The sequence below is a fragment of the Molothrus ater genome, chromosome 7, assembly GCF_012460135.2.
Source record: "Molothrus ater isolate BHLD 08-10-18 breed brown headed cowbird chromosome 7, BPBGC_Mater_1.1, whole genome shotgun sequence".
Taxonomy (NCBI): Eukaryota; Metazoa; Chordata; class Aves; order Passeriformes; family Icteridae; genus Molothrus; species Molothrus ater.
Window position 1 is genome coordinate 16,766,342 of NC_050484.2, and position 60,948 is coordinate 16,827,289.

At 38.8% G+C, this 60,948-nt stretch overlaps 1 protein-coding gene across 2 annotated transcripts; it reads left to right on the top strand.

Annotated features, from left to right (window-relative positions):
• The first annotated feature begins 56,196 nt into the window (after positions 1 to 56,196).
• Positions 56,197 to 59,431, top strand: ATP5MC3 (ATP synthase membrane subunit c locus 3). 2 transcript variants are annotated; one of them, XM_036386958.1, is made up of 5 exons: positions 56,197 to 56,261; positions 56,343 to 56,420; positions 57,409 to 57,486; positions 57,837 to 58,030; positions 59,193 to 59,431. In XM_036386958.1, exons 2-5 carry the CDS (start codon positions 56,382 to 56,384, stop codon positions 59,305 to 59,307), a joined length of 426 nt encoding a protein of 141 aa, XP_036242851.1. In that variant the 5' UTR covers positions 56,197 to 56,261; positions 56,343 to 56,381; the 3' UTR covers positions 59,308 to 59,431. The 2 variants fall into 2 exon arrangements, with proteins under 2 accessions (XP_036242851.1, XP_036242852.1); XM_036386959.2 differs by lacking the exon at positions 56,197 to 56,261 and having other exon boundaries at positions 56,277 to 56,420.
• The last annotated feature ends 1,517 nt before the right edge of the window (positions 59,432 to 60,948 follow it).

The following is a 60,948-nucleotide window of genomic DNA, read 5'->3' on the forward strand; positions in this document are numbered from 1 at the left end:
GGAATGTGGTTTTTTTATTTTTTTTCTTGATAGAAAGAATTGTAATTGTCTTCTCTGCCTTAGCTCAAGGGGGACACTGCAGACTGGGAGGGAGATCATATGGCATAACAATGTGTGATGACAGCAGCTAAAAGCTTCTTTTGATGGGTTTCCAGCTCATAAACTGGGCTATATCTTTCAGGGGAAAAGACCTATTAGTCTTCTCATCTCTTAACACTTTGAAGGAATATACCAGGATGCTGGATGCTGAGGCAGAAGCTTTGCACCCCAGTTTTAAAGATACCAGCACTGGGAATATTGAATACTTTATCTCTTCAAACACTAGATAAGATTTTACATCATAGGATTTCTTTTTCATTTGAAAGCATAGATTTACAGAAACAGGCAAATGTTAGAAAAGATGAAATAAGAAGGTGCATTATTAAGACAGTATAAAATGACAGCCATCTTTTTTAGCTACTCCAGTGTAGTCACTCACTAGCAGGATTTCCTAATTAGCCTCCACCTCTTACCCCAGGGAGGAGAAGCTCTGAGAGCTGCTGCTTTCCTGCTCTTCCTCCTCAGTGTGACAAACAAAAGCAGCCAAAGCAGCTGCTCTGAGCCACTGGCTTCTTCAAAGGTGAGAACAGAGTGAACGCCTTCTACTGCTTGGTTACCCCTAGCTTGCATGTAATATAGTTTGTATTTTATAATACACATAATTTTCTCCTTTGTCTCTGAAACATATCAATTACCATTGCTACTGAGTACTTTCAGGTATAGATCCAGGCCTTGTGAAGAGGTTTTGGAAGCCTTATGTTTTATTGTATGAGAAATGTAAAAACTTCTTAGTAGATTAATGACCATTTCTTTCTAAAAGTTTTACAGAAAGAAGAAAGTTATTATTCCACTACTAGTGCATTTCTGAATGGACTCTTCAGATTAGGAAATCTAACAAAAATTCATCATTAGTTTTAGAAGGAGGTTCTTTCAGGGTTCCCATCACAATTAAAAATTACTTTGCAGGACAGATCTTGATGAAGTAACAGTAAAAACCATGGACTTTTAGGTATGCAAAAATGATGTAATATTCAAGATGTTTGATGTAATACAACACTAGGATAAAGATTTTTTAAATTAAATTATAAAACATTAACATTTCAATATGTTGCAACAATATAGAAAATTCACGGATATTTACAAATGCACACAGGCAACACAAATCAGACATCCCCTTTCAAATTTAGACATGCATTGGATTTTTTAGACATCATATTACCATGCACTAAAGCAGCCCAAATGACTTATCAAAAACACTGCCAATGAAAAAACCAGGTTTGTCACTTTGCTGGTGGTCTTAGCAGATAAAGCAAAATTGCCACTATACATCATCCTTAAAAGAAAGACAATACCAAAGGGGAAGCTGCCAGAAGGTGCCATTTTCAGATGTCAAGATAAGGGATGGACGTCTGAATTAATGCAAGACTTGTTGCATGTTTTCTGTAACAGACAGCCTGGTACCCTGCTAAAGCAGACAGTGATGCTTGTGCTTGGATGCATTTCTAGGGTGTATAACTGAAGGAACCTAAAAGAGCCTTAGGAAAACAAATAGAATTCCTGGAGGCAGCTGCTATGAGTTCTTAATGGTGCTGTAAGCAATCTTTTAAAGCTATATGGAGAAATAATGCAGAGATTGAATCCTGCGGGTAACAATCCCTTGGAAAAATCCATTAACCCTAAGGGTATAAATTGAGAAGCCTCCTTTTGCCCTGCTGGGACAAGGCCTTCCAGGAAAGAATAACTGGTGTTTGTGTTGTGCACAGACTGTGTAAAACTGTGTGTCAGATACTGAGAGTGGGGATCTTGGTGCCATTAGCAGAGTAACCAGGTTAGGGGGCATTGTAAGGAGCAATGACAATATTGACAGTAATGTAAGAACTACAGTGATTATAGGGATGGGTAAGTGGTGTTTCCTTGGCAAAACAAGAGCCCACTGGGCTGGGGCAGGTTTCTGCACATCAGGAAGCACAAGTTTGGAAGCCTTTTTGTTCTGTGAGGTATAATTGTGACAAGTCACAATTGTGTCAAGATTACAAAGAGTGGTTGTCCACAAAGCTACCTCTGCTCTTGGGAGTAAGGAAAGGAAGCTTTGTGGAAACTGCAATGCAGACTTAGGTTTATCTGGGCTTGCATGTAACATCTTTCTGAACCTTTCTGTATGTAGCTAGTGCTTGAGCTTGCTGGACTTAATAGAGTAACCAAGAAAATCTAAAACCTCAGGTGTGTTCAAGGATAGATTTGCACTTCTTATGCAGTTCTGAAAATGGATAGAGATTAATCAATTTCATTTTGACAAGAAATATGCTTCTTTGAGTGCCTGAGAAATCAGAATTAATATTATTTTGGTCATGATCTTTCAAAATAAGTTACTGTCCAACAACCTAAAGCTTCTTGAATGTGTCATTCTTAAACTGAAACATCTGTCTGTACCCCTTTGCTTTCCTATATCTCCACCTTGTTTTATTTTCAAGCTGTTGAGCTTTCTTTTGCTACCAGAATTGTATTATTGGCGCAAACACAAGCCTGATGCCACCTGGTCCCCTTTGCTGGAGTGTCCTCATGGCAGAGCTATAAGAACATGGAGTCTCACTGAGTTCTCTAATTACCTCATCTTATCTAGAGAGATTAGGGGTCCAAAGCAGGGTATCTTGAACAGGACACCATGGTACCCTGGAGCTCAGAGCTGCAGAGCCAGCAGGAACAAGACAGTCACATGCTACAACTGTAAAATCAGTCCTGTGATGGTCCTGCCAATGTTAAGGCTGTTCTTTCTACAAAGCTGTGATATGCTTTAAAAAAATTAAAATCTAAAGAATTACTATCCCTTCACTAACACAAGTGTAAATCCTGAACACTCCTCTGATACTGGGAGCTGTGGAGTTTGTCTGTACTGAGAGAACTGAAAACAGAATTTAAGCGTTAGTCGCATTCCTTCACCTGTAACCATGCTTGAGTTGGCCCTAGAGTTGGTTTCAAGAAAAGAGTGTTGTAGTGTTAATATATTTAACTGCTAAATCTTTGAATTTTCAACGGTCATGTACAAAGCCAGAGTAATACCTGAATTACATTTCTGCTGACTTCCACTCTTCACAAATGAAAGCTGGTGAGATGACTTGCTAACTCACACAGTAATTAATCTTCAAGAGGGTAGAAGTACAGCATTAAATTGGAGCTCAGGTTACAGAGATGAAATCAAATGAACAAGTTCAGTATCTCTAACATCTTACCACTTATTCCACAAGCTGTCTAAGTACATCAAGAGATTTAATTAATTCTGAGGTTCCCTGATCAGTTGCAGGAAAAAAAGACAAAACGCAGAATATGGCAAAAGAGTTCTAATCAGACTGACCTTCTACATGGCACTGGAATTATTGGTGTACCCTGTATACATGCTGCAGATGATACACTGTCTCTGCATCAGTGTGCTGAGATTCAGACCTTCTCCACAAGTTCCAGTACTCAGAAGGGCATTTGGAACAACCTGAGAAGACCTTCACTGATCAATTTGTCAAGTAAAAAATGTTCATGGTGAGAGTTTAAATATAAACCAAATATTTTGTTTCTCACGACATGCAAGACACTCCCAGCAAGTACAAGCTCTTTTTTTGGATTAACTAAGATTTCTGTGCTGGCTACTCTCTTCCCCACTATAAACCCTGTAAAAGCCAAGCCCTGCAGACAGCTAAAGCCACTGTGGAGGAATGCGTGAAGCTTGAAACTGCCCCAGGTGGGAAGGGAGGACCTCCTCCCCACAATTGTATCTGACTAGACAGCAGGGTTTCCCCTGTCCATAGCCCAGAGCTCAGCAGAGAGGAGAGTCATACAGGGTCTGTCTGTCCTGCCCCAGGGGAAGCTGCTTGAGCACCATGGGAGCAGCAGGTCAGGCCTGGCTTGGGGAAGCACCTTCAGATTCTGCTCTAATTACCTGCTCTTTTGACTTCTGCAAAAGAATGGAAACATTTTTTAGAGATGTGGCAGGTTCATAGAAAAATCTTAGTGTGCTGAAAGATTAAGTGGGGTATGGCTTATTTAATTCTCTTTTCTCCAGAAACAGCTGGGCTTTGTATTCCAGCTAATTTGCTAGGAAGCTTGTTTTTTATTCCATTAACTTGCAGCATGAATGTCCCCAACCATAGCTGATAGCAGTGATCACTGCCAGAAAGTCACCAAGACTTTTATGTTTGTAGATTCACAGTAGTCCTTATTATGCCTGTAAAACACATAGCAGTGGATCTACACTATTTATTCTAGAACAGGAACTACTTAATGCTCAGCTATGTTAAAAATGCAAAAGTGAAAAAACCTGATCTTGCCTCCATCTCTCCAACAGCTGCCATCACTGGGGAAGAACCAACTTCAGAGCCTGTGACGGTGTTTTCTGATGAGCTATTGGCACATTAGAGACTGACACGTTCACCTGGGGAGGAGCACACCTGTTCAGTCAACCCGTGTGCATGATAATGTATGATCATCGTGCATCAGTGCTTCTGGGGACTCTGTCATTGCACCCAGACTGCTGAGAGAGCCTCCCATCTGCAATGCCAATGTGAGAGCCTACACACAGAATAATGTTGGAGCTTGTTTGTTACTCTTTTCACATACTCGTTTTGGTAAGGAAAGTTGACAAGGTCATAATCTAAATTCTCAATGGACTTTTGATTACAAAAGAGCTTTAGCAATTTACAGGAGCTGAGAATTTGGCCAGCTTTCTGCATCATGTTGGTTGTTTAAGGACTATGCAGAATAATGTTTTTTCTTTAGAGGCTGATAAGTTCAGTCTTCTGAAGAAGCTGTTGACTACCATTAGTAGTGGGTTCATTTGTTCTCTGCTGGACACTGTCAGCCAGCAGGGGTTTAGGCTGTTGTGCAGCTACCAGCTCAATTATTTCTCAGGGCTCTTTGTTTAATGTAATGGGGTCAAATTCAGACTGTAGGTGTCTGATGATTTCTCGTCCAATTTACAATAGCCTGTCTGCAAGCCCACCTTGAATCCAGTTAATCTCTTTCGTAAAATGAAGTGCAAACTCTACAAAGTGTTCAGCGTTTTGGTCCGATGTTTAGTTTTTGTAATGTGAGCTTCTTAGTAATTTTTCCTGTTCAGGGTGGTTCTGACATGTTTATACAGCTGTGTTGATAGAGGGATTATATTTATTTCCCATATTGTAATGCAGTGCAATGGGAAATTTTTCTGCTGAAAGATGAAGAAATGGGAGCAGGTTGAATACTGCCACTATCTACCACTGACTGTTTTGTAAACCTCATGTTTACAATTAATCATATGCTGCTGATCACAAGAGTGTAATTTGATCTTTAGGAGGCCACAGTAGTCTGGTTTGTCAGTATATAGGCATTGTACTTGGCCAGTTGGCTTTTTAGAAAAGGTACTAAGTTGCCACCTTGGCTGACTCACAAGCACTGAGAAGGACTGTGAGTCTTAACTGCTACATCTCAGCCCAAATCTTTAAGGCTGGAACATTACTTCAGGGGGTAGAGGTGATACTTACCCCAGCGATGATGCAGAAGCTCTGGGAATTCAAGGATCTTTGCAGAATAAACTGCTCCATTTATTTCTGTGTTTTATGGAAGGGCTGAAACAGAAGGTCTCAATCTCACACATCTCTGTCTAAATAGAGCAGCAAGGAGGCTACTTATCATCTTCTGGATTCAGGCTCTAATCAAGACTGTAACTCAGTGCACAGAGACACAGAGATCACTTGGCATTTCATGATTTTTGCTGTGAGGCAAACGGGTAAGACCTTTGAAAAACTTTAGCAATGGTGATCCAGAATGAAGGCCACACTCCTGTATCAGGCTATTTCTACTAGGAGGGTTTAAGCTGGACCTGATGTAGAGTCTTACACATCTTCATTTTGCTGAAACGTCTAACTGGAAAGACAATTCATGCAGATTTTGTGTATAGACCTAGTGATTAACATAATCACCTTCTTGCAAAGGTGGAGTAGGAAGGCTTTGCAGTTTTATGGCACCTTTTCCTCTTAAATGAGTGCTCTTTCTATAGCAATCAAAGCAGTAGAAACAACACTGTACCACAGCAGCATTTTTGTTTAATCTGAACTAGGTGTCTATTACCCCCTCTATTGCATTCACTTCAATCCATGGACATTCATTTCTTTGATACATATGTAGATCACACACTTGCTGTTCTTTGTAGGGCAGGAGAAAGAGGCAGATATTTTGCTTATATTGCAGTTATCTGGTTTTACTTGTTTACAGGTAGAGAGGCTTAATTTTTACAGCTGTATCAAGAACCTGCAGCTTAGAGATGCTTTCCAAGTGTAACAAAACAGTTACCAAAGTGACTTAAAATGTAAACTAAGGTAAGTATAGAATTCTAAATATATTTGACTTGTTGATAAAGTAAGGCCTATTTGCTGATTCCAAAGTTGTTGGAAAAAGATAGAAAACCAATTCTCCTTTATTTCCTTTGGAGGTAAACACATGGACGGTTATTCCCTGCTCATGACATAAACCTTCATTGTGGCAGTAATGGATGCAGCTTGCAAACAGAAAAGTAGGAAAGAACCCACAAAGCTTACTTATTCAGAAGGAAAACTAAACCAGATATTTTATCTTTGAAAGTTATCTCACTATTGAGTAAATAAGATGTCAAAACTAACTGTAGTCCTGGGTCAGCTTCTGTTCAGTTCTTCCTTAGGAATATTGACTAAAAAGTTTGAAAATTATTAAAGTCTGTAAGGACATGAACAGAAGGCAGCAATCTTGGAAAGGCATTGGAGAAGTTTCTAGATGACTCTAGATTTAATATTTGTATTTTACATGTCTTCATTTCATATCTTAATTATTATTCCTTATTTCTACATTCTGCTTTAAGCATTTGTATTGGAGTTAAGTTGTAAAAACTTTCAAAATTTTGAAGAAAGAATAAATATTTCCTGACTTTTTTTTTCTTTCTTTTTTTTTTTTTTTAGATGAGTGTGCTTTTGTTGTTCTTTCACTCTCCTTCAGTTCTGGCTGTTAAGGCATAAGAGGTAGAATACAATCTTATGAAAAGCTGAGAACCCTGAAGGTAAAAAGCCTGAAAAGTAGAACATGGCACTGTGAGTAAAGGGTGTTGAAGCAGCAGTTTAGCTAAGGTTTTCATGAAATGTCTCATAAATTTCAATAAAACATTGGAAAAAGAATAAGATGAGCAAGAAACTGGCTAAAGAGTAGATATTTATCTGAACTGAAAGGGAAAGTTCTTGGAAAGAGAGTACTGGTCCAAAGGCTGATCAAATATAAAGGGCTGAAAAATGTTTTCATGACTACCTGGACAGAAAACATGTGCATTAATTTGCATTACTGCAGATGATGCAAATCTTGAAGGCACTGATGGTTTAGAACATTTCTGGACTGTTATATAGCCAGAACTTAGGGATAAAGAAGTTTGAAATAAAACTAAATGCAACATTAAAAAGAACTCTAGCTGTAATCGGGAATTCCATCAAAATCATCAGATGAAGTGAAAGTACCCTTTAATCAGTCAGCATGTACAAGTTCAAGCCACCAGTGCAACAGACATAGTGGAGATGTAAATGTTCAGGGTTCCATCTATGCTTCTGCATGTTGCTGTATTTCAGAACAGGGGTGTGCTCCAGGTGTACAAGGTTTGTCTAGCCCACTAATAAAGCCGAGGAGGATAAATGATTCCAGCTTTGCATATAGCAAAAAAAAAAAAAAAAAAAAAAAAAAAAAACAAAACAACAGAGAGAAATAAGATTCCATTAAAAAATTCATCCCAAATAGAAAAAGACTAATTTCAGGACAATTTAAAATTTAAATGGAAAATGAGAGGAAGACCCATCCAGCTCACCAGACACCTGAATTTTAAGGAAATTAAAATGTGTGGAATGTGATTGTTAAGGTAGATCACTTACATAGACATGATTATTTATGGCTTCAAAGCCCTCTGAGTAGTGTTTTCTTCATTGGACAGTTTGGCTAAATTGCAGTAGCACCTCTGGTTGCATCTTCAGCTCTTAGAAATCAAAACTGGCCATTAAACTCAGTATCCAGAAAGGATTGTTAAAACTCTTTCATCTGCACGTTGTGTTGATAACTTTCTGCAAACTGACAGTTTTGCAAATGCCGTTCTTGGTATCTTGAGATATCAGTTTTACCTTTTGAATCCTCTGCATATCTGTGGGGGGAAAAGAGGGTTTTCCTGAGTTCCAGACCTCAGTGAACTTTTCATGAATGTTTAGGCAAAGTAACTGGAAGCATGACATGGTTGAGGAAGAGAGTGCAGAGCACTGTGGAAGGGATGAGGTGTGACTGTTTTGCTGCTTTATCAATTGATAGTTACCCATGAGCTGCCAGATCCTTCCTGCCTGGAGCTCTTCCTGGCAGGCACCCAAGAATGGCATGCTGGGGCTGTACACCATGGTTTTCAGACTCAAGGGAAGATGTCACATGTTTTCCACAGGTTTAGTTCTAGCTGATTTGCCAGTGGCAATGCCAAACAGCCAGGGCTGCTCTTGACTCTCCAGGGTGACTATGGAGACTGTAAGCTGCACAAGGTGCCTTCAGTTCAGTAAAACCTTCATGCCACATAACTGCTGAGCATCCCTTTAGAGAAATATGCTTGGAAAGATGATGTATCAACTTTTTCTTTTTTTTTAAATTGTCAGCCACCTCTAAAGCATTTTGTATGTGTGAGTCACCCTCTAGGTACTCGGTGAAGATAAACTTCCCAACTGTCAGAAAGTCAGAAAAACTGCTGGACCTTTTGGTACAAGAGATCATCCTCTTAAGGATATTTAATGGCTGGGTAGCAGTCTCCTGTGTGAATGTATCCAAGCAATTATAGCTTAAAGTTGTACTAATCACTCCTAATAGAGATGGACTCTTACCCCTGCTGTGTCCCTCACTGTTCCCAGATGAGAACTATCCCAACAATTTGGGATTAGCAAAAACACTTGTTATACTATTATCTTCATAACTTTATTAACATCTTTGATTATAGAACAGATGGATGAATGTTAATAATTCTATAATGGCAGATTAAATAGCTTACACTATATCAATCATGTTTAAGTCTTTGCTTAATAAAACAATAATTTAAGTTGGGTCACGGGTAGTGTTTGAACTCCAGGCCCTCAGATTAGCTGCCGACTTCCTCCATTAAAAGAGTAAACCCATTAGCTGCTTGCAATTGTACACTTATGCCTGTGTACACTGGGCATTAAAATATATGACTCATGCTGTGCTGGTGGATTACACATTCAATTTTGAGATTAAGAATTCCTAGGTTCCTTTTGTGCCTCTCAGAAGGAGTTTTGCCCCCTGAAAAGAGTAGGCAGTAAGAAATGGGTCAGCTAGTGTTAGTGTTGTCATATTTTTCCATAAAACTGGTATAAGCATGCAGGTATCAAAAGACTTTATAAACATGTCTGGTTTGGTTAGCATTGGTTCAGAGACACTTAAGAGCCAAATGAGTGTATTTGGCGTATGGACTTTGAGATCCAGACAAAAGGAGAATTATTGAATTCCCATCCTGTCATTATGAAAAGAATACAACTATGAGACTGCAGGAAAAACTGCAGGGATTGCTTGCAGTATACTTTTTATCATCTATTTCAGGTTAACTGGTTCACTGTAAACAAAAGTTCTCAGTGGATGTTTTTTTCCCTCTATGCCATTTTTTGCTGTGCTACTTAAACCTTAGGTAACCTTAGACACTCTTCATGACCTCCCCCAGAGGCAGCACTGGTTTGCACTGACTCAGAATCCTGAGTGCAGCTTATTAAAGCCCTTTATCTGCTGCTTTTCCAGAGACAGCACATCAAACTTTACTGAAGGTAACAAATCACACCACTGACTGGAGATAAGTTGTGTAATTCTCTGAACATTGAATGAAAGAACCAGTGGAGAGAAGCTTGACAAATCTAGTCTGAATAAGAGGTCTTCAATCTTGACTGTAAATTTGAATGCAGTGTGATTACAATGCCAGCCTTCAACACGCTTTGGTTTCATGGCTGTGTGCAGAGAACTGACTTGCTCATTTTGGAAAATAAACAGACAATGTGTGACTGTTGTTTGACACTTAACACAGAGCTGCACTACCAGAACTGAAGGCAAAGTGTGTAAATTAAAGATCAGCCACTAATACAGAGTTTGGGAATATCACCTCTGAAAGTGAAAATCTCAATAACACACTTAGTGGGAGCAGAAACTACTAATTCCTCATAAAAACCCCACTTCCTGTGGCATTATTTGGCTTCCTTGGGGGGATCTAAAAGCAGGTTGAACTCCAGTTAACTTTGGAAAGCTCACAGTAAAAAGTACAATTGCATAGGAGCTCCATAGCTGTATATTAAGTCTTATAATTCTGCAAACTTTGCAAGTTTCCCCATCAGTCTTCCTCAAAACTTTACATACATACTTAAGATTAAAATTTTATTTGGAGATGTCATTTCACTTTACTGCGAATCAGTACATCAGCTCTTCTATAAGTGCACTCAGTTACTCCCTGAAGAGAGAGAAACTTAGCAGTGGTATATATATTTCCTGCTCATTACACTGTAAAAACCCTTGGAGAACTGATACATTGATTAGCACAAGTCAGAAGTGCATCTTTGCCTTGATCAATACATTTGTGTGTTGCAGGCTGGCTAATGGCAAGTGTCAGAGTGCCCACCTGTTTGGAATAATTGCAGGATACAGGAATTAGCCTATTGAAAGAATGCATTTATTGGGCACAAAGAAAAATTTATGATCTTCAACTATACAGCCTGTGCAATAACAGTGACTGCCAAGTAGAGAAAAGATAGTTCAGCTATATTAAAATAGCAGGTAAATCTGGAGTCTGGGGTTTGCTCCAGGTATTTAAAGACCTGAGCAGAGCATAATGAAGGAACAGATGTACCACTTCAAGCCAGTCTGGTACATGAGTAGCCTCAGAGGAGCATTGGAACACAGACGAGAAAAGAGACAACTCTGACCAAAAATATATATCCAAAGGCTCAGAAAATTCAGATGCCTGCTTACAGAGCTCCTCTGTATGGATCCTTCAAATTTGGATATAGATATGTTGTAACTGTAATTCATGTCCCTCCCTCAGGGGAGGTTATTTTTTTATTCTCTTGTAAATGATTTTATTTCTTAAAATAGATTTTCCAGGTGAACTGAAACACTCTGTGTGTGCTTTTAAGTCCTCTGATACTTCTGACTGATTGTATTATTGTATTTTTATTTTAAACTCACAAAATGGAGGAAGAACTCTCTTTTTTCTTTTTTTTTTGTTAATCCTATAAACCAGGAGATACAAAGTTCTCACTGGAGATAAAGTTAGGTTGCATTGTTGGAATGCAGGAATGAAATATTTCCCAGGAAAGCATCGAGCCACAACAGTAAGGTTATTCTAAGATGAGCTGTTTTCAGTGTTTTCTGCTGCTACTCCATACAGCACGTTTCCATACACAGCAGGAGATAACTATTATCTGGTGGTTCCACATCTCACTTGGTATTCTAATTTTGGGTACTCCAAAGCACAAAGAAGCACGACTTTCCAAGCAGAATAGAGGAGACTCACAGCAGCTGGGCTGTCAAGAGCCCTGGACTAGCCCAGCACTCTTGCCTTCCTTTGAGGGTGCAAGAGATGGCTGAACACATCCTGATGTACGAAGACGGAAAGTGAGGAACTTCCAACTACAGCCAGCATATATTTGACTGAGGTACCCTGGATATTTTATATGGTTCTAGGGATGAGCCCTGAAACTCCACAGCTGCCAAAGCTGAATCATTGTGCCAGGGAAACATGAATTGCAGGAAAAAGACACCTGAGGAAAGCACATGATCAGGAGGTGGTACCCTGAGTGAGTGTCCTGACTTCCCTCAAAAGAACCTGATACAGAAATGAGGAGTTGCTTGATATCTGTTTAACACAAGCTGTTTTCACTGTTCTGTCTCAGAGGCCACAGCACTGTGGCCTTCTCCTGCCCCAGTCAGCTGGACCACTTTATCAGGTCAGAGCAGGACTGGAGCTTGCACATCCATCTGGTGTTAGTGTGATTAGGAATCAGGACCTGTGCTAAGTAGCAAGCATGACTGTTTGAGATTGTTCTCTGAAACCAGATGCATTGAGATTTTGTACAAGTTCCGTGGAGCTGAAGGTACATCCTTAGCCCTCTTAATTACAGTTCAGAACTGACACCAGAAATCAGATTCAGGACCTTGTATTTAGTCCTTGAAAAAACTCAGATGGGTAATAGTAGTAACTCAAGAAGCTCATGTTTGAGAACTTAGTGGGGTAACTGTTCCTCATATTAAAGTAAGAAATTAATTATTATAAATTGTAATATCAAGCCTTTTCTGTTCCATTTCTTCAGTGCTAAGTTTGCAGGAGAGAAAATTTACACTTCTTGGGTATCTGGGAAGTGCTTTTAAGTGTTTCTAACATTTCTGGTAAAGTCTGGGAATACTTTAGTTGCAAAGGACTAAAACTGGTAAGGTTTTTGTTTGCTTGTTGTTTTTTAACTTCTGCTAGTAATCTAATACTTTTTTTGCTGTTCTTTTTAGCTTTCTCTAGCCACATTGAGGTTAGTTATATAGATAACAGAAATTTACTCTGTCTTTTATGGGAATATCAGACAACAAAATACTGTTACTGTAACATAGAAAATAATTGCAGTGCCATGGTTAAAGTGTGTAGTGCTCCTGCAATCCACAAGATACAGGAAAATAGGATGGATTTTAAACAGTTTTAAACAGATTAAAGGGGAACACTGATTTAATAAAGCAGCAAAGCGACTCCCTCATCCTGTAGTTTTGTTGTTTACATGATAAATCTCTTAAATACTAGTGTTAATTTAGCTCTTTTTTCAGTAACTCTAGGCTGATGGATTCATTCTTCAGCAAAAGCCATCCCCTGAGTGCTGTGGCAAGTGTCCATGCTAATTGGAAAGAACCCTTTGGGACTTGCTCTCAGTACACCTGTCTCTCAGTTCAGAGAGCTCCAGGTTTTGAGGCAAGCTTTAACTAAGCGTAAAAATGTTTCAGGAAGATGGAAACAAGTAGCACAAAGAAACAACGTTCTGGACTTGGCTGCTGAGTTAGATGACCCTCTGATGACCTGCTGAAAGGATTTCTCGTGCATTCAAGAGGAGCAGCGTAAGGTAAGACACTGGTGACACAGGTTGTGGTTTAACATTTCAGGTCCACTGATTTGTTTGTGGACTCTAGTGAAATATTCTACTTTTGTCTTCTGGCTGTTCACAGTAGCACATCTAATACAAAAATTCAGATGCAGTGTGCAAATATTCATGTGAGGGTCAGTGCTTCTGTTTGGATGCTCTGGTTGGCAGTGATGAATACAGTTCCAGGAGGGAACTGTGCTGCCCAGGTGGATGTAGAATGTCACGTGTCCTCTGTACCTCAGCAGTTGTCACAAACTTGCTAAAACCCCATTCTATCGGTGTCTGTGGGTGATGCCTGCCCAGGGAGAAGACAGTCCAGGGACACAACTCTGCAACCTGAGGGAAGAAAGGGTACTTGCAACCTCTCAAAAATGCACAGGAAGGTGTTTCCTGATTGATGTGCATTGGGTACAGAAAAGCCTATGTGTAACAGTGTAATTCCTGTAGGAGTGCATGCTCCTCCAGTTGAGAGAGGTTTGTCTGCAGTACTCGGTTGCTCAGATCTGTCTGGACTTACTATACGAAACTGGAAGTTCACATTGCACTGTAAATGTTCAGCCTATGACCTTGTTCAGCCTATGACATGTAATAGAGTCATCCATTATACTGCATTTCATTACAGTTCCTTACATACATTTACACAACCCCCAGATTTCACTGGGTGGGTGATTTCCAAGAAGCAAGACAACTTTTCATCAAGGCTTTTAATTCCCTTCACCATGTGAGTCCAAGCCAGTCTGCTTGGTGTTCACCTTCTGAACTAGGTAAGGAAACATTGCCATAGGGATTTTATAGAGTTATAACTTCTTACTGGTAATTTATTCATATTCAAATCCCTTTTGGGATATGTATGTAACAGAATCTTGCATTACGTTATCTTACCTAATTTTTACACAAGTCTCCAATCCCACTGGATGTTTCTCAAGACCTGGGACAAGTGCTTAATGGAGTAATTATTGCCATAAGGGCTTTACAGAGTTACAGCTTGGTGTTGTTATCATATTCAGTTTGGAAATTGCCTTTATACTGTATAGGCAGATAGGCAAGCTGGAAAAGGCAGATTAAATCTCAATTAATTTTGGATGCTTCTGAAATATTCTGCTTCAGAAATGCAGAAGACTTTTAGGAAGTCTTTAAAGATTGAGACTGTGTTTAAAGAACTACTTAAGCATCAGTTGTTTAAGCTGCATGATGACTCTGAAGCACAGGTTCATAAGTTTTATTTTCATCAACTTTTACATAAAGAGTACGAAGAAAAGAAAATGGCTTACTGAGAGGAGTACATAGAAAAAAACCCCAAAACCAAACTCAATTTTAAACTTGGAGCTTCCCATTCTTGTTACATCCTACCCTTCTTTCACAGATCTTCTTACTCCAACTTAAATATGTTTGAAATACGCATGGTTGCCAAACTTTGTTTAGTAAACAGATGATAGTGAATGTTCTCCAGGACAACCTTGGTCAGGACATGAGTTACCAGTGTTGTTCATGAGGATGGGTTTTCAAGTTGGTGCTAGCTTTTGCTGGACATTTTCTTCCCTGCCATATTTCAGATTTACACATGCAGTGGCACAGCTCTCAGTTGCACTACTGTTTCCATTTCTCCTCAGCATGAGGGAAACAACTCGAATCCTGGCTTGCAATCTGTCTCACTAATGCTTAAGCTGGTGTTCACAGCCCTAAGGGCTTGTAGGCAACCTAATTACATTCATTTCATAATTTCAAGTGATGGTATTTTGTAAACATTTTTAATGTATCATCATTAATATGCTAAGGAAAGAAATCTATTTTTGCCAAGAAAGAGGAAATAAATCTTCACTATCTCTTTAGTCCACTACTTCATGTTTAGAATAGAACACCTTTTCTGAAAAGCTGTTGGAGACATATGCTCCCATTATTATCTCACAGTGATTTATCACTAACTCTAAAATAAACATTATATCTAACTTACCTGCTTGCTACTGCCCTTGCTACACTGTTTCAGAATATCTTAAAGACCCAGTATATAAACATTGATACGGATTTGTAAGGTTTGTTTTTTTTTTTCCTGTACTCTTTTAGTATTGTTACCTATGTATTTGGGGCTGGGTGAGTCCGTGCTACCTTTAATAGCTTGAAAAAGACATAGACCATGGTTTAAGTTGTAATTCTGCTGTCAGCAGCCCAGAATCTCTCTGTTTGTGAAATCAGCCACCTGTTTTCCACTTCCAGCAACTTGTGCAAGTAACAAATAACCCTACTTTCAGTAGAGTTGAGAAGAAGCTGATTTCTTGTAGCCAAAAGATCATGGTGACCCAAGGCATAAGACAAGTGGAACTTGTAACTCTCTGCCCAGCACAAGTTGCCTGCCTCTTGGTTAGCAAATCACAGGCTGCACCCACTTCAGAACAATTCCATTAAATTATGGATATTTACTTATATTTGAGATAAGAGTCCAGTGATGCTCTCAGTATAAGGGATGTTATTATGCCAGAGCTGGGTAAACCAAGAATCATTAATAGCTCCTAACCAACTTTGAATTGAGATTCAGGAAGAGAGTGTAACAACAAGAGGGTGAGGCTGGGGGAAGCTATACTTCTCTGGTTACATTTTAAAAGAGAAAGATGACTGGCAACTACTGGAGTACTTCCTGGTGGCTAGGATTTTTAATTTTGGTTTGAAATGTTTGATCTATGTTGCAAATCTAGTTCTCACGCTCTGTACAGAATGAGAGATCAATTAAGGAGTTTGGTCACAGGATGCATCATTGCTCCAACTTGAAAAATGAGGCAAAAGAGGGAGGAAGGTCACTACTCATCCCTTTGTTACTGTACCATTATCTCCTTTGTTTTGGTAATCGTTGTTAACAGCTATCTGAGGAAAGCTAGACAAGCTGAAGCATTTCTGCTTTTTCACTAAAAGTTTCACCCAGTGTCAGTAATTCTTCCTTTCAGCCTTTCTGTTCAATGTCTTGGGCAGTGGATTAAGACTGAACATTTAGGATATTTGTCTCTCTTTTGGAAAGGCTGGTTTAGGCTCATAAAGGTCTTTCACTGCAGGACACATACTGACCTGTGCTGTTCTCTGGTCCCAGTTTGTTCTGAGGTTACGCAGTGGCAAAGCTGTTCTGCAGATATTCTGGGATGGTTATTTGAAAAAATAGCAAATAATTGCCATTGGGTATAAAACTCTGATTGAGCACAGGGGAGACTGCTGCTTTAGGATTATTAGACTAGCACTTCGTGGTTTTAAAGCATTGAGAAGAATTGCCTTTTTATCATGTTTAAACTGATGTATGCAAATTCAAAACCTGAAGGATTGCCTATGGATATTTACAAGATACAGTGTAAGTAATGCTGTGAGGTCCTAGAGCAACGTTGCAATTTACCCAGTGGAGGCAAGTCCTGTGTTGCGTATCTTTTTACTTCAAATGTTTCCTATTTTTCAACATCATCTCTCTAGTTATTTGATCTGGTAGGTCTTTAGTATAAAATACAGGCACACAGCACAGAATACCACAGTGATTCTTTTCTGGCAAAAATGCATATAGCCTCCTAGAATACAGGAGCTGAGGTTAAAAAATAGTTAGTATGTGGCAGTGCAAGGTGGGGATTTGGGAGTTTAAGCCACTCTAATTATTCACTAGACCAGTATGCTGCTGTCATCTTCACCAATTCAGAATAACACTTGGAAAAAACAAGTGACCCTCACTATCATACATAATGTGGCAGCTTAATTGGCAAGAAGAGGGTGAAAAGTAGGCTAGGAAAACCCTTTGAGACTGATGGAACATATTTCAGTGGCTTCATCTAGACAATGTCCCCCAGGTGATTGAAAACAGCAAATATTTCATCAGAAAAAAATATAAAGGTGCTTGAACCTCAGAACCCCAAACATATTATTACAACCTCTTTTTTTCTAGAAGCCTTTAATACCCTACATATCTAGAGGAAAAGTAGAAGAAAATTATTAGTTTTAATACCCATAAATTACGGTGCTAGTGTAGCTAAAGGTACCTTGCATTTGCAGAGAGGTTTCACTCAGCTAGGCTCTGTGACCATGAAATTCAGGGTACTTCAGTGTTATTTCTGTTCTGGATGTGAGCTGTGGGCTAACCTGCACAAAAATGAAAGCAAATGTGTTACAACTGGAAATCTATCAAGAGCCATTAGGGTCACAAAAGCTCACACTTCTTCAATGTCCAGTTTACAGGCAGATTCTATAATGATCTTTAAAGTATAAATAATGTAGAGCACAAATTAAATCACAAAGTAAATGAAAACTTTTTTGTTGTTGTTATGACTTTCTAGACAGCACAATAAAATTACAGAGAAAGGAACTTCTGGAATTTCCTGCACAAGTACCCTGATTCTGTTAAATACATATTTAAATAAATAGTCAGCTTTAAATATCAATTTTAAACAAAATTCATGGTCTCATTATTAGAAGAGGTATGTGTCCCCACATCAATATAAAGTTAATCATACATATTTTTCGGTCATATTTTCTGTCAAAAAGACACCATTATGTGATTTTTGCTTCTTTAACATTACTAACATGTACCATGGCAACTACAATAAGCAACTGATTTTACCCAACAAAACACATGGGAAAATGGAAAACATTGTCATGTCATTACCTGTGCTGGTAGTGGACATTGTTGCCATTGAAGGTGCCATGTTCATATGAGCAGACTCAGTGCACTAGAAAGTCTGGATTAACTTGGGTACAGCTTTAAATCACTTAATCATGTTTGAAATGGAAATGTGTTAGCTAGTTGTTAATTGCCAGTTAAAATAACTCCTGATCAGCAGCAACTAAAAATATTTGAGGGTAATAGTGGTAATCCCAGTTTCTGGACTAAGTGCTTGCATCCCAAGATCACACATGCACATATAAGCTCATATATGCAGAGGGAAGGTGTTGAGTGGCTGGATGGGCTGGAGTATCTTCTTGGTTTAAGACGTTCACAGATGGCCTGAGCATGGATGTTGTTTATGCTTCTGGAAAAAGAAAAAAATTATTTCAAATATAAAATGGGAATTTTGTCTGATACTGAAGTCCAGATATTTAGGATCACCACACTGAGTGCTGAGATCGATCAGGGATATTATGTTTATATTTTACTGGTTGTCTGATACCTACAGCTTTGACCTGAAAGTATACAGTGTCATTATAATGGGCCGTACATGATGAGAGATGTCTCCTTCCAGCCTTATTTCTTCTAGCAATTTTCAAGGCTGATAAAATTTTCATTCCTGAATCAAATAAGAAAATAAGAAGTACAAGGGAATGTTTCAATTACACAAGCCTGTCAACCTATACAAAGGACTAAACATTTCTTAAATTGACTGCCGTGTGGTATGTTAATTAGTCATCACCAGAGAATGAATGAAGGGCTCCTTTAGCAGGCAGGTGCATGTGAGATGATGTTAAAGGAATACATATGCACGGACCCTCAAATCTAACCACCTTATTTGCAATCTGTTACTGAGCTAGAATTTAGTTAAACATCTTGAAGATGTACAAAATCTCTTGTAGAGGAAGCACTGGCTGTTAAGTAATTGGCAGTAGTGCTACTCATTAGAATAGCCTCTCATCTGAGGTGCCAAATGTGCCCTGTGTTGAGCTGTTCAATAATCAGCAACCAATCGTTCCTCTTCTCACATCACTCAGCATGACAAATCAGTGATATTAACCACATGGGTTAAGGCAAATGCCAGTCATTGTTTACATCTCAGGTTAGCCAGGTCTTTTTTAATCAATACAATGTCTCTAAAAATACAATACAAATAGACTGGTGGTGTAGTCTTCATAAAAAATCACATGATTTCCCCACATTTCAAAAACAAAACAGTAAATTGTAGAAGTGCAATGCAAATGGTGGTATGAAACTGGCTATATTTAACTTGAAGGATATAGGGACTGTTATCCTGGAAGGAACTGGTTGCTGCATTTGTCAATACCCACGCTGTAGGAGATAGCAAAATCTAGTTTCAGAGTAACACAGTTTAAAAAGCCCAAGTGGAGGAAGCCCATTAGCTTTTCTCACAGAGTCAGCTTGTCAGTAGTATATTTACTCAGACAATGCCCAAGCCCTTCTCCAAAGCAATTGGAGTTAAAAGATGAGAAGCCTGGGGTGTTCTTTCTTGCATGTGTTACTTCCCTTTGGTTGGCAGTGGATTTCAAACACTGCTGCACATCTTGTATTTGGTTTAGTTAAGTTCCTCTCAAGCTCACAGCCTTCCCTACTCTTTACCGAGCTGAATAATTTGTGCGTTGTATCTGTGTAATCTGTGCCTTTTATCACCTGTGGTCAAAGATCACTGATAAATAAGGAAAGCAATAGAATTTGTAATTGAAGCAGTACTGTCTGCTGCCTTAGTGTGCCAGCATTAGCCATGAGGGCAAGCGTCTGTTCACTCTTATCCACAGCATATTGCTGATCATCCCTCCGTTCTGGCATGGAACAGCGCTGTGCTTTCCACTCTTTCACTTCCTGACTTAAGCAACAGCATCTCATAGAAATGTAGCAATGAATCATTGACTGAAATATTTACTTGACAACAATTAAATCCCATACTCTTCTTATCTCATCACTAGTTTTGTAAGCAGTAGTGATGGAAATCCACAAAGTACTGTGACTATCCCAAATTTAAAATTCAGATAAATATGCTTGTGTATGCATACCAAATCCTGCTGATTCTGTCAGTTTGGAAAGAGCTGTAGGCTAAGTGGAGCAGGGTGATGTGCTCTGAAGTTAACTGATAGGACATGAATCATAATTCTAAAGAGAGAGGCTGGAGAGAAGGACAAGGAAAAGTAGCCAGCAATACTGGAAATTTCTTGAGTTCTCTGTTCCTAAACAATATGTAAGATCTGACAAAGAGGCATTCCTCCTGTTCTGCACATGATGTTTTTCATCTGCTGGGTCTTGTCCCTGCAGCCAAGGACACAGTAACATTTCAGCTCACCTACTTTAATCCCCAGCTGTCCACTTTTAGCCAAAGTCCTGCAACTGGTTAGCTTCAGAAATGGCATCGTTTTTTCTCCAGCTTTGCTTTCACTGGTAACAATAACACAAAGAACAACAGAGGGCTCCTTGAGTAGTGCCTGCCATGGGGTCTGGCTGCAGGCTGAGCAATAACACAGCACTAGTTACCCAGTGGTGATCTCTCAGTGTGGCTCCTTGTCTCTCTCTGTTTTCTCCCTCCCCTCTCTTATTCCCCCCATTATGTATAAACACAGTCACTTGATTTAAAAAGATTTTATAACATTGTTTTTTGTCTGATTTTTGACTTTATTTCCAGGTGCACAAAGGTTTTGTTACACTGCTTTTGGTTAGTCTCTCTACATAAAGGGAGGAAAAATCTATATCCCACATATAAGTATGTTATTTCTTATTTCTGTTAAGTAGTATAGACACTGGAGAAAATATAAGGCAGAATGTAATGCTCAAAAAATCCAGCAAATACAGGCAGGGACTGTTATTAAAAGTACATTCATCCAGAATGACAATGGTCTCCCTGGGCATAACTCCCTTGTGCAGTAAACGAAGCAGCGCTCTGGGAAAATGCAATGCTGAGGGAATTTTTTTGCTTATGATGGGAATAACATAAGAAATACATTCTGAGATGATCAGGATAGCTATTACTGTGCTGTAGCAAGCTTGGGCCTTTAAATGTCTAGCCATTTTTCTTTTTTTAATGGCTCATTTTATATACGGTTCGTCATTGTACCACTGACCTTTTCTCTTCTGACTTGCGCTGATGACATCATGGAAATGACAAGATTACCAGGAGCGATGGAAATAGGTGCTTATCACTGTACAAATTAGCAAAGAGCTGGCAGCAACAGGAACATGATAGGCTGCTGTGTCTGCTCTGGTGAGGATGAGAAAGCCATGTCTCAACCATCTAAAACTGGCAGTTAGAATTCAGCTGGGGATAAAAGTTCCTGTTTGTCCAGGAGCTTCTTCCAGTGTGGGAATATCCAGATGAAAATTTGTGATTATCACCTATTACAACACGGAGTTAAGCTATGTTTCAGCTTCAGTAAATAAATACCACAATTGCTTTTCAATAATCTCCTATTTTAAATGTGGAGCTTAAGCATATTTTCTGGCCGGGATTTCAATAATTACCTCCACATAAGAACCTCCCTACTCATTTTAATTCCCTTATTCAGTTTTATATTCACTGTGGTTTTAGAGTCCTCAAGAATATAGGGTTCTTGTGCTACCGTTAAAATGCATTGATGTTCCCGAGATGTTAGTCTTGATTCAGTACATTGTTAACATTAGGCTTGTAGCAAAGCTTTATATTAGTAGGTTCAAACTCATGGTAAAAGTTAGGAATGGTCTTAGTACCATATTGAAATGGAGCCCTGGAAACATGACAGTTGATTTACTAGGATAGTAAATAGCTGCAGAGTGAATAAAATAGTTAAACAGATGTCAGCTAGGTAAGAGGATCACTTAGCACCAAATACTTGTGTAATCACACTCTGGCTATGATGGGAATGAAAAGAATATTTTAAATTGTGTTACCTAGGTGATCTGCTGTTCTAGCAGACCTCCTGTGGCATCTGTCCCTGTCACCACTATTGCCCCCAAAAAACCAAACAGAAGACAAGAAAAATAAAACTGGATGCCGTTTCCTGTTTACAAATTTGTTTTCTGTGCATTATGAGACATTGCAGGTAACTATGGAATAGATGAGGTGAGAAATGTCTGCACTAGGTCATTCCAAGGCCACTCAGGTGCAGCCAGTATTGGCAGTGTTGTGATGACTGCAGGAATAAAAGGAGATTCCAGTTTTCTCAATAGCAGTTTTTTGTGGTGGTCTCAGCATCTGCTGAGAATATTTGCTTTTTATCATCCACAAACAGGTAAATGCTTCCGTAAGAAACAGCTTTTCCTTTATGCTCAAGAGTGTAATAGTTTTTACCAAGACCCAGACTAAGAGAGGAAGTGCAACCACAATCAAATATACAGGGAAAAAATATTTTCCTGGGAAAGTCACAATGAAGTAATAAGAAATGTCCTTCAATAGTCTTTGTGATTTTAAGGGAAGTAATTTTGTATCTTCTGCCTTTGCTTTGTCAGAATTTCCTGTAGCATCCTTCTGTCCTGTGCTTGCACTGCTCCTGTGGATCCTGCATGTGATGTTAGTGAGATTGAATGGGCTCTCCTGGGTATCCTGGTGCTCTACAACTTTGTCATCAGAAAAAGGTGGCAGAACACCACCTGTTTCCCTAACGGCAGGCATTCTGGTACTCTATCTGTAGGTGCATAGCTGGAGGCTGTACTAGATCTCTTTGCTCTTGTGGTTTGGTAATTCCAGCAGCAGGTAGCTTTGGCAGCCTTTCATTTCCATAGTTGTCTCCATGACTGTCTCTCAGTGGAGTGGATGTGCTCATTTCTGTCCATGATTCTTTTATCCTAATTGAATAACTGCAGCTCACTAATGTCCAGCATGACTCAAACTACAGACTGGGTGATGGCCTTCATACTACTGTGCCATGTCATGGTTTTCCTGCTTCTTTTAGGTATCCCTGTGAATAGCAAAAGAAACCTATGGGTTCCTTGCCTGGGTTGTCACCTCCCTGGGAAGTGGCTCTGTGTAGCTACTCGAATTAATTAGGATACACAGGGAGGGAGAGAGCAAGGGGTCTGGGGAGAGATACCAGCTTTAATGTAGGCAAGCTCATCTTCCTCTGCAGTCAGTGAAAAGGTCTCCTCCATAAACAGTTCCTGTTTTTCAAAATATTGACTATGCCAGGCATCACAATTCCCCTTGAGTTTTCTTTTTTTTTTAGCAGGCAGCTAAAAATTAGCTAGCTATGACTATGTGAACAACAGTATAAACAACTAGCTATGACTATTTGAACAACAATGAATATCAGCAGTCTTAGTTCAAACGTGGAATTACCAAAAATCATCAGATTATGGCAGTTAAGTGCAAAGTAATCCTCAAATTCATCAATACATGAAAGTCAGTAACTTTCAGAAAATGCGTTCAAGTCCCTGGCCCACTCACAAGTTTCTGAACTAAGTCAAATACACGCTTGGTTAAAGTGCTTAGAATAGCCCATGTGTAAAGCTTAATGTAGAGCCTTTCAGCCGTTCATTCTGCATGTGATAAGAGGTGCTTCCGTTTGGGCTCTTCATTTATCTCACAGAAGTGTGGGTGTGAGTCTCTTCCCATCATACTCCATACAAGCAGTCCCTACAGACTTGCTTCCCAGGATAGCATTAGGCTTTTGGAGATCCCTCAGTGTATTTATTTCTTGTAAAGATCCTATTGCATTGTCAGCACTTAGCACCAGATAATAATTCTGGAGCCAGACGCTCCCATCACTGGCCACAAGTCACTTCTATTGATTTCAAGTTCAATGCTGCTTTTATCTCCATTCCATGCAGGAAGGAGTGTGGTTGGGCATCATAGGAGTAACACAAGGAACACACTGGAGGAAGAACCCTTAGATAGAGGCAATGCTGCTTTATCTTAATTTCTAGAGTGGGGCACATAAAAAGAAGGATTTTTCTTTTTTCTTTGAAAGTGAGATATTATTTCCAATCAAATTATGGGAGTATTGCTACTGCCTTCAATATACATGGGATATGATAAATTTTCTTCTTCAACTTGTGTGTCTTTTGAGCAGCTGGTTAATGATTACTCGTCTTCATAAGTGGCAAGAAACAAAAAGTTATATCTTAACCCCAAACTAACTGTATAAAAACCAGACAATTTCAGTGAAGAAGATTCTCTTTGAGAAGTCTAGTTTGATCAGGTTCCTTAACCATAATTAGAAGAAGGAGAAAAAATGTACATGGAGTGAGCTCAGGTACCATGTTACCTGAGTGAGTGAGGAGGACACACCTCAGAAATTAGCATGGAATCAATCTGAATTGGAATCAATCTGTCTTGCATTGGAACCAATCTGAATGACAAATGGTGGGGAAGAGGGGTTAGAAGGGAATCTTTCTCTATACACATTACCAAAAAAAGGCTGTTATTTAGGCACCAGTAGAATCTGAAGTTACAGACAGGCATTAGACATGGCTGCTCATAGCAGGACCCAGGTGCCAAACTAGAAAAGATATGTAATGCTCCCCATAGCAGCATCTGGCTTTTTGGCAGAGTCTACACACTTGGGCATTGATGACTCTGGATTTGCTTTGTAGTCTCTCAAACAGTTGCATTGCAGTGGCCCTGGGCAAAACTGCAGAACCTTTTCCTCCACAGCACATCATTTCACATAGCATTTCACAAAAGAATTACCACTGAAAATGAACATAGTCTGTGCAATTAGTCTGATAATTAAGACTTAAGTACTGGACAGAGATCAAAGTGCTTGTAATCTGCAATAAAGTTCCTAGAGTTGTAAGGAATTTCAAAATGTTAGCTCGTGCTTTATTGCACCTTCCATTTATTGTGTACCCATGATAGCAGCAAACACATTTTCCCAGTGGATATCAGCATGTATAACTGCAACACCTGTTACTACAGAAGCCTGGTATTTCTCACAATATGATTACTCTGTCAACGACTGCCATAAAAGGTGGCATCTGTATTCATCAAAAAGAGTTATCAATAAATGTAAAGCCATACCACGATTAGAGATCTCCAAGGAAGAACAAATCCAACCAAAAAAAAAAGTCAACGACAGTATTTAATTACTAAGATTGTTAATCAGTAAAATGCCTTCATAACTTTTAATTAAATTTTTATTTGAACTGGATGTTTAGAAAATCTGATTCTTTGTTTTTGTTTCATTTAACAGTTGCACTACTAAAGTACTGGTGGCATCTGTGAACAGCCTTCCTCGAGGGGACACTTTATGTCTGTAACTGCATTTTGTCACCTACAGAGGGTGTTAAGAATCTTGTTAAAAATAAGGGAAATAGTTAGGAGACATCTCACTGTAGCCATTATTATAGTGCAAATTACCAGGTAGAGTAATCCAGAAGCTGTCAGGAAAGGTTAGTAAGAAACAGTGTCAGGAAATCAACCATAGAGCAATCCATCATGGCCTAACACTAGCTCTAAACTGAAAGCTTTTAAAAGGCATTGTTTTATGAAGGGACTTTTTTTTTTTTTTTTACAGCATTGAATAAAGATAACTAGGAGAGTGGTTCTCTCATGAAAGATATAAAGACATAATGATGAAAAATGTCAATTATTTTATTGCACAAATCTGCAGGCAAGGTAAAAACCAGAGAGAGGTTGCTGCAATTGAAGGAGGCCATTGTAATATAATACCTTACCTTTATTTTCATTTTAATTTTGAAATATGCTGTCTGATTTTTGCAATCCTTATTCAGACAAAAAATGACGAGCTTTCTAGATTACCAGTTCAGTCCTTAGAGGCTCTGTATGATGTCATGAAAATACAAAATTTGCCTTTCAGGAAGTTTTCACAAGTGCAGTCTTGATACTGATTATAACAGAGATTGCCAATGTTCTGTTAAGGGTATTAGCATCCCCAGGGCTCTAAAATAGCTTTATAGCACTTAAGAAGCAGAACTCTATCAGAAAAGATGACCAAAAACCTGTCTTTATATTCCATATGAAAATGTCTCAAGAAGTACCAGTAACCAGGGATTGCATTGGCATTAAAAAATACGTAAGTGTTAAAAGACAGTTGTCTCAGATTGAAGGCGTCCCATAAGTTTAAGTGATAGCTGGAAGAGCTGTGAAGATGATAAACAGAAATAGTAATGAGCAGAAGTCTGCATACAATGGCAAGTTCAATCATACCACACTTTACTGAATTCTCTGAGAGCTCTTGGTGTGCTATACAGCCCCATGTAAAACCATGGAGAAGGAAAATACAGTTAGGAATTAAGAATTTTTTAATGGGGCTGACTGATGTTTAAATGGCAGAAAGTTTAATTACAATCACAAACTCACATCAATTGCATTGCTAGTAAAAGGTTATATTTATATCCAGCCTCAATGTGCTACCAAGGGCTAGTCTTCATTTGCAATGTTAGTGATATTTTCTGAAGACTTGTCAGAATGGAGCACTCACTTCTCATGGGTATAAAAATACCCTTATGAACAGATAATAGCATCAATCACTTTTAGTATTTGAATGTCAGATATGTATGAAAACCCTGCTAACTACCTTCAATAAAGAACTTCAAAAATTGCTCCTCAAAATACATATACATGTATTTTAATTCACGGGAGAACAGATTAAGAGAAGTCTCCTTCCATGACACATTGGATGAGAATCTGTCTTGTTGCAGTGCTAAAAATTCTCAATCCATCAACTAAATGCAGATGCAGGGCACCATCTCATATTTCCTTGTCAAATAAATTATGTCTTATATCAAAGACCACACAGATTCCTGCTTAACAAAACAGGGGTATGTTTGGACATATCATAAATATGAAATATGAAAGAAAGCAAAATGAGACAGTCAATAAAATCTAAGATTTGTAAGTCAGATAGCATATACCTTAGAAATAATGTTACCAATACTCAGAATCTGTGATTAAAGAAATATTCATAATCTGTCACTAATTTTCCACAGAGATTGAAATTTTTTATAATACTAACCTGAAAATGTCTGAGGGAAATTAAAAGAAGAAAAATAGCAGATGAAATGGTGCTTTAATGTACATTTTTCTATATTTGCATATATATATAAAGATATTTCCCTTTATTTCTCTCTTTTTTTCAATTAACAGCTAAGCTGGGAAAAGGATTCATGTTATCCAAGGACAAAGTTTGAAGATATGCTATTATTGAGAATAGTCAAATATAAAACCATAAATAGAAATTGCCTGCAGCTGTCATAATAACTGTCTGGGCAATAAAATGGTAGCTAAAATTCAATAAGGGCAAAACAACATGGTAAAGTGTATGAAGAAATCAGCTCTAAGCAAACTACTGCCCATCAAGGTAGGCATCTTGCACTGGGTTGCTTCATAACATCATGAACTTGGTATTCCTTAGTTTTCATAAAGCAAACTCTGCCAAGAATAATTTGGAAAAGACTTACAAAGAAAATACTGAACTGATTAGACTTCTGATGTCCTTGTCTTGGATATAGCTTATTGTTCTGGTCAGACTATAATAAAAAGTTACAGCAGAACTGATCTCTAATCAACATAAAACTACATTAATAATGTGAATGTTTCTCATTTTGTTTCCATTTATTAGGAGCTCTGCATACTGAAGCAGCTTCCACAGATGAAGACTCTAAAGAAGCTCTGGCTAAACCAGAAAACCAGCTAGAGGGTAAGAATTCTGAAGTACGTATATAATTAGGTAATTGGTTTTTTAGTAGTTTAGGTGACATGCTGTACTTTATGGACAATTGGCCCTGGTCTATAGACTTTCAGACTCATATTGAAAAGAAATTATCATATGCCTTTTCTTCTGCTTAAAAATGAAGTTTTGTGGTATATAATTGAACAACAGCTCATTCAGCCAAACCAGTCAACATCTTCAAAATCTCTTATTTAATATTTGAATAGGCAGAAATACTCATTCCCTAGGAGCTCACATTTATCAGCAATGATCACAAGCTCTCATTAATCCTTCATCAACCCTGCATTCATCTGTAGTACCTGGCCCCCTGCATAAAAGAGGCAGTAGAAATTCACCTCACGGTCCATGCATCAAGCTTCTGAGTTCCTGGCAAGGTAGCCTGCCTCTTCAGAGTGACGTTAAATTTCATCAGATGAAGATGAATCTGCCATGTGGAAATAGTTCCAGTGTTTAAGTACCCCTTGCACTTTATTCTTGCTTTATGCTTCACACTCTTTTCTCCAGTCATTAGATGTTCCTATACTTGTGTCTGTTTATAGGTATCAGATGTCTTCATCTGTAGATAATTATGGACCATGATCAAGTATATCTTAATTAACTGAACTAAACAGACTCAGCTTATTACAAAACTCTACAAAAAGGTAGGTTCCCAGTTTTCAGGGATCTTTTTCCTCAGAGTTTATCTGATATATCAACATAGTTCCCAAGGGTGGGTATATCCCATGCCAAACATGCTGCCTCAGAAATAGATTTGATGTCATGTGCATCACTATTATTACCAATGTCCATGTCTTTCCCAGTATTTCCATCTACATCTTGAAGAACCACATTAGGTCTCTCTTTGTGCTTCTGTGACATCTCTTCCAGCTGCTTTTCATCAAGGACTTACAAACCTTCACAGCTCCTACTTTCCAAGCATTACTTTCTGTCCTTGTAACAACTGGTGCATCACCCACAGCTCTTCATTATTTTCTTTGTTTCACTTTTCTATTACTCCTATACTCAGAAAATAACATATGAAAAAACAACCCTTTCTGAAAATAAAAATAAACCAATATGTGAATGTATGATATCTGCCCTAAGTTGTTGAAATGCAATCACAATTTCTATCTCTCTTCACCACTACAATAATATCTTCTAATTGAGAAGGAAGTGTGATACAAGGAACCTATCATGGGATGGAAAAAATACTGTATTTCCTGATTATACTGTGAACCTTTTCTGTTTTGACAATTTCCCTCACATTTCATCCTAAGCAGATGAGCAAGCACAGCATACATTTATTTTCAAACACAAAAGAAGCATATGAATTGTGCTAGTGATAGGGGTGATGGGAATAGAAAGGAGATGGCAATTCATGACTTAGGTTCATTAATCAAAACTGTTTGAGGTCCTGTCCATGAGATCTTGCAGATCTCTTCAGACAAACTAACCTGGCTTTACTATAAGGCTCTTGTAAGAAATGGGTGATTGTTTCTTTCCCTAATTTGAGATCAGATAGCAGTGATAAGGATTTTACCAGCTTTGGATTACATGATTAAATTAATAGCAGTAATATCATGTCTCATTTTCATGAAAGTGAAAGAATGAAATTGGCTAAATTGTTCAACACTGTGTTCCACCATCCTGGTATTTTAAGCATATAAAGGTCAAAAATTTTTTGGTGTGAGAGGCAGCAATATATGCACCTACATAGTGGAGATGAAAGTAGTAGGAATATGGGTATGTAACTTCCAATTTAGTTTATGGCATAATGCACATGAACAATTTCAGGAGCTGTCTGTCTGCTGTTTGGTCAGCTGCAGCCGATTGCAGGAAGGAGGGAAGCACCATGCTCCTTCACAGAGGCTTCATTTCTGCTCTCACTTTATTCTGGAGTTACAGTCCTTCAGCTGACAGTGAGAGGTGTTCTTCCTCCATGGGGAAAAGTATGACTGAGATCTTAAGAACCTTACTGTGACTCAGTGAGAGATCCACCTGATCAGCTGCAAGCAAAGTTAAGCTGCTAAAGGAGAACATAAAAAAGAAACTTTTCCCTGGCTATGTAAAAGATCACTTTAGATAATATCAGCTCCTGCTCTCAGCAGCTGCCAGTAAAGCTCTGAAAGCATTTTCTCTCTCTCCATATTGTGATCATTCCTACCAGAGGAAACGTGAATGTGAGCTATTTTACATGCTCACAGCTGTTCAGGAAAGACGAGAAGCTGAAGGCCATGGCAAAACCTTCACCATGTTTTACCTGCCACTCCTGTTAAGAAAAACCTCTTCCTGTCATGAGGCTGTGGGAGGCTTTAGGGATGGTACAGAGGGTCAGAATGGAGTCTGTAACACTTGGGAGGAAATCAGTACAGTTATTTGGTTTTAATACAGAATTGTACCCCCAAGTATCAGTTACCAGTCCTCATTTGTGCAGTAGAACAAAGCCCTTTGCTAATGCCAGGGTGATTCAGTGGGCACCCAGACACCCCACCAGTCATGGGTGGAGCCATGGCAGCCAGTCTGGGACATGAGGGCTGGGACAGAAGGTGCCCAGGGGTGTGGCTCTATGGCTCTTCCATGGCTTTAGCTGGGGGGAAGGTACTTAAGACTTGCATGTGTCTGTAATGGCCATAGCCAGACACAAAGGAATCTTCTCAGAGGAGAATCTCAGCTCTTCGTGTATAACCTGGAAATGCCTCCAAGGTTTCTATACAGAAGAGAAAAGGCTTGGGGAAAGTTAAAGAAATTTAGGTTGAGGTGGAAACAAGAGAATCTTTACCATTTGTTTACAAAACCTCTCTGTTTCTAAATCCTCATCTAAAAAAGTTACATTAACATCCAAATCAGAGCAGATACTTAAATTGGTTCTGAAGGCTCCCAATATCAAGATGAATACAGGGTTTTGTTCAATCTGTTTTGTATCTGGAACCTGTCCAGTGGAAAGAAAGGTATGGCTGATGTGCTGCTCCTTTGGTCTTGCATCAAAGACAGCAGTCCCCTCCTTCTGCCCATCCTTTCACCACAAAATCTTATATTAATGCTGATCATTCCAATGAAGTCTTAACTACAGAAATAACAGAAAAATTAGAAAAGTAGGCCAAACACTTTCTCTTTTATTTAATTAAATTTCTTCCTTCTTACATATATGTTTAGTCATCTTGGTATGTGGGTCAAGAAAAATAAATTTTCACAAAAATCTGCTGAAATTCTAGCCCAGAACTGTCCCAGTGGAGGACCTGGATAAGTCACAGACATGACTACGGTCTTCCATGGCATTCTCTCCTCCTCTCAATTATCTAAGTTCTCTGAAAAGCTGAGCATCTGGTACAAACTTGTGAAGGTAAGAAGGGATACGAAACAAAGTGGGTATCTTTCTTGCTCAGTAGGCCTGGATAAAAGTATACATTTAAGTTTAGAAATCCTTTTTTATTTGTTTGTTTCTCCTAGTCTACTCTGTGTTTATTTCCAAAGATTGCAAGTGAAAATATGTAATAGGGACTTTTCCATATATATTGCTGAATTTTAGAAGCAGGAATGGGAATAGAATATTTGGACAATCCCTGCTGTTACTTCTGAGTCCTGACTACTGCTGTTCACTTCCTTATCATTAATAAAAGATCAAGGAGATGACACAGACACTGTGGTGAGAAACAGCAAGTCTGTTTTGACATGAATTTTCCAGAATAATTCTCTTTCTGTACTGATGCTAAAGCCTCACACAAGGAGGTTTTCTATTGGTTGAGTATGTGCCAAAGAATGTTAATAAGGGAGATGGTTGAGTTAGTAATTCCCTTTCAGAAATGCTCTGGGAGAGTGCACCATTGGGGTTTTGGGGAGTGGTATATATAGCACAGGCATGATGGACACTGATTATCTGCATTGCTGCAAAGTAACTAACATTATAGCTCTGCCACATCCTTGCCCAGTGAAGTATGAGTGCACCCAGTGTGCAAGATATCCACGTGCTCCCTTCGTCCCTGCCAGTGGGTGGGAAGCTTAAAATTGTAAAGAGAATAAGGAGTAAAAACTACAGGACTGAGAATTTCCTGAGTATCAATAAAAGGGATGAGTATCCCATTTTTACCCAGAGATCTTGAAGGGACCTATATGATCCAGTGACTCTAAAATTTAAAAGTACACAGAAGCTGGATGCCTAACTCTTTATGGCTTTTTCAAAATTCCTAGAAAAGGTGCAGTGTCCATTTCTTAGTGTCTCTATGAAGAGCACATGCATGGTTCCTAGCCTGATTTGATGATCTCTAAAATGTGGACATATATACAGTCCAGCATCGTAGAATATTCACCAGTAAAATAGGTTAGTGTTATTTAATTTTTAAGCAGTCATGAATAAAAATATAGCAGAAGGCTCTCACAGGCATTTGCAATCTACTGGACTAATCACATCCTAATTAAATTTTCCATAGTTTGTCTTTGGAAAACAATCCAGAAGCATCCTTCAGCATTTGTTCAAGGCACATTTTTCTGATAAAGGGATTATGCAGGATATAAAAACATTTAATATAAAGTAAATAACAAAATAATAAATTTAATATCAAGTGGAACTTGCCAAGAATAGAAATTACAAAGGAGCTTTCTCATATTACTCAACCTTATTGTCACAGAGCTATTTTCCCAAAATTTTGTGTTTGCTTGGATTTTTCTGCATATTGAGAATTGATTACAGTATGTTTGTTACCCAAGTTAAACATTGTAAGTAGTTTAGAATCTCTGATATTTTAGCCATGTTAACCAGAAATGTTAATACATTAAAGAAACTCCATCACCTGTGGCCTCACTGTAGATCACTGTCCCCACAGCCTTAGAGGACAGTGAGCCACAAAACCAATAATAATTAGGACTCCTAGCCGAGGTGAAAAGCTATTGCCTCATGGAACTATTTTCCAATCCTCCTCCTTCCAGCTGAGCTGGACTAGTGACACTATAAAATGGCAATTAAAAGACTCAAGTTTAAAAATACCTTCAGCTTCCCAGGTCCCACAATGGCAAAGGTTAAGTGGATTATGTGGAGATAATTCACTCAGCTCCAGGGGGAGGGTGCTGATTGCCAGGGCTGTTGGGTACCTCCCTCTCCCCTTCTCACTTGCTGAAGCAGTGGTTGTTACAATGGTGTCAGTTTTGCCAACCTAAAACAAGAAAAAGCCTAGAAAACTTTCCCAATGGACCCTGCAATTACTAATGGGCGCTGACTGGTACTTGCAAATTTCACTTGGATACAGCCTTGAAAGCTGAGCATGGAAGTGGTCCTTAGTCCTCAGCTGACATCTTAATGCTATTGACCATTCATGCAAGTCTTCCAGTAAAAACACCCTTTTTCTTCAAGAGAAAAGGAATATGAAAAAGATTTCTGGCCTTCCATGAACAGCTACTCTCCCCCATGCTCCAGCTGAATTAAAACCACCAATTACACCTCTAGTTGTGTGGCAACACCTACACTGTGTTTCCAATTAACTTTGTAAGTTTTTAATCAGTGACAAATGCATTTTTGTAAATTCAATTTGCCTTTTATTGCAGCACCTATAAAATGTCTTGCAGCATTCCGGAACTCTGTGAAGGTTTTACTTGCTACTGACATAACGCAGCTGTCGGACCTACAACAAAGGCTGAGCTTTATGAGCAACTTGAATTAGGATGTAGGTTAAGCAATTAAAGTTCAAGCAGGGGGAGGGGGAAATGGTTTCCCAAAATTTGCACTTGCCAATTTAAAAAAGCACACCAAAAGCATGCTGTACACTAGGATGGGAGAAGGTAAAGCAGCTAAGGAGACCATACTCAGCTTTAAAGTTGCTATTTTGAGAGCATTCCATATGTGAAAAGGTCATCCAGATTTCATTAATAAATCTGCTCTGCTGTTTGTTTTCTTTTTTAATCAAACTCAAATGCATCCTGTTAAAGGGCTGAGTGATTAGATCATAAATCTGGATGTCCTTGAAGATGATGAAGAAAATGCTTATCTGTAAAGCAATCATCATACTGCCAGTTCTGTCATTTACACATTTTTACACATGCTGGAAAAATGGTTTAATTTTAAACAATTTGCTTGTATTTTTAGGTAAGAAAAAAAATCTTGCAGAATTTACAGTTAAAAGAGCAACTGGATTACTTGTGACACGTGGAAAGAACCCATTACATCTAATCTTCTGTATCTAAATTCAGGGTATTAAAACAACCAACATGCATAATAAACGTGAGTTGATATTTCATCTTAGTAAAACTCAGCTCTCAGTACATTAAGTTCTGGTTCCAGTTATACAATTCTCCTAAATTCAACAACTCTGAAATTAGTCAGTTATAATGGGGTCTAAGTGTAAATTTGCTTTGATGGGTTTTATTTGGGCTGGTAGAGGCAATCCAAATGAAGTTACCAACTGTAATTTTGTTATATTAATGCATAGAAATCCTTGTTCTGTGGTGTCCAGACAGTACATATTGTGCTAGATTTCTCATTTCTTCTTTTTTTCTCTATTTTTTTAATTTTCCTTGTATCTTGATTTTTCCTTTGTTTGTGAAGTATTTATTCAGTACTTCTGGCAGTATATTTTTCTGTTGTAAGCATAACTAGGATATTGCTGTAACTTTGCCTGTGTGCATTTGGATCTTGCAGCTGATTTGTCACTTTGCCTGAACCCAACTGTGGACATGACTGTGGCTAGCACCAGCAGCATATTTACCTATTGCAGTGCTAGCAGGAAGTTGGGAAATGAATGTCTCTTTGGAACTTTATTAAAACAATGGATATGGAAAATAAGTCTTGTGGATTTATAAACATTCTTACAAAAGGAATGAGATATGGTGCAATATTTTGAGGTGGGTAAACACATGTTGCAATTTTTTAGCTGACTGCATGACCTGCTTTTACTTTAAGGTAAACCCCATCTAGTTTGAGCCATTTTGATTTCTGGAGACTTGATCCATAGAGGTAAAAGTTACAAGGTAAGTCAATTTGGCACTGATGCTAGTGCCAAAATATGGCTCTCTGGAATTTAGCACAGTTCACGTTATCTGATGACAGTGGACGTGTTGCATTATTTAGTGCATAGAATGTCCACCCTGCAAAGATTTATGTGTTTGTTTAACTTTGTTCTGTCTGGTTAATTATGCACAGTCAGAGAAGATCCTTACATGTATGGAGTGAAACATCGATGGGTTTTATTCTCAAAATATTTTTAATTTGCTTGCTAAATTTTTTACTATTGTTGTGAAAAGACACTATAGTAAAAGCTTACCAAAGGTCTAAGGTTTCTAAATTTTATTTTCCCTGCAGATCATAGTGAGCAGAGAGTGTAACAGGATCATTCTAAAATTTGTATGGATGCACTCATATGCACTTAACTTTACTTCACACAGTTTTCTTTAACTGACATTTATAAACATTATTTTTATTTGGTTTGTTGTAGACCCTGCGATCCTCTCCTCATAAACGCAAATGCTAACTTAAATTGAGTTCAGCAAGCCAGTTTTGAGCTGCATGCAGAGAAGATTAAAAGAAATAGTAGAAAATCCTCTCCAGGGAAAGATCAAATGGTTACTGAAATGAAAGCAGCCTAAAACTGTAGGGTTTAGCCCAGAGGAGGGAGGGGAATTGGGCATTTAGCTATAATTAACACCTTCTACTTGCACTCTCCAGTGTTTCAAATGGATTGGTTTTTATTATAGGTAGCTGCTCACAAACCCTAAATCACTTTATTAAAAAAAATAGAATCAGAAAAAATATCAGCAACTAATTCAAGTGTTTACTCTTCAAGCAATGGTTCTGTAATCCTCAGACTTCTCTAGTCAGCCATAAAGTCATCAAGCATTGGTTACATATAAAAAGACACTACTTCTGTGTGAATATGTGATTGCAGAGTAAAATCACCCTTTTTTTTCTGCTTTCTACAGTACTTGCACTGAAATTTTGCTTGGGTGAACACTATATTATTTTATTTGAAGCTTGAGATTAGCAACTTTATCCAGAATAAATGTCTTATGTATTCTTGATGCTGTTTCTTCAGTTTTCCTTTATTTCTTCCAATGTTGCTTAAAAATATCTCAGACTTAAAAATATCTAGAACATTTTAAATTAAGATAATGTAGTGGGTTTTTTTCAGTTTGTCTTAATAGATAAAATGCCCAAAGAAAAAGAAAAGCTGACAAGCTTCCTTACTTGGCTTTCAGAGACCTTGCTCAGTGTTTATGGTATGTTGCATGCTGGAATCTGAAATGCAACTTATTTTCTGTCCCTTTCTTCTGTCATGTATCAATCATTGTCAGGTCATTGCCTACTGATCATTCAGTCCCTCAGTCTGGTGCCACAAAAGTACTTGTTTTTCAAAAAAATAACTAGGTGGCTACCTTGGATCAGCTGATCTTAAAGTAAGATTTTCTGGCTTTCTGAACTTCAATTTGCATGTTGCTACTACTACACTCCTTTGGCATTTATAAATTCATAGCCTGTGTAGGTTCACATCCTGCCCCTGTAATGCTTTGCAGGCTGTTAGCATATTTCTTCAACTGGTGGAGATAAACGCCGGTAGTACCTCGTAAAAATAAATTCTGGTTCACATGTGCATTAAAGAAAATATCATCATATATTCTGAAATAACAAGACAGTGGAATTTGTTTTGGAATTCTTCTGTAACTGCAGAAGTGCCTCAAAATCATCACCTTTCCTTTTGCCCTCCCCTGCTGAGCTGTACAAGGAACCCGAGAAGTGTGAACAGAGTGCAGATGTGTCCTGCTGAGTCCTCTGTTCACCATGGATCCATTCCTGAACAACATACCTGGTGGTTCTGATAAACTTATGCACATAACCCTACTAAAAGATTAGCAATGTTCTCTCTGTGTGAGGCCAAGACCCCCAATACCAGGAATTTTGGGGGGATTCAGTGGGTAGGGAGATGACAGATAGCACTTATTGATGTCAGTGATCCATAGTGAATTATAGTGATCCATACTGAATTACTTCAGTGTGTGAGAGGAGATATGGTGTTTAAGAAAGAAGTTGATAAAAATAATATTGGTTCCTTTCTTCTGTGGCTGAAGTCTATGAGATATGTAGATGTGTTTCCAGTTTTTTTGTTTGTTCCTAAATAAAGACTGTATTGACTATAAACTTATTTGAAGTAATTTCTTCTTCTGCAGATAAGGTTAATGCTTTTGAGCTTGCTCTTCCATGCCTAGGGGGTGTAACACATATGGTAAGTAATAATAAAATACTGATCTGACTCTACAACTTTATGTAAGGCATGTGTGACTAAAACCTGAGCAATAAAATTTCCTTTCCTGCTCAGACAGAACTGTATATGCCTGTCATATTTTATTGGTTGTTAAATGGCACATGCCCTTATGGATCACAACTGAAACCAGACAGCCTAGGGTATCATTGCATGTTTGTCATCTCCAATGAAAACATTACAGCAGATTTCTGTATACTTGGGCAAATTAGGCCATAGGAAAGTAAACAATCATGTTGCTGATGAATATGTATGCACTTAAAGCATGTGGAAACTTCAGTACTAGTAGCAAAAATATCTCTAATTTAAGTAGTGACACATATAGTGATCAGGAAGCAACATTGTAAAGTGATATTTTTTAAAGATAATTAGACACCTTTATTGGATGCAGACAAAAATATCTTATAGATCCAACAAATTAGACCCCTTTTAGCTGCATTGTTAAGTACCATATAATTCATTAACATCCAGTGACTAGAGCTAGATGAAAGAGATACACAGAACTTCAATTACTGACCTAATATTAGTATCACTGTTAGTAGTGTTCCTCATCCTTTTGAGTTCTTTTCCCACATGGTAGACAATTCCAGCAAATTATAAAAATTATTTTAAAAATTCAAGAGGAATCACATATAACAAAATTTTAGAAATAGATTGTGTTAAATATACAGTGAAACTGTGCTTTATATTCCCTTTCAAGGAATCCAATGGCAAAAATTAATAACAATGATTTTAATATTAGTTATTACCATGAATACGTATAAATTAATATCACATGCTGCAAACCAAACTGCACCGTTGTATTGTGTGATAAACAGAAGAAATTATACAGTTACACTTGTAATCCATCCTTTGCCCTTTTTTCAAAGTGGCTAAAAATTATATTTGTTTAACAACAAATAAAGCCTTGTGATTTTGTTTAGCTCATATGGCAGCATAGCCCACTGAATAAGCTGTTTGGACACAGCAACACTGACCTTTATTAGAGATACTTTTGGTGAGGAAAAATATGAAATTTCTTTCTTTGCAGGTATTAAAAAAAAAATCTATGGTCAATGCCCAGACATCAACCAAATAAGTAACTGGGAGGGCCATGCTGATATGGATTTTGAGGAGTGGTATGTCATTCTTGTAAAGCCTCCCAAGGTAAGAAGATTTAATTTTTTCATATTCTTGGCACCAGTAGCTAAGAAGAGACTCCAGAGTGACAGTGACATGTCAGAAAACTGAGAGTGGATAAATGAAATTTTGGTGACTAAGTATAATTTACTTTTACAAGACTGTGAACATTTCAGATAGCATGTGTTCACCTCCCACCTGCCAGGCATTCTAACCAGATCCTTAGCAGGTGGGAGAGGCTGAGAGCAACCTGCAGCAGTGCTTCCTTAGGCACTGTCTCCTACAGCCAGATGAATGACACCAGTGATGGAGAACCCAGAACTCTGACATCCCTTAATCCTCCTCCTGCAAAACCACCAGCAAAACCCTTGGTCCTTGCTGTCCCATAATAAGAAGTCTCCATAACTACTATTTCCCCCAGTATTATCACTGCTTTACATTCATCAGAAATAACGTAATAAAGGTCATGCTGCTGATGATAGCTAGGCTTTCAGTTTTGGGATGAGCTGAACTGACATGACCCTGGCAGGGACTGAGCTGCTGGGCTTGTCTTGGCTGTGTTCATAAGCACATCAGGTTTGTGGTCAGAGCATCTTCCATCAGAGGTGCTGATAAGGTTGAAGGAAGACAGAGTTCATGTGTACAGTGTTGTCATCCAGTCTACAATGTCTTTGTTAGGATGATGTCTGTGGGACATATACATTGGTTAACTCTCCAATTCCTTGCTACTAAATGCTTTTGCTCTTTGGAAAAAATACCGGAGAATAAGCTTAAGTGACAATAGTATGGATGTTCATATTTGGTGAAGATGATTACTGAAATGGGTAACACATCAAAGCCAACTAAAATATCCACTGGTGTATTAGGACTCAGTTAGGAGTTGTTTAACAGAGGGTGTCTCTGCTGCTTTCTCCCTGCACAAGTGTTCAAACCTAGAGCTCTGGAGATAGGCTACGCTGCTTTAAATTCAATCTTCTCTTACATGTTTTTTTAACAGCTGCGCATTTCCATTTTTTTGCTAGATTGGTTGCATGAAAATGGTAAAATGTCTGCTGAGGACTGATTTAATGATTCTGACACTTTTAAAACTGTCTGAAAATAAACTACAACAACTGACAATTTTGAAATGTATTCCAACATCTTTCAAAATCTTAGGTTTTGAGTAACTTTAGTTTTCATATTTGAAATGTGTCTTCCCACAGAACTGAGGTTTAAGTTGCAAAATCAGAAACAGGGTTTGCTGAACAGTTTGGAAGCATGATTTTAGCTTATGAGATGTGACTGCCATGGTCTGTGTAGTCAGGTCTCTGATCTTAATCCAAATACCACTCACATGCTATGTAGTTTTCACAAAGCTGTAAATGCGATGCTACTCTTTTAATTGGGGACTACACAAGAGTTTATTTTGAAGAAAATAGGAATATTTAGTGTTTTCTAATATTAAGGTATTCGAGGATCATTCCTACCCTCAGACATTTTTCTTTGGTTGCTGCTGATAGCACTATTTTCAGGGTGTTTGCAGAGGGAATTTGGCTGACGGAGCGGGTTAAACCCTCACGGTTTGTGCAGCTCAGTCACTGCTGCTCCCTCTGCTGGTGGTGAAAGACGAAATTACAATCAACATCATGGAGTTGCAACTGCTCCAGAATACAAAATAAAATATTCATGGTTTATATGTGTAAATTAGCTAATATCCACAATTTTTGTGTCAAACTGAGCTCTTTCTTTATCTGACGTTTTCCATATGGTATACCTACTACAATTTCATGTATTTTCAACCATGATTATTTTTAAAGTGCTGAACTATCTCATGTAAAAAAATCCTCATTTTGAAGCAGTCATTGGATAAAAGTCAGGATGCAAGCTAGCATCCAGAATGGATTCTGCCCAAAACTCTGTGAATGTATGGCCAATACCCTATTGCCAACAGAAATTCTTCAGAAGTAGAATAACTGAAACATTAAGCAGTTTACTCAGGAGATGTATGTGCATAATATTCACATGATTTCCCAGCCAAGCCACTCCATACCTCCTACTAAATCTTTGTTTAACACTCTGTGTATGAAAGGTATTCTTATTTTCATAATATGAATGTGGTAAAGGGCTAAAGGATTTAATTACAGTAAATTGATAATACTTTAAACTAAAATTCTCATTCGAGGCAAATGGATGCAATGTCATATTATTTTAGAATTTAATCTGTGCACCCAATTTTCACTCACTGCTACATGTGCATCTGTAAGAAGAATCTGAGCCTGATGTTAGTGTTTAGCACACAGCTTGTACCTTCACACAGGCAGGAAAGCGCATGGTGATGCCGGTGGTGATCATTTAGACACAAGGCCTGTGTATTTCCCACTCATTATTCCCTAAACTGAAGGACATAAATACCAACAGCCAAATTTCTTCAGTCACAAGAAAATGTGTCTTCCCTTTCACTTTTTATTTTTATGGATAAGGGAACTTTCAAGGAAATGTCATGGTACAGCTAAAACTAAAGATCCATCCAGGTCTACTTAAGACACCTTAGCAAAAAAAGGTTTGCTGGTCTCACATCAGTGCATATTGCAAAAAACATTTCAGCTCACCTGATAGTCTCTTTTTAAGCTGAGCTTTTTGGACTGAAATAATTGGGGGATCTACATAACTAAATTCCTTTTACCTCAAGAGACATGTTTGTCTGTGAGGGTACACTTGAAGCAGTGACCTGATAATAGGAGTGCTGACTACACATTTGCATGCAGGCACACAAGGAGGCAGGCCTAGATTAGTGATCTCAGCTACTAACATTAAAATACGGTTTTATGATAAGGACAGAAAAGCTTTCCAATTACTTATAATTCTTACATTGGCTGTCCAGCACAAAAAAACACCACCAGTGGCAGCAAGAGCATCTTTAAGAGGAATGCAATGGAAACTACAGCTAGTTCCAGTTTATTGAATTAATCTCTTCTAGGGGTGAGTTACTTTAATCTAATTCCAATGCATGTTTCCATGTGGGCATCCAAGGGATCATCCAAGGAAGCACCACATTTTCACAATCATAGAAGAATGACAGACATTCAAGGAAAACAATCTAAGTTTAAATGAGGTCAAAAATTAGGTCACAAACATTACTCAACATGTTTTTCCAGATGAAAATATTTATTCAAGACCACCACCCCATATCAGTTTTAAAGAAAAATAAAAGCTTTAGGACTGTCAGTTTTCTACACAGCATTTATGAGTGGAATAAAGGACACTCTTGCTCAGTTTGATTTCTTGTGAAATAGAAAGAAAGTCAGGATGCTATGAAAATGTTTTTTCTAGTGCACTACTTTATTGCAATTTCTTCTAGGTAGAGTTTGTATTTTTGTGATCCCATTATTTTACCTCACTAGGCAAGAAATTTCCATAGCATGTTTAAAACACCTAGAGAAAAAGCTCCCCAAAGCTGTTCATGTTATGCAGCTTTGCATGCTTCAATTAGTGCCAATTTTCTGGGGGTTTTGGGTGTTGTTTGTTGGTTTGGGGTGTTTTGAAGTAAGTAAATAAAAAAAACTTCTTTTTCTCACCACACTGAACAGTCCACTTCATGGTAGATGACCTTATCTTGTATCTCTGGATGTAGGTTATCACACCTTACAGGGAAGTCATAAGTGACTGCATGGAATTTTCTTCCATTAAAAAAAAAAAAAATTAAATATTTTGATATTGGAGGCAGGATTTCCAACTGTGTGTAGGGAAAATTCTGTATTTCAATGAAAGCTTAATTCCTCAGACTCTTAACCCTTAGTGGCATAAAATTTTTATGTAAAAACTATGTAAAATTAGTATTTTACATAGTTCCTGAACAGCAAAATTACTCACAAGTAAATTGAAGTTTATGATATGCAGAAATGTGAGTTATTAACAGAGAACTATTCTAGGACTGGGAGGTACAGGATATTTTGCACTCCAAGAATGATGTTTCTGAAGATGAATCCTTAAGGTTGAAAATGTTCCAGCTGTAATCCTACTGAGTAATGCTTCCTGAGTGAAGTCATGGTGTTACTTCTGGGAAGAATTCAGCTCTGGAACTTGGTCATTTTACTGTCTTAGATTAAATGAGCCAATTTCTTTAACACAATTCTGCTATGACTGCTGTTTACTTTTTTCCAAACTTTCCTTGTCTCATTATCTCTGGCATTTACTAAATGCCTGTCTGGAGTTGAAAACAAATTTTATGTTTACTCTGTGTCAAGTTATCATGGGAATGCAAGGGAAAAATGAGAGAAAAACTCAAGGATGTAGACTGTGTGAAGAAAAAATAGCTGCATTCAATTGAAAAGGGAAGGCTGGCTCTTTCTACCCCCTGCAGAAAGGGTAGCTTGCCTTGGCAGTGCTTCCCTCGTGCTGCAGGGCAGGGGAAGGCAGCACCTGTACGTTCTGCACAGTCACAGGTCTGCCTGCACGGCCGTGCCTGGCTGGGCTCACACACCCTGCCTGGCATCCTGCCCGTGGCACCAGCAGCTCACTGCACACCAGGCAGGCTCATTCTTCACTATGAAGAGAAACTTGGCTTCCCCCTAGGCCAGCACTTGGTCCAAATTTAGTAATTGCTTCAGAAATCTGGTCATTAAATGCAAGATGATTTTGTTGTATGATATGCAGTTTAATGACTTCAGCTTTTTCCATGCTGCATGGATACATTTGGTGAAGATTTTTAAACACCAACAGCTTCTGCTAAGCATTAAAAATGCAAAGTGTAATATAACAGGTGCAAAAGCAGTTCTTTAATGTTCTTGTGCCTTCCTCATGAGTTAGGTGGTTACAGTATATTTCAAGAGGATAAGCTGCCGGTTTAATAGACCAGCCTAACTTCCACTTAGGAACTCTGAAGCAGTGATACATTATACAACTACTAATTTTTCTTTACATTGTTTCTTCTGAGAAAGATGAATTTTCTTTGCCGAAGTTCTCTCAGCTATAATTTGGGCTTCTGTTTCTCAAAAAAGCTTTCTGCATTAAATCAGATGTAAATGTTCTGTTAAACTATCTCTTACTGTTACCAAAAAATAAAAAGATATTAGGCAATATGAAAGATTCTTTTATATTAGACTTGTCAGTCTATTTCCACTAGTAGCTAAAGTACAATTTAGTAGTAGAAATGATCTCCTTTTTCTTCTTTGTTTGTGGTGTTTTGGTTTTTTTTTCTACCAGTCTACTTGTTTTGTGTGATTCAAAGGATGCCTTACTGCTAAACAGAGAAATGAACTATGTAATGCTCTTCAGCAGTTACAGACAGCCAAAGGGGAGGTCTTTTCCATGCTTTGAAATAGAAAAGTGTAATAGAAATACTGTATTTAATGTTACTTTTTAAGTGTGTGTCTTCCCAGACCAAAGTCAGAAGTAACAAACAAAGAGGCCAGTTTGCTTCATCCTTGCAGCTGTGCAGTCAAGTGTAGTGCTTTTCCCAGCCTGGTTTTCAATGGTTGGATCACAGGGGGTTTCCACTGTGTCCTATTTGCAGAAAGGTCTACTGTTTTTTAATTTCAGTTTCAAACTAATTCAACAGTTCCTGCCTTTCATTATGGTCCATCACTTAACTTTCAGGGGGAAAAAAATAAAAAAGAAGGGGAAAAACAAAAAAGAACTATCGGCAAACAATTTTGGCATCATAGTTTTCTGTAAACCTGCAGATTCTCTGCAGCTCCAATAATTATTTTGCTTATATTTCTGATTTCTCAGTTAAACATTCAGTGCTTCCTGGGTTTACTACTCTATAAGTCTCTGAATGTTTTTCCCAAATGGATATTTCTGAAGGATGCTTCTGAACTCAGACACCCTATACCCATAAAATGAATAGAATAAAAAGTAAATTTGGTTATGTAAGAACCAGAAAATTGTCCCAGATCTCTTTGCAAAAGCAAGTGTTGGTCCTAAACAGATTGTAAGTAAAGCCATAATGAAGAGTGTGGAAGGCAAGGAAGCCAAGTGACAATTACATGAACTTTAATGAGATTGCCAAGTCAGTCCTTCATTTTCAGTCTGACTAATTTGTCAAGTATATAAAAAATATTTCAAGGCTGGCAACTGAAGACATAGATGGAAATTCTCAACATCACAGAGTAGCCTCCAATTCCTTAAAATTCAGTATTGTAGAGAAGGAACTCACTAGGATATATAAAAGCTAAAATCTGTCATCCAGGAATAAGATTACAGTGTCTTATAACCCCTCCTTGTCTGTGAATACATTAGAATCTGCGTAAACAAAAATAAATAGGCTATTGTTAAAATTGATGGAGAGTAACAGAGTAATGGGGAATACTCCTGGATGGCTATTATTTATTTTTTCCTAATACTATACAGAAATATTTTAAAATATATTTTCTAATAAATGCAATGAATACACTTTAATGTACATTTCATTATATGTTCTAATAACATAAATATGTAAACATACAGTTTTCTAGTAATCTTGGAGCACAGATAAAAATCACTTTCAAAATTTAAATCAAAATCTCACTTAGGAATTTCACTTTCTTTAAAAACTATTAAGAATACTCATGAGTCACATCCATAGCTTGCTTCTAGCACAGAGCTATAATGTAAAGGAAGTTTCTTTTATTCTGTAGGGATTGATTCTCCCTTGAAGCACGGATATAATCATTCCAATGCTACCTGAAGGATCAGTAGAGGATAGCACTTCAATTACAAACAAGAACCTGGGCCAAAAAGGAGCTCTTGGTAATTCTCACGGTGCTCATTATCTTGGCTGTCTGCCTTAACAACTGGCATGTACAATACCAGGTGTATAAACGTTCTGCGTGGTCGTTGTGTATGCTCCACACTTGACCTCACTTGGCAGAGCTCTGTCTCCTCCTCTGCTGCCTTTCACCTTGGGAAATCATTATATCGTTTACATTTACGTAAGGCTGATCCAAACCACTTCTAAATTACGAGCCTTTAAATGGCACCCTCTTTGCAAAGGTGTGAGTGGGCCTACAAGGGACAAGGCAACAAAATTCCTTGCCCAGAATCCAGATTTCTGAGCTATGCTTGCCCTGATTTTTATAGTAAGAATTCTTTAACAGAAGTGGTGCAGCTGAAACAAACACCAGTGAGCGCTTTCCAATTCACTCTTTATATGAGCTCGTAAAAATGACCGTTGTGTGAATTTGCCAGGGAAAAATATTTCTATCTATAACATGTACAGATCTGGAGATGTTGAGAATATAAACTCAAACAACAGATCTGGAGATGTTGAGAATATAAACTCAAACAACATTCTGGTTGTGCATCTGGCTTATATTAGTCAGCAGTACACGATGTGATAGTATAACAGAAGTAAAGAGCGCATGGAGGGATTCGAACGCTCAGCTACCACATCTGTCTCCCTGCATTATCATCATTAGAGTGTTTAGTGCAATTTATCTCCCTTTTCATTTGGAAGATTCATGTTCCCTCCCTCCTATGAACTGGGCATCAGCCCAACCATGATGGGTTGTGTCCACAGGGGAACGCCTTCACTTTGACACCTGCTAGTAGCCATCATCTGCCCAGCAAGCTCTGCTTGGCTCGTTTATGCTTGCAATATTTAGCCAACCAATGAAGGAACCAGTGTGTGTTTGTCTGATATGGAAACAGGAGAGGAAACTAAGGGAAAGAAAGATAAAGGTATGTCCACTCTTCCACAGCTGATAGATTTTACAACTCTGACATACCAAAATTAACAAAGCTGGTCTCTGCTTTTAATTAATTCTAAGTAGAGAAGAAAGATGCAGCTGGGTTTAAGGCTATTGGCGGAGGCACAAGAAATAAAGAGTGCGTCATTTGCAGTGGCCACACTCTGACAGTGGACAAATCAGCCTCTCCATCACAAAGTTACCAAGGAACATGAGTAATTAGACTTCATGTTCTTTGTGCAGAGATCAACTTTTACTATGTTTTTGCCAGAATGCAGTACCCTGAGGCTCTGATCTCAACGAGGTCATCTGGTTATTATCATAATGCAAATTGTCCCATTCATGTCTCTGCCCTCAGACCTAGATTTTACCAAAAAAAACCCCACATATAGAAAGGAATTTAGGAAAAATACCTAGATGGAGGACAGAGTATTTTTCCTTTGGATCAAAATTTTTATTATGTTAGAACTAAATTATTGCTAATTAAGGCATAATGCAGAAAATTGGAGCTGGAGCAATTCCCTTTGTCCCGCTTCCTGGCATTTATGGCAAATCAAAAAGCACTAAGTGATCAAAAAGTTCAGAGTACTGTTGTAGTGTGTGTTGTCATATCTGAAAACTTCTGGAAATGATTGTTAAAATATGCTTTCAAGGAAGATACAAGGATTTCTATTTTCTCAGGCTTCTGCTAGGGAGGAGAATGCACTTCTGCTAAGTCTCATCTTTCTGGGATGTGTAAGTGGGTGTGATTCCTGCAGTGTGCGTAGGAGTTATCATGCGAGCTTTAATCTAGAAGCTGGCCTGTGCAGGCTGTGATGACACATCCATTTTCAGCATCACAGATGTTAGATACAAAAGAAGTCTAATTTGAATCGAGAGATCTGGGTTCTGTTAGTGACTCTGCCATATATTTCCTGTATTGCTCTAGGCAAGGCATTCAGAGCCTGATCCAGTCTCCATTTAATTCCACAGCACCCCTTTGTCTGGCAGTACTCTGAGCTGGATTGGACTCCTAGCTTATCACTTTCCCAGACTGTCCATATTCCTCAGGGGTATAATCTTACCTGCTCACTCCCTAGGTGTCTGATATAGTTTAAACCATTTGCCTCTGAAATGATTTGCTACTTAGGCATAGCATGAATATGCAATTGAATTAAATTCTCAATTCAGCAAAAGCCTAAACCTCTAATAAGCTTCAATCAAGTAAACACATACTGGAGAATTTCAGGTTCTGTGTCATTAGGTGTCTATACATACTCTTTAAAATTCAAGAAGGTAAATTATTTCATTGGAACTACTTAGGGGCCTAAGATGAAGCATACGTCGAAGTACCTTGCTCAAGGCCCTATCATCTATCATTAGCCATAGACATGTACTTAAAGTTAAGCATATCCTTAAGTGTATTGCTCAATTCCTCCCTAAAAGCATAAAACTGATATGCTTTCTAGCACAGAAAATACCTTTGAGACTAGAAAATACTAAAAGTAATCTACCTTTGATTATATGAAATGTCACAAATTATTAGTTTAATCTTTTTAATAAATCTAAAGAAGTAAAGAAAATTTAAGGTCATGTAGCCCATACTAATTTCCAGGAATCTTGGTTACACTATAACCCTTCACTTTTACGTAACTCTGAAATCACAATATGGATGTGTATTTTGAAGTAATTGTGTTGGTGGTCCCTTCGTGCTTTCTGAACATCTAACAGTTAGCTAAGCAAACACACATGACTGATTAAAAGAAGAAAGGGAACTATTTTTACAGGGACCATTAAACTTTAACTGCCATCTGGCAGGGAATGATTAGAGAAGATCAAAATTAAGGCAGTCAACACAAATACTGTGTGGATACCTCAGGGAATTAATGTGGATAGAAGACGGTGGACTTGTGGCTCTGTTAAGAGACAGACAGAGAAGGAAGTGGTGAACACATCCTTTATGACTGTGCCCTAATGGCCACATTCACAGCAACAGAAGCAGAGAAGGAAAAAATCAAAACCACCTGGGAATAATCAGACGCTTGCTGTCATAAAGAAAGAAAGTTAAAGGATTATACAAGAGCCACACCATTCTTGTTCCCCAACAAGCCAGGAAGGAAATTTTTATTGTGGAGGTGTGTTGCAGTTGGCAGGTTATCTACTATCTTTACATAGGCATTTTAAATAGGGTCTGCAATAAATCTTTTAATTGAAAGGCTTTACAGAACACAGACCTGTGGTTGATCTAACTGAACACTGGATGTCACTATACACACTATTAGTCATTTTAGAGGCATTAAAAACACAGTCCAGCCATGAACTGGAGCAATCCAGACATGTTTTTTTAAAATCAGCTATCTTTAATTATTGTTGCTCTAGAGATAGCAGTTTCCATTAGCCAAAGCTTCCAAGCTGTCTAGACATGCACCAGTCAAAACTACTCAGCTGAGCACCCTGGCAATGCTGCTGGTAGGTGTTCCCTAACAAGTGTACCTCGTCTGACTTCATATTTTAGGGGATAGATTTGAGGTTTGTATAGAGAGATAATGGACTGGCAACATCTCAGAGCTGAGACTCTGACCAGGCAGCCTTATAACTTTGCTGTTATGGCTGGTAAGAAACAATCAAAATACAACTCACCCAAAAGTGCAACAGCCCTCCCATGAGGCAGCTCCTTGACTGACTGTGCTGGAGTAGAACCTTCTGTTCACCCCTCATGAGCTATTGGACTGGAAAACCTCTCTTCCCTCAAGAATGTGCCTTGAAGTTTTCCATTCCATGGCACTAATAATACACCTCTTCTGCCACTCTGCTGCACTTACCTGAGGGTGTTTTCTCAGGTATACAATTATTATGAGGGAGCACTTTTAGGAGACTTATCTTCCCTTATCTTATAGAAGATAAGGAAAAGAAAAACAAAGTATCTCTGAGTCCAAGTGGTATGGAAAACAAATCAGCACTCACAGCCCACAAGGTCAGCTTAGCTGCTAAAAAAGCAAAGGATGGAAGACAGGTGAGAGGACATAAAGCTTAGTTACAATTGATGAGTAATGTACTGTGAAATTAGACTTATTTTTTATTTCTTGAGCTCAATACACTATTTTGAAGTTATCAATAGCATAGGAAAAGCACATTATGTATGTTTCAAAGCCCATGAAATCTTGCCAACTGTACCCAATTTCATAAGCATACTAAACAACAAAATTATCAGAAATATACCATTACTGCTCTGAAATGTAGCCAGTAGAAATGTTTGATTATTTTAGACCTTGATTCCCAACAGAATTTTTCAATATACTCATGTGTCTACTTGTCACCCTGCATCATTGAAATTCTAGGACTCTAAAATGTTTAACTCTTCTGCACATTCTTATATTCAACATTTTTTAGTAAGAGGTAAAATACAACTAGAAACAGCCTTAGGTGGTTTTTGCTTATAAAGAGAACAAGCGACAATGCCTTTCCTGATTTACAAAAATACATTTCTATGCACATGTGAACCAAGGTCTTCTTAGTGCTATTCAGCCAAAACACTATGGGTGTCAAGGGGGTTGCAAATTTTGGTTTATTTTCCACGGATCCTGGCTGCACAATAGAATATCTAGGAGTCAGAAATTATGACTGGAAACACATAGCTGGAAATTATGTAGCCTGAGTCTTATTTTATTCCAAATAGCATTTTCTGAGATATATGCTGGGCAAAATGTTCTTTTGCTTAATTGCAAAGTTATATTTTAAAACTTGAGCATAGTTTTGAGCTGCTTAGTTGAGACTTATAAAGAGATTCTGCTCTTTCCTAAGCTATTTCTAGCCTTTATACAGTACAGTGTAATTCTGCTAACACAAGTAATCTGTTCAGGGGGCAAAACAGGAGTCAAGTGCAGCTACAATATACTAATATGATACTAATATGATATGTATAATATATCAATACAATATAATGTATCTTATACAGAGCATTATAGAGACTAGTGACTTCAATAAGCAGTATTAATGTTGTTGTATATATGTGCCATTTTACAAATGGGTGGGGGCAGAATATGCCTTACACAAAAATCTGTTGAGAACCTAGAAAGGAAAAAGCTGTGGTGCAAAAAGCAATGCTCTATCGTTCTCTTCTCAGAATATACTACAGACACAAAGCAGTGAAAAAGGCTCCTGAAAAAAGCAGCACAGCTCTGGTAAACTTCTGCAGTTCACTGTCCCAGCTTTGATGCAGTAACCTGTTAAGAACACTCAGAGTATGTAACAGCCTATGGCTCAGTCCTGTGAACAAGGTGCAGAGCATTCATTCTCCACATGCAAAATTCCAAGCACTGAGCCAAACTGTAAGAGAAATAGAGTAAACATTTGTTGATTTTTTTTAATAATACCCACAAGCATCTACAGATGTGATCCCATGTAATGAAGCATGTGGCCTTAAGCTGGAATTATTTGCAAACAGCAGGATCTCCTGGCAAAAGAGATGGCACTTGCTGTGTTATGAAAGCTGTCCCTCTAAAACCATGTTTGGTTAGCACCTATGCCCTGTTGAAATTGGCATAGATAATTCTGAGTGGGAACAATGCCAGCACGACAGATGGGAATGAATACAGGCATGCCAGGGAACCAGGAGGTTCATTGAGTCTGAGTATTAGGGACAGAGCTCTTTCCAAGAATTTAGAAGTGGCAGGCTGTCCAGAGTTTCTCTACTTTAGGTACAAAATGTGAGAATATATGATCTCTTTTGTAACTATGAGCAAAATCAATTACAGTCATTTAAAAATAGATCATCTGAGCCATGCAAAGCATGACAGAATTAGAGCAGCTTTTTCTCTGGGTTCAGACTGGCACCAGGTCCTAGAGGGCAGAACCTGTGCACTGGAGTCAAAAGGATTCCACAGGTTTTCTGCTAAGTGCTTCAGAGTGAAAAGCTTTCAGATGATAATGAATATTGTTCACTTGTACACTGCCTTTCAGGCTGTGAGCTCAAAGCAATTTGCAGGGATATAAGAATCTAAACTCATAGCTGGCAGGTGTGTCATTTACAATTAAGCAGATGAATCTTGCATGTATTAATGGGCTTTGGTCCCATCTCCCCTCCAGCCAGGGATCGTCAACTGGATGTAGAGCCTCTGCGAAGAAGGTGGAGGAAGGCAAAGTCCTTCTGCCACAGTCCTGTGTGCCCTGCTTTTGCTCTCTATGTGACAGAAATAGCCATAACAGATCAGTTATCCAAAACACTAATTTAGTCTCCAAACAAGATTTACTAATTCCTGTAGGGTTTTTTTGAGCACTAAGCAGCTGCATTTCCTATTTCTCTTTTCAGATTATGAATGGCCAAAATGTATTACCCAAAAAGACTTGTCCAGGATCATTTATATAATTCTGGGAAACAGGAAAAACAAGAAATCTAAGAAAAAATGCTTAGGTATTTTTGTTTAAAAGCTAAGAATCTGGTGTTGCAATTTTCCCTGCACAAAAAGCCTGTATTTCCAGAAGAGCCCACTAGGAAAACATTCTTTCATTTTAGATTCCTTCAACTTCAGCTATAAAAATTTATGGATACTTTTGACAAAAAATAGCTCTAATTTGGGCAAAGTCTTGGCTGTCTGAACTGTGTATTATAAGAAAGGTGTTAAAATCAGATTGCCAGTGTTGTGCTCTAACCAGTGCAGCCAATACTGTCAGCTTACAGCTGAAGTTTGTTTTCTCTTCAAAAGGTGTTTAGTACTGTTAGCAGCATAAAAAGCATTGCTGAATTTATTTTTATTCAATCCAATGATATTTTGTAACCTAGAAACCCACATGTGTATTATTCAGTGATTATTCAGATTGACCATTTCAGGTATGGGCTGCTTTTGCAACACAGCCTTGAGGAATATCTAGAGACATCTGAGTAAGAAAACTTAGATATAGTTTAGTTAAAGGAGTTTATGTTCTAAAGTAATGTTCTAAAATACATGAAGAGGTATATTCATTCTAAATGTTCTGAATCCTCTGTGCATTTATAAAAATTACTTGGATTAAACATCAGTGGATTTCTTTATTACTTTTCCTCAAAAATCAATTTCCAAAAAATATTAGGCAGATGCATAATAATAATTTTTAAACACATGAGAGTTCACCCTGAATGTTGCAATCCTGACACACACAGTGTAATAGATGTGAAGCATAAAGTGAAACTATTTGTGAACCTGACATTTCCTTCCACTTTAAGTTATATTGCAAGGGTTAATGGTTGGACTCAATAATCTCTGAGGGCTTTTCCAACTTTAAAAATTCTATGATTGTATGCAATATAAATAAAAGTTGCATTAAAATAGGGAATCATAATTTTATAGAAAAAACTATCATTTTTGCTGACATATAAAATTAATTTTAAAAGTACAGGATTGTCTTCCACCTTGTGACATTCTGGGTTTTACAAAAGGCTGGGTGTAATTTTTAATATTTATACTGTTGTACAGCATTGTAAAAGTAACCAGTAGAAGCTGAATGCTGGACAATAGGGCTTGTTATCCCGAGGGAAAATAGCTCTACCAGTCTTTTCTGGCTAGGTGTCTTGGAGCCTTTAGGTCACTTGCCACCAGAATCCAACAGCCAGAATGAAGATGAGTTTTCCTCTTTTCCATGCTGAATTTCTGCTGAAGCAGAATGTTTTTCCTCTTGACAACATCCCATTTGGACATATATAGCTGTGGTGTAGCAGACCCTACTTGTATAATCATTGTGATATTTAAAGCAGATCTTAAAGACCCAAAAATTACATTACGAGGATTATAATGATTTCCCATTCAAATTGCATGAATGTTCTCAACGGTATTAGCACACATTTCAAATCTTGCCAAGTATGAACATGGTACAATGTTTGTGGCTAACGTCATCCATTTCTAGGACTCAGGTGTTAAAATAATCAATGGAATGTTGAGCAGAATGCTCTACAGCCTAAATTAGCTCTTCTTTGTTAATTGCCTCCTGCTCTTCACTGAAAAAAAGCCATTGAGACTATAAAAAAACAAATTTTAGGAAAAAAAATGCTTGGGTAAGTACTCTTGGGGACAAAGATCACTGAAGAGACAGTTTCTCCCTTTTCCTTGTAAGGAAGTTTAGAATTTAGAGAAAAAACTTTATCATCTGCATTCCCATGAAGAACCTCTTATGATCCAGCCAACTCTGCAATTAAAACATTACTTATATCAAAATTGGCCAACTACTAAAAAACAGTAAGGTAAACAGATATTAAGAGAGTGGTACCAAGAGAATTTCTACTTAATGCAGAGCCATCTAATAATGGCTTTGTTCCTTCTTCCCAGAGCAAAAATGGTTTAAATACTCTGGAGTGTATTAATTCTGCTCTATACATATTTTCTTTCCACAAGCCATTGCTCCAGTTCTATGAGTCCTGAATAGGAAGATTCAAGCTGTGAGTGAAAGAAGTAGAACTGAAACATGGCCCAGGCTGTGAAAAACACTGAAAACCCCTGACTTTGTAAATCAATATCAATCAATGCCCTGCAAAGTACATCATAAATCTGGATGTTCAAGAGAGCTAACCCTGAGGTAATACACCTTAAGTTTTAAAATATTTCACAACATTAGGATAATCTCAGGAGGCTTTTGATCCAATTTCATCCTTTGGGGGTGTTCCAACAATTAAAAGTTATTGGAATATATTGGTTTTCCAGATACATCTCCTCTTCTAAACAGATTTTAAAAAAAGACGAGTGTGAGTGTGTGACATGTTTTGAGTTAATAATCCTCTGCTGGGAGATAAAATTTAACCTGAAGGAATAGGTTTCGATCTAGCAGCAGAACATTTTATTTAGGCTTTGGACAATGGGATTTCTCTTAACTAGCCAAGATTTCTCCTTCAGCAAATATAGAACATTCAGATATAGACATTCATGTTTTATAAGCTATTAATAATAAATGTTGAATTCTGGCAGACCCTCCAGTGCAAAGCACTCAGGACATGCTCATTTATTTAGCATTGCACAGGATTGTACTTGCTCAACTGAACCAGTATGCAGCTACCATTATTTGCCTGTACCTGGAGGAAAACTAGCCCATATCTATCAGGCAAGCATTCCAGTTTATGGGTACTGTTCCCATCTGACTTATTACCTGCTTTCTGGACAGATATAAGGCTTGATAGCACTCTAAGAAGTCACCAGAAAAATGCCATTTGTATGCAACATCCATTCTGCTGATACTCATGTGTAGTAGTATTCAGAGCCTGATATGTGTAGATACCAATTCATTTCAGGGTTATAAAGTGAAAGTCCATGTCACTGCAGGACTGATACATGGATACATCAGTGAACCAAATGAGCTGCTTGGCAGTGAGGTGAAACAGATGTTTCTTTTCTTAAAATAAGGACAAAAAGACTGGGAGAAGCCTTGTGGTTCCAGGAGAGGTTTTTTAGAAAGCTTGGAAAATTTGGGATGTCCTTTTCTCTTTCCTTTCTGGGAAAGGAGAAGGCCATACTGGTGGAACCACAGCTAGTGGTCACTTGCTGTTCTTAATGCCCTGACACAAACCTATCTCAGCAGCAGGGAATTGTAAGGCCACAGGAGTTGTGGGAGAGGACTGGCTCTCCAGGCACCATGTACTGCTCAATCATCTGCACTCTGTCTTCCTTGCCAGGGGCAAAATGGGGAGAATATCTCCTCTGGCATCCTTGGCTACTGCCCGTGTGCATAACTGGTCCTGACAGGGAGAGACAATTGGAAAACTGGGAACCTGCTCAAAAAGATTTTCAGAAATGTGGTGAGCAACTAGAAATTACACTGTCTTTAGTGCACTGATGCCCTTCCTTGGGGACCTACCAGCAGGTCAGCCATAGGATAGGAAACTGTGTGAGATTAACAAGTGTTTCTTTATTAAGATCTTCTTGAATTAAACTCAGCCTGGCCCCCAGAGACCAGCTTTTCAAAATCCTCCTGAAAGGAACAGCTGAGTCACGTTCACAATACAATATCAGATGTTATGCCTTAAAAGCAACAATAAACCAGTGTTTAATAGTGGTTTTGACACAGCTCACAACAAATGGCTTGTGAATGCATCTTTTAAAAAACATTCTGGGGTGGGAATTGTGACAGAAGAGAACACTTCTTTTGTGAAAGAAGAGGGTTTCTGTTTTATGCGGTTTTGAGTCCGTGTGACTTTGTGCTGTGTGTACACAGGAGTGTAATTTTCACTTTCTTTTCCATTCATGAGCGTTGGGGGAAGATTTGTTTCATGCCTGGAGGTCCAGACCTCCAGTTTGCCAGTGAGAAAGCACGTCTCTAACTGCTGTGCTTCCTTCTGTGAGGAAGTGAATTTCTTTGTTGCAGACACCCTGCTGGCTGCTGCACTTCCTAAGGTGAAGTACCCGTCTTCAGAAATGGGGTGCTCTGAATGTCACTGTGCAGCAGCATGTCACATCTGAGTCATTCCAACACTGCAGCATTTGCCTTTGCTTTATGGTTTTGTTTGTGGTGATGGAAATATTTATTCCCACAATAGCATACGAATTGAATCTTTTTTGAATTAATGAATGAATGAATTCATGAATGAATAGTTCTGCCTAACCATTAAAGGGTTTTGCCATTGATATTTATTTCTTAGTGTTTGTCTATGGAAGAACCGTGTGGCAGACACGTCGGATCTGTCCATACACCTCAGTTTCCAAAAAATGTGTGTAAGCTGTGACAAGGAAAAAAACTAAAAAACCAAAACCACTGGCTTATAACCTCTTTTGCTGACCTTTTTACAGACTGACTTTTTACTGCTGTTACTAAGACTCTGGATGCACACTGGAACCAAACCAAGCTTGCTGCTGTATTGAGGAAGGGAGCAGAAGGCCAGGAAATTCAAATTGTGCTGTTGCCTCTCACCTTTGGACCTACAACTGACTTCTCTCCCCTTTACCTACAGATCAGAAGACTCTGTGTTGTAGGTTATAAAAGTAACATTATGGTTAACACTGGTATGCAGCAGCTGAAGGCACCTTGATCATGTTTGTTGGGAGGTGTTCAGGTTGCTGATAGGGAACATGTCTCAGCTTTGTTGCACCTGTGGATTAACCAGTGACAGCAACATCAATTGTCCTGTAAGTTTGCAGGAGTCCAGCACCCATCCTGAGACTGTTCCCATCCCTAAATACACACACAGCCCCTTACTTGGTCCATTGGAGACAGCTTGCAGCACACAATTTTAGAATTTATTTTTATGGCGCAGATTGTATCCAGCGAAAATTGTACAACTTAGATAAATGTTTCCCAGTGTTTCAGTCACAACGTCAAATTTTCAGCATCTTTACTAGTTGGCACTAATACCACTTACAATTGCAAATTACTATTAAAATAACAATCTCGTTTTCAAATGAAAAACATCAAAGCACATGTAAGTGATTAAAGTGGGAATCTCAGGAACACATGCTCAGCTCAGTGAAGATAATCCTATTTCGGTTAATCTTGATTAACAAGGATTCTTTCGCTGCTTGGGTGTGAACCTGCTCATCGTGCAGAAATGACTAATTGAACAGCAGGGGCTCCTTGCACACAACGGGTGTCCTCGGACGCGCCCCCTTTCCCTGCCGTGACCCGAGCGCCGGGGAGGGGGCGCGACGACAACCCTGCGCCGGGGACACCGACACTGACACCACCCTCACGGCCGAACCGCCCCCAAGCGCGGCGGGCGCACTGCGGCTGCGCGGGGAAGCGGCGCGCGCGCCCCACGCCCCCCGCCGCCGCCAATGGCGCCGCCACAAAGTGACCTTGGCCGCGCTCCGCCCCTTCCGCCGCCCGGCCCCGCCGCGCCTGCGCACAGCCGGCCCAGCCCTCCCGCCCGTCGGCCCGAGCGCGGCACCGCAGCGGTGAGAGCCGCGCCACTCCCGCCATCCGCGCCCATCGCCGCCCCCGCCCGCCGCACCCTCACCCTCTCCCTCTCTCCGCAGAGACGCCGGATCCTGAGCCCCGGGACGCCGCCAGCTAAGATGTTCGCCTGCGCCAAGCTCGCCACCTCGCCCTCCCTGGTGAGTGGGGGTGCGCGGGGGGCGCCTGCGCTTCGTCACCGGCCCCGTCCGTGTCGGCGGCGGGGTCGGTGCCGGCCGCGGGGCGATCGCGGGTCGAGCGGGCCTCCGAGCCCCGCGGCAGCGCCCTGGGACGGGCCCGTACCGAGCGCTGCCCGCCCGAGCGCGAAGGAGGGGGGGCGGGGGTCGGGCAGACTGCGGCAGGGCCGCGTTCTCCTTCCTGCCTCCTTGGCGCGGCCGGGGCCCGCTGCCAAGGTGAGGGGGGGCCTTCGCACACGAGCGGCCAAGGAGGGGGAGGTCAGCGCCGCCAGCAGATCCTGGGCCTACTGCGCTCCGTGCCTCGCTGTAGGTCAAACTCCAGCCTGTTGCTTGTCCTGGGCAAGGCCGGAATTCTTTGCCCTTGTGGAGATAAAAGACTGTTCTGCATGAAAATGCCCTCTCTGGCCTGCAGAAGATCTCATCTTGCATGGTCCAGGCCCAGGTTTCTCTTGCAGGAAGAGCTTTGTGCAAGAGCCGATATGACCTTAGGCTGCTGGGAGCCCAAGGACACATGCAGGCCGCTTGTGAAAAACGATTCATTCATTTGTACCTCGCTAAATTTGAAAGTCTAGGTTACATCTGTGCATTTAACAACTTCGAAAATCATTTTGATGGCTTTTATTTGTTCATTTCAAAATGTGTTTCACTGCTTCGTGGTCGGTCGGGATTTTTTGTTGCCGTTTTGCTCCATTTTCTGTCATCATAATGCATGTATATGTTCACTGAATGGTGTGGCTATTTACTATACATCTTCTGAAAACAGCGCTGTCAGATTGCATGGCAGTGCTTGCTTCCATATCGTTTATTGTGTATGCAGCTGTTCAGAGATTGCTGTCTTTCAAGGAAGACAAATGGCTTAGTAACTAATAGTCTTACTGTCTTACAAACTATTGTATGGAACAGCTGTGATTAAATGTTTCATTTTTTTATAGTTTTTTTCCTCCTCTTACAGATCCGTGCTGGATCAAGAGTCTTGTACAGACCAATTTCGGCATCTGTGTTGTCTAGGCCAGAGGTCAAGAATGGAGAGGTACCTTATAAACAAAATTCTGTATCTTCCTAAATTACCTGGTGAGCCTAAATGTCCTCAACCTAGAGTTCACTTGTACTAACTCAATTCCTATAGTGTGAAACTTGCTTTAAGTCAAACACCTAATAATACTTGTTGCTGTCTTGCTCTTTCCCCTGAGAAGTCTTTCACATTTAAAGTTGATACTTTCAGGTCGAACAGGTAACATTCTGAAGTTTATGACTTAACAGTCTCATCACTCTGAAGAATAAGTAGACATTGCATCTAATACAACTTTTTAAACTGCATAATAACACTATCACATGGTCTTTTGTCTGAATATAATGTTTTTTCATGTTTTGTTTTCTTAGGGCAAGTCAACAGTTATCGGGGCCCAAAATACTGTCTCCCAGCTAGCACTTAGGGAATTCCAGACTAGTGCTATCAGCAGGGACATTGACACTGCTGCCAAATTCATTGGTGCTGGTGCAGCCACAGTAGGTGTGGCTGGTTCTGGTGCTGGAATTGGAACAGTCTTCGGTAGTCTAATCATTGGTTATGCCAGGTAATCAATCTCTCTTTAAAAACTATTTAATTGTATGCAGATGTATCTTGAGACAGCTGAACTGTAGAAAAGATAATGGCACTGTAATAAATTCTGTTAATGATTACTGTTACTGATACACATGGCTGAAGAGAATCTTATGAAACTGTACCATATTCATCAGGATGGCTCTGTTGTTAAATTCAGAACTTTGTACACTCTTCCTGGAGGAGAGCCATGAAAGAAATTGCATCATTAGACTTGGTTGGTCTTTTGGTCACTGAAGTCCAGTGTTTGAGCATTCAGTTCCAGAACTGAAATAAAAATCCAGCCTGTATCTTTCCCCATGTCCTTAGGAAAAGTCCTAAATAGTCTTCATAGTCAAAATCATTGTTTAGGAATGGATGTTTTCTAACACATTCAGCTTTGCATCTCAGAATATTCAGTTATTTTAGCAAATGAGTTATCATTCCTTCTAGAAATCTGAAGAGGGCAAGGGTGAGGATTTTATAGTAGGGATGAACTTTCAGGTAATTTTACAACATTTATGTTATAGCAGTAGTTCATGTGACATTATGGAAGCGCAGAACTGATACAGGCATAAAAGAGGTTTCATGTTCTTCACAACTTTTTAATTTTTTCATTTAAGTCTTAACTTCTTAATAAAGATTTTTAAGCCTTTTGGAAGACAAGAAGGCAATCTTTCCACTTGAAAAAACAAGTGTTTTCGGTACAAAATTAATATATCAAGTTTTGAACTTGGCATGAACATGTCAATAAGCGGTTGTAGAACATTGCTTCAGAGTTTTATATTGGAGATTTCTCTCATTTCTTGAAGGCATATTGCATTTTTGCAACAAACTGCTTCAACTTTTTTTTTTCCTATTCTTAAGTGGTTTCACTTCCTGTATTTGCCTTGAGAGCTGATTAAAACATGATACACACTAAATTCCTTGGGAGTACGGTTCTTATGTCACAGATGTGAAATAAATTTCTACATTAGACCTGAGTCTAGTCTTAATTGCCAACTAATTTGTCTTCAGTGCAATCCTTGCAAAAAATTGCTTGGATTTAGTGAATTTTCCCATTTCAGAATCTGTAGCAAGGAACTGTGAGGTTAAACTGCATGAAAAACATCTTAATTGTAAGGATAAAAAGGACTTACACCTTCTCTTTCTTTTAGAAATCCTTCTCTGAAGCAGCAGCTGTTCTCATATGCTATCCTGGGATTCGCCCTGTCTGAAGCTATGGGTCTCTTCTGTCTGATGGTTGCTTTCTTGATCCTATTTGCCATGTGAATGGAGATCTGCCTGTAATATTGGCATTGGAATGTAACTGCATTTTATGGGACTCCCAAAATGTTGGTGTCATGGAAATTAATGCTATTTCCAAAGTCATTTCATTAAAGATAACAACTGTCAACTTGTTGCCTTCATTTTTGTCTTTCTCACTAGGGTATATGGAAGACGACATTTTGTAATTCAGTCTCCACGGATTGCTCCTGATAATGACATTGCATAGCACTCTTCCAGTCCAACGTTTTATTTATTATAATCAATGTGGTATATATGTAAAAGACCAAAGGATGCAGAGATTAAGTGTGCAAGGCTGTAGTGTTGGCCTTGTTCCTTCACTTGTGTTTTTGTTTTTTTCTTAAGCTAGCTGACATGCACATTCTGGCACCTCTTGATAGAAGGAGCCAAACAGAAATCCATGAAGGTGATAGGACACTTCATATCAGTTTTCAAGTACACCAGATATTTTGATTACCGTGGTAGGTTTTCCACTTGGATCTGAACAGTGTCCCCATTGAGCTAAATAAGCAACCACTTTAGTATGGTCCAAGGCATTTAAGTTGTGATTCATGGACATTATATTTTAATTCGTTACTGCATTTTTGGCATCACCTAATTTGAAGAGAGAGCTTCCAGCTTTCCAATTTTGTAGTCAGCCTTGCATTATCTCACACATTCTTTGAAGAGCATTAAAATTAAAGCATTTTGGTTTAAAACAATAGCTGCAGTATCTACCTTTGCTTCCCTTGTAGCAGTCTAAATGGATTTATGGTGTCATCCATACTTGGAGGAAAGCACTGTGTGCTACTATACTTACCTGGTGGGGGGCTTGATAGCATCTCAAACCTTATCCAGAACACTAAATATTCTGGTCATATAACAAAAAAAACTGAACTTAGTAAGAATGTAAGCCAAGCTTGTTAAATGTTTTGTTATCTTGCTCCTAAGTAATTACTGAATTAAATATAGGAATTTTTATTGGAGGAAATGGAGAAATGATTAATAGCTCAGAGAAGTGTAAGATGTGGGTAAGATTCTGTTTTAATCTGAATTAAAAAGTACCAAGTGGGTGTTCAAAGAGATATGGTTTAGTGGACTTTAGTCCTGTTTGGTTTATGGTGGACTTTGCAGTGTTAACAGCTGGACTTAATGATCTTCAAGGTCTAAAACACCTTTCCTTAAAGGTGTTTCACAACCTAAATGATTGTAGAATTGTAGAAAAATTTAGAACCTAGCACAAGAAACAACTTCCCCCACATGTTCTTAGTAGAAAACAGTATTCTCTAATTCAGAGAATGTTCTTTTATATATGTGAATTTCAGAAGAGTAGAATATGAAGCAAATAAGTATCTTCAGAACAATATTAGTGTCTTACATGAGTAGATCAGGAAGTGGAGTTTTGAGGAGTGAGAGGGGATAGGAGGTGAAAGCACATTGCAGGTATCTTCCATGTGGTCTATGCTCATGCAGTGCTGATTTTAGGGACCTGCTATTACCCATTCTTGGAAGCCACTGATTTGCAAAGCTGACAGTGCATTTGTCCTGGCTGAAAGATATTCTAGACTCTAAATTTCATCTTTGTATTGCTGTCGTGGTAGGTGGTGAACTTTTTTCTTTCAGTACAGCAGGGATCTCTAGAGTCAT

Coding starts and splice junctions, on each gene's coding strand:
- ATP5MC3 (XM_036386958.1), top strand. CDS start 56,382: ATGTTCGCCTGCGCCAAGCTCGCCACCTCGCCCTCCCTG. Junction 56,421..57,408: donor TCGCCACCTCGCCCTCCCTG/GTGAGTGGGGGT, acceptor CTCCTCTTACAG/ATCCGTGCTGGATCAAGAGT. Junction 57,487..57,836: donor CAGAGGTCAAGAATGGAGAG/GTACCTTATAAA, acceptor TTGTTTTCTTAG/GGCAAGTCAACAGTTATCGG.